Below are 72089 nucleotides of genomic sequence, written 5' to 3' on the forward strand. Positions count from 1 at the left end.
ATGTTCGCTGTTCCTAATTTTCTTTTCTCTCATAGACCGATTTCAGATCATGTTTCTCGCTCCAATGAACTGATACGAGACCAATAATTGTTTCTGTCGCTGAATTCTGCGTCATGCTGAGCAGAGAACGAAAATGTAGCCGTCTTTTTATCACTTGATACCACTGTACTGTGGAGACCACTTGCACTTCTGTTATGACTGTTAGTGGGTTTTGATGTATCAACTGGCTAACATTATCTCGGTTATATAAATGTTTCTTTTAGCAATTTCCTTTATAGTTCAGTACTTGAATATATTGGATATGACGACTTACTTGGATCTGCTTACTTGTGTTCGGTTCCATTCGAACTTTGACCTCGGAGGTTTTGTAAATAACCCAGCCACCAGGATGAACATGCGGGTCACAATTTTACCATACACTTCATGATGTAACAGAAAATCGGTTAGTCATGTATGAAAATTATGGTCTGTAATTTAACAGATTGGTGTTCTGCTCAAAAATGAGCGGTCATATTTGCCAACGCTCATTTCTCGGTTTGATGTGATACTAAAATCGTCATGGTAAGCATAGTTTTAGAATTGATTTTACGTGACTTAGTTGTTTTTGTTTTCACTTGTTCATTTTCCTTGGAATTATTTTGTCAGGTACTTACAATGATATCGACGTTTTAATCTTACCACATAAAGAGTTCGTTTGACTTGTCTAATTAAGAGGTAAAATAAGCGGCATATCATTCAGTTATCACCCACTGTAATATAATAAAATTATGCTTGGCAACGACGAATGAAATCTTGGAAAACTTCTTTTGACGATGTCAAGATATTGAATACACATCAAAAAGGATGTTAACTGAGAATTGGCTGCCGGAATTCTCTGTTTCGTTGATGTCGCAGCCTTTCCGTCGCCGTCGGGTTGCACATTAGTGTAATGAGCCTGACCCCTAGTAGATGGCATGGAGAGCCGACTATCGAGAGCTAATGGTTTCCAACTATACACAACTTCCGACGATGAGTGCATGAGGACCACCTCGTGGGAGAGTGTCGCACTCTATCTGTATGAATATGTACATTAGCTGACGATAACAATAACAGCTAAGTTTAAATATTGGTCACCACGCACTACAGTCTCCATCTTGCCAGCAAAACTTATAGTACATCGTTGAATTCAACCCATCCCCATCGCGTCTTCTTCAAATACTCTTAGACCAGACACCTGAAGAAAGACTGTCTTGTTTCGATACATTTTGTCAATGTCAATGTCAATGTTGATTAAATTAATAAGTTGATTAATTGATTAATTATTTGATATTATTCCACTGAGTTCAGTATCGATTTAGATTCAGATTCAGACAAATATACATACAAGGTGTGTTTTACATTGTACATATATGTGGAATTAGGCTGGACTGACGTCATTCATGTATACCAAGATATGAATTAAAGTTAAAAAATGTATGAGGCTACCTGTATTTTAGTCAGTTGAACTAAATCGACGTATACTTAATGTCTGTCTGTCTGTCTGTCTGTCTGTCTGTCTGTCTGCCTGCCTGTCTGTATGTATGTATGTATGTATGTATGTATGTATGTATGTATGTATGTGTGTGTGTAGGTTTGAATGCATGCATACATATTATATATATATATATATATATATATATATATATATATATATATATATATATATATTTATATTTGTGTGTGTGTGTGTGTGTGTGTGTGTGTGTGTGTGTGTGAATTGTGAGCTAGGTACACGTAGGTCTGCATTGTTTTCTTTTTATCACTGTGACTATCTGTATCAAGCATTATTTTCATTAACCATTTATCTATGTTTCAGCGTAGCAGGTATATTGAACTAAACTATGGGGAACTTCCTTATGTATGCCCACTCAACTTACTAAAGGGAATGTCAATCACGCCTTGTGTAGAACATTTGATAATGTTTTAAGTGCTAAGTTATCTCCACGAAGTGCACTTATGGAGTAAGTTTGGGCTACTCTGTATTCAAGCCTCCAACGCGGAGATTCATTTCACGACGCCAGATTATTATTATTATCTGTTTAAAAGACAGACATATTTCTTGACGTGCCTCTAATACGTTCTTATCATAATTTTATCTGTTTCTCTGTTGCATTAAGAGATAGAGGCTTTTAGCTCAGTGTGAAGTTAGACAACACATCGGGCTACAGGCAGTGTCAATTCAATCTCCTGACGGTTTTTGGTGATATGCTATTGGATGTTTGTCGTGTTGGCCCAGTAGATAATGTCATGGTTGGTGCCGGAATGCCGCCACTATAACATTACCTTCAGGTGATGGTCGATTTGTGTCTGTCAAAATCACCGATTGTAATCACGGTGTTTCTCTAGACGTGCATATTTATCAGTAGTAATCCGCCAACCTCCCTCAATGTTTTTAGCAATTCTAATTTTTCGATTAAGGTGGTAGTCATGGTTCTTTCTATTTCGCTCCGTACTCGTCTATTAGATATGTTATTTCCGTGGCCTGTCAATTTAACCGTGCTGCTTCAAGATGCGTACATGCAAGTAATATTTCAAGGTGACTGTGTGTATCTTTTTTGTGATTTTGTAAGCTTTCCGTTTCTCATGAGCAATGTCCCCACCCCCCACACCTTCCTGAAACAGATCACATACGTCACGTGGGTCCGATCTGATCTCAGGGAATGAGTTGTCCTCGTACGATAACATAAGTCACCTCACACCTAGGCGCAACAAATGAGCAGTTAGTTTACGTTTCTAATTAGATTTGCGACAGGGGTTGCCAAAACTACAGGGCTTCCCCAATAGGGCTTCTTACAGTAAGTCTTCTTCGTTAGTAATGTGTGCTTATTGCCGATGCTTACTACAGTCATATCTGCCAAGAGTGGCACCCTATATCCCAGACCACTATTTTTTCTATTATGGTCTAATTTTTCTATTATAAGTCTAAGCCTATACGAAGTTCAAAGTAGCCCCGTGTAATCTCTTTACCTGCACTTTTGCATTTGGAGCTTTCCATACAAAACAGAATTATACATACCACACCAATCGATATAAAAGCTTACCACTCCAAACAACGCATTGTCTGGCTTTTGTCAATAGTTTTTTTTTAAGTTCGATCGGAGAACTCGTCAACTGGTGAGACTATTAGGTGCGATTCACGCAAATCCGGAGTTCTAACCCACTGTCGCCAAACCAATTTATCCAATCACAAATGATAATTGTAAAGTACAGTCGACGTCGTCTGTCAGGTGTTAATTGTGAAGGCAATTGACAAGTCCAAGTTCACAGTCAGTGTGGGTCGATCACGCTGAAAGCAAATGTATCAAGTATCAGAATCTCTATAGAGCCATATCACGAAAAGTAGTCGTGGAGAGTAGGGGAAATTTGATACTTAAAACTTTTAGAGATTTGTTTTGTAAGTTATTTTTCTCCAGTCAGGATCCCGTTGAGCCGGAGTCCGGTCCCGCTGTGTGTTTGAATAGGGGACGAGAGTCAAGGAGTACTCGTCTATCCGTTCTACTTGAAGGGGTATTGGAGTGGGTATCAATGTCTCCTACAGAAAGAACTTTCCTTTGAGAGGGCCAAAGGCATTCTGAACAAAGGTATTCAAACGTTTTTTTTTTCCACCATTGACATGTCTGTACGCTCGGTGGCGAAGAGGCACCGTTCATGTAGGGTCATTAGCATGACCACTATTCCCATGCATTAGTGCTGGCTGTATTTTTTTGCTATAACTATTTACTGTTTATTTATCTTGTCAACATGCCATTCAAAAATGCACCCAAACACAAACACTGTGAAGAAGCAGTCAGCGGCTGCACATCACAAAAATGTCAATAATATTACAAAAAGAACTAGACGATTAAGTCATTAGTGGAATTCCAACGTAGGTACAGACAACAATGTTCTGGCACTGTTACAAATAACAGGAGATCTCACTCGATAAGTTCCTAAACCCTCTTTCTGTTTGATATTCGCGCTAGATGTTTCATTTGAAATAATGATGATAATACTTGACATACAGGTGACTTGTTAATAGATGATTGAGGTCTGACCTTTGCTCCTAAAAAATGACAGTATGTGATTTGTGATCGCTTGAATGAGTGTAACATTTATTTTCTAATTCCCTGCAGTTCAGTGTAATACAGCAGATCGCTTCAACTCTGACCCGAAACTTTATATCTCGTCTGTATATTTAGGATTTTTTATAGGTGTACGAAAAGTATTGAATAGTTCAGAGTGCCTTAGAAATTCCAATGTGTCTGGCTCTCCACAAATGGTTTCATTTCAAAATTTCGGGGAGGGCCGGGGGGGGGGGGGAGAGACGAGTATAAGGTGGACCAATCGATATGGGCCAGACGACTTCACACACATTAACCCCGACTCTTGCACTCCAGTTTGTTGCAATTCTTCCAAAAAATAAAAATCCCCACTTGTAAACCTTGCTCAGGTAGCAGACAAAGATTAGTTTGATCATTAAAATCAACAACATACATAAAATCAACATAGAGGTGCTGACAGCTATTTAGAATGTAAACGCCCGCGTCCGCGCGGCGCCTCGTAACATTTAACTACTAATTAGGTGCTAGCTAAACGTAACGCCCTGTCTCCGCCTCCCTTATTTTAGACTCAGAGAGGCGGACTTGGCATCCATTTAGCAACGAGGACTAATGAGAGAGGTCTACAGCGTACTACTCGGCTATCTGGCCTTCAAGAGTATGTGGGAAAACAAAAAACTGTCAGTCGACGAGAGTCGCGTCTGAAGTTAACGTTGGCGTTGGCGACGTACATTCGACTTTTTAAGTGTGTGTGTCAGCGGAACACAATACGCAGTGTAACATAGGTTGGAGAACCACGGATCGGATATCGCCAGTATACAGCGTGGGGCTGCAGAGTGGCAAGATGGCCACCCATCGAACCTCTCCTCCGTGGAGTACCTCTATTTTACTATTCTACACGGTTTTGAGCAGTCTGCAGTTCACTTATGGTAAGTTTGAGTACCCTAAAACCATTAGTATTGCCTTCGTGTCGTCTACTGACCTGTACAGTGTGTATGGTTCGTACTAGCATATGTCTATGTGTACACACTGTGTTAACGTGCTCGTCTAGTCCGTTGTTATTGATAAGTATAGTATGTCCACTGTGTGTGCCAAACACCATTTGTGGAGTGGTCCTAGGACCGGATTGTGTTGCTGTTTAGCTAGCCTTGGACTCTGAAATGTGTGTTTTTTATACACTGTTTTTGAACTGACTCGGTCGCATGGCTTCTTTGATGTTGTTGAATAGCTAATTCTGCATACGAGAACTGATTAGCGTCACTGCAACTATTTCGGTGGTGCATAATGTATTGTTCCAAGTTTTGGTGTCCCGTTTCCACTTACCACCGACATCGGGTGACCGTACAATGATCGGGCGTGCGGTCACTGCCATGTCTGTCACTGCCAGTCGTTCAACCAATTTTGCCCCCAAAATAGAGGACTGTAACTGTCCCGAGAAAGGTCAACTTTAACATGTACCGGTCAGATTTAGGGTGACGCTATTGGACGAACTGAGTTGTAGCATTGCTAGAGGGGAAACTTGGAATCTTTTCAATGACAACGTATAGGGCTTTGTCATCTGTATTGAAACCGCTGAGCCCACTCATTAGGCTGAAATACTAGACGACTAGTACCACAGAAGTGTAGCCATTACAGAACTGGCCTGAGCGAACACACTAGACGTGCACGTTGACGTTGATGAAGTTACGTGTACCTCATAACTTGGACAAGTATTGACTTAGTTTAAACTGATCTATAACTTAAAAGAATAGCCGCTGTGATAATAGTTTGCCTTTGAGATGTACACAATACACGACTGCAAGCAAGAGAGTGACCTGCACAATAACACTTATAGCATTTACAGAGCGAGAGTAAAAAAGGGATACCACTGGACAAATCCCCCGCGGGGCGTTTCAAAACCCACTTCATCACACATCGATTTCGATCCTTTTCTTCTTCCCCTACTCAAGACTCTAAAAAGTTTGTTGTCAAAGCCCTTCTAATGCCATTCTTTCCTTGTTAGAGATGACTATACTTGAGATTCCGAAACGCAGTGACATATGCTGCAGATAAACGTGATTACCAAAGACCTAAACACAGTTAGGAAAATATATTGTATCCGTGCCATTCTTTCTCCGTTGGGGCTGACCCTGACCGTCGAAGGTAACTAATGTAATATAAGTTGCTCGCGGCAGAGTCATTCGGTTTTCATTGAATTTATCGCTCGCGGCACCAGCTTGCTGTATTGCTGAGTAAAAATCATCTGTCTAGTAGCCATCGACGTCTCTTCCCTGCTGCGTTCGTACGTTGTTATTAAAACACCATAACGCACACTTAACATCCGGTATGTCCTCTCCAAAATAGATTTACAGTTGTTACCCCCATCGACTTTTGTGTGTTTTAGAAATTAGTTGCACTTATTCATAGCTGCTATCAATTAAAAAATGACCCGTCAGGACCCAACAGTATGGAAATTGAGAACGTTGTTGTTGTTGGGACGTTTCATGAAAAATAAAGAATAACAATGGAAATAGATAAATAACAATAAAAATGCATTATCATTATTTTGAGGAACTGACTTAAAATATTCACTTCTATCCCAGAATTGGAAAGATGAAATTTGTGTCAGCGGAAAAGTTAGACTTCTTGAATCATGAACTCATAGAAGAGGGTTTTGGCAAAGCCATCGCCGTTTAATTGCATGCATCGAGCCAGCCTGTAGGCAGCAATGGGCTGGTATACACGTCAGTGATCAGGAGGTCTTCAATAAAGAAAGACATCCAACCCCGAGGCATTATTTGTAATTAATGGTGAAAGGGCGACACTTTGATAAGCTCCAAATATTCTGACCACAACAGGCTGAGTTTCTTAATCCTTGTAAAAGTAAAGAATATTCCGAAAATGTTGGCCTTGGTGATGGTGGTTAAGATCACCACTGAAATATATCATCGCAACAATGGTCAATTTTTACCGAGTTTGTTTTGGTGCTAGGTGAGAACTATAGTTAGCTGTCATCATTTGCCGTGTTTATCTTCTACGGCCGTCTTTTGCATTGTAATTCATATAGCGCTATTCTTATGCCTGATGGGGCGATTCAATGAAAACCCAACTAGCAACAAAGATAGCTAAGCCTAATCATTGAGTCGTTCATAGGCATGAATGCCCATCGATGCAGTGAAATGCCCCATTGATCATTCGTCAAAAACAAAAATCAACAAACCATTTTCAGTTTGGGTGGCACGACTGTAAATGACAACTGTTTTGAAGACTGCCAAGGAATAGGATACGGCTACCGCTTAGCGAAGTGAGACCATTCCTGATAAAGTTGTGGCGGATTCCACACCGAGAAAAAAAGAGGGGGTAAACTCCCTCCGGTAAAACAGCAACGAAACCATTTGTTAATCCGAAAAATTAAATGTGCTAGTGTCTTTTACAGCGTTTGTTTAAGAGCGACGTCCGAGAACGTGTTACGAGTTCATGTTGTTTTGTAGACTATGGAACAGTAATTGAATAGCTTTGTTTCATCCCTGCTAAGGCTGCTGACATGGTCGCGTCTAGAATTTCACCAGTAAGCGGATACAGAGCCATAATGATATTTCAGCCTTTTTTTCGAGTCCCAACCAAGAGTTTACGCCATAGTCAGATTGACTGTATCGTGTTTTGATACAATTGGCTTCGTGTATGTTTTGCTGTTGTGGAATCAAAGTACTTTATTTACTTCCCTAGATAAAAATTTGGTCATGGGGTCTTGAGAATTGGAGATGGCCGTGGAGGGTGGGAGTAATCCATATACATTACAGTATCAGTATAGTGTGTTTTAATACAATATTGTCCCGTTCGACTGGCTCACGAAAATTACTCCAAGCTGTCCCGTTGTACACGCTTCTTCATTATGAAAAGATAGCCAGCTGCGTGTCAAGGGGAAACGTTAAAAGACAGTATGGGACGTAGAGTGTGGTTGAGTACTTAACTGTCTGGCTGCAGTGTTGATTTGAGTTCAAAAAGAAAGCCTTTTTAGAAGGCGCCATCTTCGAGGTCTAATATCCGCATGCGTGTAGCAGCTGGAATATGTAACGCTGGCGAGTTTTAGAAAACAGTTGTTTGCATGAGAACCCAAGCTTGAGAAATTTCAAGTGCCAAAACTCACAACAGCCTTGAGCTTTTCACAATTTTAAATCTTGAACATTTGCTAGGCATTTGGGAGGGCGTATATCAACAGCTGGGGGCTTTGTTCAGTGGATGTCAGAATGTGAAAAGCTTCAAAGATAGGCATCATAGGCTCCAGTAAGTTTCAATATCATGCGGGGGAAGTGAACCGTGTTCATCTTCGAGTTGTCTGTGGACAAAATTCAAAAGATTTTTGTCAACACAAGGGGTCGATAGCCAGATGGTATGCAGGGAGGTTGGGATCATCATTGCAGTTCTTATGCACACACCGTAAATTTGGCCTGTATATAATAATGTTTACTTCATATGCCAAATCATAAAAAAAAAAACTAAAATATATCTAAACCGACGCTCACCAACGACATCGCTAGGTTGTACCAGAGTGGCCATTTTGAACTGCAGTAGCTACATTCCCCTATCAGGTAGAGTGTGTTTGTAACTGACTCGTAGGGCTTCACTCTAAACGACAAGCAAGTCTAAATTATATTGAACTACACTCCCCAAGGTTTGTTCTAAAGATTAAAGTATCATTTAGTAACCTTCAGAATGTATTGTACTGAAAATATTGTGATAAACTTCATTCAGGTCACTAAAGTTTGCCTCACGCTTCACTAACCACCGCTATCGTCACAACCATAACTTCTGATGTACTGTTTGATTCGGATAATTAGGTTAGCTCTTAATATTCGACAAGCATGTTGGTTTTATCGAAACTAAGATTGCTGACATCAGTGGTTAGGGTTTTCAGTTATTGCACACTCTACATTTCAGTGGAGTCATTGGGTAAAATAAACATGGCGGACCTTGAAGTCGCTACCTTGGCAACAGGCAAGAGCTATAAATTCGGAGCGTCATTTTTGTCTCATTAACGTCATTACTAGTGACTGATGAGATTTTAATCTCTATCAATCACCAATCTTATCGAGGTAGACACTCCAGATTAGTGGTAATGCAAAAAACAAACACACCTAGATGTGTGAGGACAGAAATCACGAACAACCTATCTGCGGGGACAATGTGCAACTTTGTCGCACGTCGTCCCATAAACGTACACTGTCAGAATGTGGCCGTGACGTGCTGTTGTTCTTGTTGTTGTTTATATTTAATAGTTTATAGTGTATACTAAGTTCATCGATGTTTAACATCGAGAGACAGTAGAACATAAAACTGTAGCCACAAAGTAAAAACTTCATATGACGTTCGTAATTATGGGTACTTTCAAATTCAATTTAGTTAAATAGCTTGAAAAGAATGCGAGCCAGTACACTGGTACCTTTCATGTAAGAGCACTAAACCCTACTTTGCCTGGCGTCAGCGTACCATGGTGGGCCACATGAATAAATCTTCTTTTTTAAAAGTCCAAATAGCGTGGCATAGACTAAAGTGACTTATCTCAGCTTCGTTAGATCTATTTTATTTTCAATTGGATCGATGACATAGATTTGAGAGAATGTATGATGTTTATATATTGTATGGAAAAGATACTGCATGCTTCGGGCTTACTAAGCAACATTAATGTGCTGACATAATTATGTTTGAATGGCAGACCGAATCCTTTACAACTCACAACTCCTTTACGTTGAACAAAAAGACGCCAAGAGGACGCGAACAGAAAGAAAAAAATCACCATTCTACCATTGTGCACTAATTTCAGCAGATTGGGGACGAAAACTACAGATGATAGAACAAGCATAAGCGATTATTCACTTGCTAAATAGCTCAAATGACGTGTGGCCATTCACTGAATGCAAACTTTTAAGATTGGTCCGATAAACAATGCGTTCCTGTATGTAGTATGCAATTTTGACTGTGGTGCCCAGTGCACAAATACAGATCTAAACCAGAGCCACATTAAAAAAATTAAAACAGTACAAGTTTTATATCCTTATAAAGTCAGCTGTTCGCGATGAGTCTTGAATTCGTGAGAAAGTAAGCCACAAGATTGGTACTTGATACAATACAGGTTCTGTCTTTTCTCAGCCAGTGTTTATCACAGCAGTTAATACAGCAGGAATGTAATCGGTGTGGGCCGTTTATAGCCACCATTATTGTAACCCGGCTTTCAATCTGTCATTCGTCAAGCGTACAACGATAACTTATTCTGTCATGTGCGACTCTGGCTGTTACCCTTTCAAGGCATATTCGCCAGACTAAAAGCACCATGTATAGATTTGTCCTCCCGCCTTCTAAAGCCTCCACGCAAGTATAAACCCATGCACGCTCTTTTGAACAAATGTGATTACTGCTGGGCCCTTTACTGTCAACTGTTTCCGTTTTGTGAGGGGAAAAACATTTCCTAAGAGTAACGACTAACGTGGGCCACAGACTTGGGAGTGTCACCCCAGTCACAGTGGGAGTCCCCAGTGATGTATCGTTGGACAAATAAACAAACAAATACATATATAATTAGCCTTAAAACAAACAACAGCGTGAAAGTATTCATAGTGTACCTAACCCGTGACTCGCAGCTGTCAATAAAAATTATGACCTTGCTCGGTCTCCGACTGCCAGTGGCGATGAGGCCACAACTCGGTCACTCAGACAAGAATGTAGACACAAGTTTTCGTTGACTGAACACAGAATCACCCATTTATATCCTAACTCAACAAAGAAATGATTTTTACTGATTATAAAGAAGACTTCACTACGATAAATAACTTTATCAATTATGTGATCTAACACATTTTTGTGAACATTCCGATCAATAGTAAGGAATGGCTTCAAACTTACTTATGACTATCAAGCACATTTCTGCCAAAAGTATCGGAACAACTACAAGTAAATTATAAAATTACAATACTTACAAATTTTATAACGCCCCTTTCCTTTAAACAGAGATTATACTAGTAAAATACCCAGTAACACACACCTCAACTTTTTCATAGTTTTAGTCACTTTTTACATTCCTAAATACTTATATTCTTCAATAAATTGTTCCATCAACACTTGATAGCCGAAAATAGTCACTTTTCGTTTACTAAGGCTGCACTTTGATTAATAAGCCTGATTGATTTTCCTCTGTGGCATAACCGCAAATGTTGCCTTCACTTAAAAAATTCTACATTTGAATCCAGACAGTAATAACTTTTAATTATTCTACTTTGTGAAAAATTAGCTTGAATAATGTTTAAATAGCACTTATTGGTAGGATTGCCATAATAGGCTTATTGTACCATTTCAATAAGATTACCGGTTAATTACCACAATGCTGTTATGTAGAGAAATAAGTCGGATCAGAATAAAAACAATGAACGTGAGGCACTTCTTACTTTCACTTACATATTGTGTATATGTCATAAACTTTCCATGATATTTATGCATCTAATTAATAGTTTCTAGTTCTGTTTAAGTTATACTCTTTCCATCATCGCGATTTAGTTCACAGTTTTTTTATTCCTGTTTTGGAAAATATTAACCTAGGGACTTGTGGTCTCTCTCTATCTGATGATACTGTTCGATGGCTTCAAATAGTGTGGCCAAGTGTCTGGACGCGGAGTATATGGGAAAGTTAAAATGATTAAAACACGACTGACGTTTTATGAAGTTATTCCCATTTCCGGATGTATAAAGTGGAATTTTCTTTGTCATGTAAGACATGCCCCAGATATTTTCCAGTACAGAAAGTAATCCCTAAAAAACATCGAAGAGTCTAAGCGTTCAACAGATGGTAGTTGTTGCCAGGGCGACTGGTTTTCATCACAACCCCTGGACCCTCTCAATGTTGTTTATCTCAGACCATTCGGTAACACTCACAAAGTTGTTTCTCTGGATTCCCTAGATATTTGGGCAGTTCATTTTTTGTTTATCGTATCAGAATTTTTACATAACTGGGACTCAAACCTGTCGGTTGAAAAGTTATGAGCTGACCCCCTCCCCTCCCTGATAACCTTTCCGGACCAGAGCAACACAACTAAGCCATTGGTTATGTTACATTGTCGGTTTATATAACAGACACACATGAAACTAAATACCGGATTGAAATGTTGGGCAGTTAAATACTCCAAACCAAGTCTAAATGTTACATAAACCATAACTAAATTTGCTTCAGTGCCATTAGACACATTTAATGTTATATTTCATTTCCGATCTTGTGTTTATTACAGGTTATATCTAACTAACAGAAGTAGTTCTTATCGTAAACTGAAATGTCACTTTCAAGCTTTTTAAGTATATGCAATATTGAAAGGCAGACGTTTACAGTTACTTTTACCTGGCAATGTTTCTGCTGTGTACATTTTCTACAACAATGTAATTCAGTCAGCTTTCTTACAATTTGATCATGCTTATCGTGTTTTTATTATTAATCTAATTACATCGCCATTTTGTCGTTTCAGGTCTGATACGTTGCTACTGTGACGCACCGGACTGCGTTGATTCTGGATACATGTGCAAATCTGACATAGGATGTTACTCTGAGATTTTAGAGGAAAAAGACTCAAAACCGCGCCATGGATGCATGGACTCCCATGAGATGCTTGAAATGTGTGTGCTTGATGTGACGACAACTACACAGTCGCCAAATAGGACAGATTTAGAGGAAATTGGTGCCAGGTGGCCGCTTTATAAATGTTGTCAACACGACATGTGTAACTATAATAGCTTAGAGGACATCCAAGTCAAAAGTAATAGCAACCAGCAAAGCACTGAAGGTTAGCAATTTTTTTCTAATTCCTTATATGATTTTTCGTGTGTCTAAGTAATATATTGTATAAAATCTGCAGGCTTGGTCCTTGTTTCTTCCAGAACCTCTTTACAGCGCTAAGCTCCTGGTTTTTTCTTACTGTTCTAATCTCAGTATGAACATACATCGTTCCCGCTGGCTTCGTGACATGTTAACTAAGTAGTCGTGGCGCGAAATGAAATTTGTCGGAGTGCGTTATGACAGAAAGCCAGCATGTATAGTGCTTCCGACAATGATTAGGCTATCTGCTATTAAAGGTTGTGTTGCTATAGCGACCGGTCTTGCAATTTAGTCAATTTCTGATAGCCACAGAAATTAATTCTGTCGCTTCTATTCGATGTTGTATTAATTCCTGATATTTAGGAGGAAATATCTGAAACACGAAAATTGAAACTTTGGGTCGTCGATCTTTGAAGTCAGTCTTAAGGCTAGTAATCCGGCGAAAGAAACCATGTTGTCACATGACAACATGACTTGCTTTCAGACCCTCTAAGATTAATAAAGATGAATGATAAATATCAATATTGTATCAATATGACAATACTGTATTGGCATGATTAGTGTAGCTTTATCCCGATTGTCGGCTGAACTTGACATTCAATTTTGACGACAATTTTGAAAATGTCGTTGTTATGGCAACGCCACGAAGTCGCGCCGGGGACCTTCTGATATCAGTAGGTATAATTCTGAACCCTCAACTTAGTAGAAATAGTATGACGAAGGCACACCCAAGTAGGTTATGTTAGTACACAATACGCCTAAGATGCACCTTCTAACATTTCATGACCATCGACATCGTTTTCCAACTAGGTCAAGATGATTTTACGTCCTACGACAATTTTTTTGCCAAGCTGAAGTAGAACATAACAAGAAAACAGTCTGATCGAAGTAATCAGGAAGGGGAGTTTTTATACGGCCCATAGTCCGTGCCTCAGCCCAATTATCTGCCGCAAAGAGGCTTTCTTTTTTTTCTCTGTTGCCTCCCTCTAAGTCTTAGAGATAATCCCTTGAAATGGACAAGGATCTTATCGACTGAAACCAGACGTTTTAAAATATGTCCCACTCAACATTTACGTCATTTGCCGCCCAGGCTTGTCGCCATGAGGGGAAACAATCAGATGGGATTTGAATGCACAGTACTACAAGCAACTGGGATGTCCCGACGTGCATTGTGGTAATCTGATCTTGAAACTCGCCAGACCTTGGAATACACATATACCTTGAGCATATACTTAGACCACTGAACAAAAATATATTCCAAACAAATATATGTATATGAATACACACAGTTTGTAGTTTGCCGACTTGGAGGTACTTAAATAAGAACACAGAGAAAAATACAAGAAGTAGTTGGTGAATCTTGTTTTCAATAGTAGCATAATGAATATTTTGGTTGAAACGACTTAAGGTAAGCCTAAGAAGTTGATAAGGGCAGGAAATGTAGTAGATCTATGGTTATAACAAGACATAGTGTAATCCTCCCAGCAGGAAACATAGCCTTTCTTCAGATTTATACAACTTTTTTTATTTTAATCGCTAGATAAATGATGCAAGATTTAACTTGTTGAGCGAGACAGAAAGTCGGCAAAATCACGTGGCTCGAGGCAGGTCTACGGGAAGTTTACCGGAGTGGAGCTTAAATGACCCATGACCTTTTCGAAGTAAATTACGATTCAAGGGGTTTTAGCGAGGTAGTAAAATACTAGCTTAGATTACTCAACCTAGAAGACGCCGGTACACACACCGACAATAGACTTACATTACAGAGTTCAACAAAATTGAAAGTATTGAAGATTTTTCAGTACAAGGAATTCGATTCGATACGAGAACTCGTCTTAGTCCTAGAATGTGTTAGTGACATTTGCCACAAATAGAGATCTGTTTAATCATGAATGTATCCATCTAAAATACTTCAACTATTAAAAGCGTTCTTTTTTTAATGTACGTTGAGAGTGATGGTTATACGCGGGCCTTCATGTGCCATTTCGTTACAACTATTGTTACTGAACGATGAGTGAATGTACAGGACAAAACAACAACGTTTATTTATTGGGAGAAAATCATTGCTGTTGTTGTTCTACCATAAAATTTATATTCTTGGTTTTAATACTTACGGTTTTTAGTCGAATGTGTTTACGAGAAGTCGCCCGCAAGGTTAATAGTAAAGGCACATACATATCGGTTGAAGGCTTTGGTGTGACCGTCACGCACGTACCCTTGGTCACGTGATATATCACAGTGTCGTATTTCGAACCGGTCGACATATGTTGCATTAAAAAATAAGAACCACTCCACCAGAACGACAAGGATAGCATTTATATTGTTAATTCAGTTTACGTTCAAAGCAGAAAAACATTGAAAATTTGCTAAATAGTTCATATGCTGAAAACTACAACCTGTCCTGTTGAAAGCCAAGAAAAAAACAAGGGCTTAAGTTGTCACCACACATATTTAAAAAAAAATGAAAACATAATTTTCTCAAATCGGTGAATATTTGACACAAAATGGCTGCCACGTTGTATATTATTGAAACAACATGGTCAAAGGGGAAGAAACTGAAAGCAAATCAAAATAATGTGACAACGCACGAAATTATTTTAGACTTTAATATTAATGACAAAAAACAAACATTATTTCTCTAATTCTGTCAGAGTCGTCACGTTCTGATGGTGGAGGACTTGCATTTTAATCTAGCAGTTAGCAGAATTGGTGCGATACCAGCGCTCGAAGGACACTCCTTACTCAAAATAGTTTCAAAGAATGAAAACAATTTTGCACCTCAGTTATTTACGGTTTTTTTTTGGACTCGCCATATATGAGACGACTCGTGCAGCTGGTCCGATTTTTCATAGATGAGGTTCGAGAAAGTTTGATAGCAACTACTTTATTCAAGTTCCTTGACTGCAGGCTGGGATGGCCAAACAGCTGTCGTCAAAATTGGTACAAAAGAAGAAATTATAGAACAAATCTAATTGATACATTGTAGCAAATGCAAGTCACGTGACAATGCCAACTGATCTGAGTACGGATTTTTTATGCACGTCACAGTACGCTATTGCACCCTGTGGACAACATATCGGTAACAGGTTTTGAAATTATGAGCTATTACTTAAAACGGTACCAGTTGTGCCCTGTTAAAATAACACATCAAAATAAGTCATCACTGGTATTATTATATATGCAAAACAGTCTGAGAACGGTTGCCATTTTTGCGACCAAACTGTCTTTTCGTGTGATAAGTTGAAATGCAGAAACGAAAATTCACATGGTAATAGTCTTTTGTTTCTTTTTGGTTTTTGTTGGTCGGCTAGAAGAGTGAAAGTTATAGAATTACAAACTAGAAAAACCGAACAGATGAACGCTTACAGCCACGTTACCGGATACCCAAACTGAAGACAACCAATGCATACGTAAATAGTATGTTGTATGGAACCGCATTTAATATACATACCTCATGTATTTTAATAAAGTGTCGCATTATACCGTCTTTGTCACTGTCTTATAGCGAAGATATCAGTTCTACAGACATTTCCTTCGATTCCTTTAGTTGATCAAAATAACCACTTCCTGGCATGGTTTGTCTTAATCTTAGTAAATGTATGGTCTTGACTTGGTTTTGCACAGCCGCAACATTTGGAGACATCTTTTAGTTTTACATTTCGTCAGGTTATTCGAAACGTGTTTGATACATTCATACGATTTAAAAGGATATCGATAGGCAAGGAACCCAAGAAAACTTCAATTACGTATTGCTTGTCTGGCTTCTTTGATAGCACTTACGGTGGATACGTTGGTAGGCAGACATTTATTGCTAAAATATTCATCAACAGTTCGCACACTTCGTAAACTTTCGTTATCAGGGGTTGATATCTGAAAAGAGATGTGAGTCCATCTTTCAGTTTTCAAATTTTACAATGTGTGTTATTTGAATGTCAACACCGGGTGGTCGTAGAAAGACAAGAATATCAGTATCCCCGCTATAAACAGCTCTATTTGCCGAATAAAGGTTTTTTGCCGTAGGGTTGATTAACGTGGAACCAAGGATCAAAAAGGGATGTCGGTATTCATTCTTCGAAGAAGCATATTTTTCCTCTCTATTTCTGTATTCAATCATCAAAACAACACAACATTCAGTTGTCGATTCCGATTCGTATAATTTTGAACGATTTTAGGTTCGCTGTGTAAAGTGCTTTACGGGTGGGGTGTAAAGTAATTGGGGAGGGGGTAAGCATATGAAAATGTAATGGAAGAACCATTTGCTTTAAGGTTAAAAGTTTGCTATGACCTGCACAGCAATGCAGTCTTAAACACTGGTCCAATAGCGTTTCGTTTTTATTTTCCGGTTAAATGCAATTACATTTTAAAAGCATAGTCAGGGAGTACTCAAAAGATATGGCCTATTGCGGAGACTACATAGATACTCCAGATAGGAGAGTGAAAACAAATTCGTATGAATTGTCTGGTTCAAACAAATAACTAATGGCTAATTGTGCAGCCCTTTTTACTTTCATCATGAAAATTGGTGGTGATGATAGAAAATTACTGCAGTTCTTTGTCTGAGCTTTTTTTAAAACTATCCGTTTTGTGCTTGTGCCCGACCGGGGACGCCACGATACAATAGTTACAAAAAATAACAAGTTGAGTCAAGAAATTTAATTTAATATTGCAGACTAATATACATGCCTTGTTCTTCCTGTCTTTTCATTGAACATTAATTGTGGATTTTTTTCCCACAAAGCATAATACGAAAGTATATGCACGCCTCTACCGCTTTGAATGCTTAAATGAGTTTTGTGTATAGTACATGGATAGCAATGCTCGACTTGTGAAAGAGCATTGTGTACATTTTTTGTATTTATCCACCGTATAAAAGATATGAAACATCTCGACGTAAAGTACTTTGGTCAGCTATTTTATCCCTATAATGGCGAGCCGAACCTTTCGCTTTTGACAAAGTATCTTTTCTTGAATTTTGAGTAAAGGAGCGGAATGGCCCCCATTGATGGCGATAACACAAAGATCATTTCCTCCAAGCATTTACGGTACATAATTGATAGGTCTTACAATTCAACTTTCAATGAAATGTCAACGAACCCGTATGTATGTATGTATGTATGTATGTATGTATGTATGTATGTATGTATGTATGTATGTATGTATGTATGTATGTATGTATGTATGTATGTATGTATGTATGTATGTATGTATGTATGTATGTGTGTGTGTGTGTGTGTATGTATGTATGTATGTATGTGTGAGTGTGTGTGTATGTATGTATGTATGTATGTATGTATGTATGTATGTATGTATGTATGTATGTATGTATGTATGTATATATGCATGTATGCATGTATGTATGTATGTATGTATGTATGTATGTATGTATGTATGTATGTATGTATGTATGTATGTATGTATGTATGTATGTATGTATGTATGTATGTCTACTCTGAAAGGCAGACTTATGAGAATAATTTAATGATACGTTGGGGAGGGGAACGGGTGGATGGATGTTTTTGTTATAGGTCATTCAATGTAGTCATGCGTGGAACGTGTCTTCCTCTTGTAAAAATAGAGATCTTTTTTCATACACAAAGTACTAGTAATCCATTCTCTGTCTTCACGCGTTACAATTCTGGCATTTATACGGTGTCGAGTTAGCTAGAATGTTAATGACCAGCCGAGCTTAGAAGGGATGTTCTATCTGATACATCCTCTGCAGCATCAATCCTAAGACCCCGTGGAGTTCCTGGCGCCGCGATGAAATGACTTGGCATTATACTCCGATTGGAAATTTATTTTTTGCTCAGAATATTGCTATACAAGGCCGTGTAATCAATCTCACCATCGACGCCACTAAGTCGTACATATTAAATCGCATGCGTTCACTGCAGTATTTCCTTCTCTTCCGTCTTAATTGAAAATACGATCGAGGCCTGAAAATCCGTTAAAAATGTATTACTTGAAAGCATAGGGTATTGGAAATTCAATCTCTGAAACTCTGACTTCATCCATTGTGAAAGTTGCGCCAAAAAATGTTATATGACATTGAGATAATTTCAAAGTTTCTGTACATTTGCCATGTCACATCCAGTTGATGTTTGTTGGAGAAAAATGTCGCATGATTCACAGTCTATGAACCTTGACGATTGACAGGTTGAGTTTCAGTCGCAAATTTATTGTCGTTCGATACATAAAGGGCTTGGCGCCAGAAGTTCTGCGCAGACGATATTAACTTCATACCCGTGGTAATCGTTACAGTATCGCTACTGACGCCCGCATACAACACTGCAGGGACGTTAGAACACAGCGGGCAACACGTCGTTTAATTGGCAAATATTACCATTTAGGAATCTGTAACTAAAATTGTTAGTGAATATTATAACTTGTTGTAATTCCGTGAACGGATTTCTGCCTTGCGGCTTTACGCGAAGGCGGTGCAATGAGAGGTAGGGAAAGATGACCTGTGTGTCTGCGGACTCGGCAACTTTCCCCACAGGAGGGTGGGAGTACCCTTGTGATTTGCTTGAAACCCATTTTATGACGTCACATTGAGCATGCTTATCAAAAAATGCAATGCCTTCCCCTATTTGTTCAAGAGGTTCTGTCAATTTTAATTTCAGACACCACTTACTCGTTTATGTACATCCTCACATAAATATTTTCTAAATAATAAAAAAGACTGCCTGCATGAATGTTTTTGTTCCAAAACTTCTTCAACTTTTTATTGGAAGACTTATAAAACAGCAATACAGGCCGCCAACCCAAAATGTCGTTGTCACCAGCTTTGAAGTGTAAACGTATAAAATGACGCTTAATTATTTTAAATCGGTCTAAAGTTACCATTGAAGAAACAGTATGCACACACGTTTTGTTCACTACGACACGTATATAAACTATGGTTTATTCGTCGGGCAGCAAGCTCATCTTAACTCCGAGTCGCGGTCTGACCACCCATGCTTCGGGGTCGCATTTAGAAGAGTGTTTTCATTTCCATACAAAATCACATGACATTTTAGCAAAAGAAGATAATTTAGCGCCAATGACAAATTTGACTCGCTTCAGTAGTTCTTTCTTTTTCTCATGTGATGCCAGACGTTTGGAATTTGTTTGACGCCATCACCTGACTGTCACGGTCAGACCCAGTACAAACCGGCGGATGAGCACAGACGTAAGATGGGTCCTTTTTCCATTGGGGAATACAAAATAGTTTTTTTTTTAAATCCTTTTACGCCCATTTATCATTGTTGTTGTGTTCGTTGATTCAACAAAACGGAATGGGAAGGTTTTTCATTGTTTGCTAGTTGGAAACAATAGAGTCTTTCAATGAAGAGATAACTATAAGTCTCAAGACATTAATGATTTCGAAGTTTTTTTTACCGGTGATTGATGAGCGAGACAAACCTTACGATCGATCGGTTGTCGCTGTCGCCCATGTTTGCATAATAACCCAAGAAAATAAAAGGAAAACCGGAGACAAGCCCTTTGGGAGGTTAACCACACTTTTGTTTGACTGCATTCTAGAAATATTCAAGCTCGAAAGTAACACTTCTACTTGATTAATCGAGTCGATTTTTCTCTAAACTTGTTCTGAGCCCCTTCCTTCCGTTCGCCTAATTCTCGCTTCCCTTTCTAAAGTCACTGTGTCTGTAGGGCCATTTATAGTTTCTCCTCCATAAAACAGTGGTGCAGATTTATGGACAACAACATAAAGCTTTCAATTTTTATCGACAAAATCCATTCGAAATGGGCAGTTTTAAGATTTAAATTGTCGTGCTACATTGTTGCGGTATAGAAAGCGAAGAGCGCGGGAAGCGCAATTATGGTAATTATTGTTCAATTAAAATGCTCATGCAAACTCGTTAACTCGTTTGGGGAATTCATTACGAGCTCTTTTGTCTAATTGTGTTTGTTTTTCTAATAGTGAATAGCACGGAGAAACTCTACTCCTGTGCGCTATTTTTCTTACCAAAACATTTTAGAGCGCTTCTTTCTAGTACTAGTAGTAAGTCAACAGTCGTACGATAAAGTAAGGCTGTCGTCGAAAATCATGGTTAATATGAAATAAATACTGCAATATTCAACGCAGTTTTAATGTTCAGTAAAACAAATACTGGAAAATAGAATTACTTTTTAACTGGCAAAAATCGCACCCGAAAAGTAAGCTTTTTCTCTCCTAATTCCCAGCAAAGTATTCACAATTGTGCTCTTGATTCTGTTCTACTCCTTCAACCTCGGGACACAAAAATGATTTGAAGGGCACTTAACTCTTGAGAGATACAGCACCTATTTAATATCGACATCAAAATGTGGTTCCCAAAATATTTATTGGGGTTCGACCGGGCTGGTATCAACCCGGTAATCCCTTTATCTAGAGTGTTTGTTTTTCTCTTTTCTTTGCACCGCTATAGTTTGTTGTTCGCTGCAGGCTCACTGACAAAATAACGTTCCACCATTGAGATGTGGTCAATTAAATATTTGTGTTTACACAGACAATGATGGGTCGGCAGACAGAGAGAAATATACACAATCATGTAACTTAAGTCAATTAGTCAGACTATGGACGTATTAGCCATGACAACGACACTCTATCCCCACCCCTCAACCTCTCAGACTTTCTCCGTCTCTCTCTTTCTCTTCCCCCTTTTCTGTCTGTCTCTGTGTGTGTGTGTGTCTGTGTGTGTGTGTGTGTGTGTGTCTGTCTGTCTGTCTGTCTGTCTGTCTGTCTGTCTGTCTGACTGACTCTCTCACACACACGCACACACACACACACACACACACACACACACAACACACTCTAAGTCCTGTCTCTGTCTCTATCTGAATCCGCCAGAAGCAGAAATCTTAGTATATGTATACTGAACTCTGTTTTTATCAACCAACACAATTTTGCCACACCAGTTATAAACGTTCTGTCAAAAACTCTTAGAAAACTATTTGCCCTGCCTTTCTGGAATCGCCTTTTGTAGTTTAGACAGATGCAATAGCATGTATGTATTTGACTACTCTTGCAGAGTGTTCGTTACAAGTTTGAAGCTTGTAATTTCTTTATCTTGAGCGTGCCCACCGATTTAGGTAAAGGAGTAGACAAACGTATTAATCTTAGTGTGACAATCAGCTAATTCAACATCGAGCAAACAAACAGAGATACAATCAAGAAAACCAAAAGTAAGACAAATAGCAAGTTACGGTAGCTCTGTCCTGTCGACTACACTTTAGTCTTATCATCTAAGCACGTGCCATGGTTCAGTTTTGACATAACTTGTGATTACCCTCAAGTTAGCTGAAGTGAAACTATTACACAGATTGTCTCTCATTTAAATGGATAATTTGGTTTCAATGCCGTGTCTCCAATGAGTACTTTGGTAGATGCATGTACGTTGGAGGTTTCCACCTTTCTCGGCTACACGTACACCAGTCGTCGAGAATATTCCTTAGAGTGAGACCTGTGATTGAGATAGGATACCCTTCTAGATACTCGAATTGGTAATATTGACTACACCCGATTCTTTCACTGAGAAATCTAATTAAATTAATGTCAAGCGTTGTCCGGATAAAATTGTCATATTTTAAGTAAATTTTTTGCAAATATTAGCTTTATTTTATAAATTGGAATCAAGCAAATAATCCTACGATTTAAATGTTTGTCAAACTTTAGAATATAAATGATCGCATTTACATCCATAGTCATTTAAACAAAGTCTACATAAACGTAAATGTGAGAGAGCATGTGTATCTCGAAACTTCACTTGATCACGTGAATCAGAGTGCACGGTTGAATAATTTTTACATTTGATGCACTTAAATGATCAGACTTGAAAAAAACAAAACCAGAATCCATTTACAAATACAAAATGTTGTCGAACGAGGATGAATGATTACAAATATCTCAGACTATCTTGTGTAAGTGATCTTTCTTTTTCTTCCCCGGTTAAAAATGTGCCTGAAGTGAACTCTAGGCATAATTTGAATCGAAATTCGTAACACGACTCGAGGCAAAACATGGAGTACTTGACTTGAGATGCTTTAGTAAGCACTCTGCATATTCACATGTTTGGCTATATCATGACTATTGAATTGAAATTAAAGGGATGTCACAAGTTTTTATGTCTGTCTTTTGGAAGTCAAACTCGTCAAAAGAACGGTAGCGACATCTGCGTGTATACTTATCCACTTCTAAACGATCCTGCAGACTGCTCGTCTTTCTATGTATTCAAAATGAGTTTCTCTCTTTTCAATAATGCATTGGTACATGTATACTTTATGCCTTATTTAGAAAAGAGCCGTTATTTCGCCGCATTATCTCGGAGCTCCAGCGTGGCTGTGTAGCCTCGATGTAGTGACGGCAAATTGAATTAGACAGAGCGAAGCGACTAGCTCTGTCTCGCGTGAGACTAAAGTATTGGAAAATAAGGATGCTTGGCGTCGAAACCGACAATTTTACTACACAGCCCAAATTGACTTTCTTCTCTTTAAATAAAATATCAGTACATTCTGACGTTATACATGCTGTGGGGATATTAATCAAACATAAGTAAACACAAAAATATATGGGTTATGCTTCTTTGCTCCAGATGTTTGGACAAATTACTAAAATTTCATGTTACTAAGACAACGTCACAGCTTTGATCGCATTGACAGTCATTTATCCATAGATCTATCCATCTGTCCATGGATATGTGTGTGCGCGCACACACACACACACACACACACACACACACACACACACACATACATACATACATACATACATACATACATACATACATACATACACATACACACATACACACATACATACACACATAAATACATACATACATACCTACATACATACATACATACATACATACATACATACATACATACATACATTTATTGTAATACAAGCTTACACATATCTTATTCCCATAATGGAAAAAAATAGTGACTCACATCAATAGAGTGTCATTTGATCTATACATACATGCCTATTTATTCAACATTGAAATCTGCATCTAATTAAAATCGAGACATTGGCGCCAAATCCAACTCCACTCAAAGATCTCCAAATCTACAAAATAGTGTGTATATTTCATCTCGATATAATACAATATTGTATATCAGAAACCTAAAGTATTGACTCTTACATCGATCCTTCTAAGCACAGGGACACATAATCTTTCATAGATTGTCGTTCGTTTTCCGTTCCTTGTGTACAGTCGCAAAATATAATAACATTGTGACTTGAATTTCCCTAACCCGTATTTAAAACAACCAGTATAGAAATAGTGTAGAGTGTATTGATATATTAGTGGTAGCAGGAAAACAAAAATCTATGAGAAATACAACTTGTCCCTGTGTCTAAGCTTACATTTTGCCTTCATCACGATGTACTTTTGTATGATCAACCTTCGCCGCTCTGTGGTTCTAATTTTTCCAGTATACTAAATTGTTTTCCTCTGGTAATTGCTTTCTTGAGATAAATGCAAGCCGCAACAGTATACAGAGAGATATTGTATGGAATATTGCAATATTAATGCTAACATTGACAAGCCCGACAAAGTCAATTTGATTAACATCCAAATAGTGTTCAGACATATGAGTTTAAGTCGATCACCATCAACAGAACCATCTCTTATTCAACTAATAGTTTATTTCGCCCTGGGCGTCACAACGGAGTCATTGGGTTACCATGGCAACAGGTGACTGTCGTCCCAGTGGCCATTGCGCAGCTTTCCTCACTTTGCCTCGGTCTGTTAAGGAATTAGATTTCTCGAGTTTTGTGCTGTTTTTATTGATTGAATTAATTTCGGTAATTTCGCCAGATAATTAAATTTATCACTTTGGAGTATCCATGGCATCAATAGCTCGGCACTTGTTTGCTCAAATTACCAACTCATTTTAAGGTCTTTTTATGGTCCTTTTAAAATTTCAAAGTTTTGAGGGATTTTTGTTGATTGGTATGCACGGTAGACTGGTATCCAATGGGATATCATGTGACCTACTCCGGTTTCAGAAACTAACTAGCTTGGCAAATAGTGGTAAACTATATGGTGGGTTTTTTTAAAGTGTGGATCTGCAAAACTTTTGGTTTCATGGGTGAAATTCGTGAAGTTCTAATTGTAATTGATAGGTAACTTGAATATTATAATTATACGTTTATTTGAAGTATTGATCAATTACACTTTGCCTGCCTACCTGTACAATAATAACCAGCTCCCATTCGCAAGGATGGACGATTTTTATCATGTTTTACGTTGAACGTCGATGAAACTTAGGGTTATCTATATATCTTGAAATCTTGTATCTAAATCGGCGAGGCCCTTCGAGAATTACTGCAGAGCGTTTGCGTTGTCAAGCGGATGGAAGATCTACTTTACAGCCAGACTTTCTGTCGACATGCAAAGCAACTGAAGTGCACTTCATGCGTTGATTGACATCATGGACGAATAAATCATAAATTTTCACATAGTTGAATGGCACGGTAGCAACCATGGCATATATATATATATATATATATATATATATATATATATATATATATATATATATATATATATATATATATATGTATGTATGTATGTATGTATGTATGTATGTATGTATGTATGTATGTATGTATGTATGTATGTATGTATGTATGTATGTATGTATGTATGTATGTATGTATGTATGTATGTATGTATGTATGTATACACACACACACACACACACATATATATATATATATATATATATATATATATATATATATATATATATATATATATATACACATAGGGAGACAGAGAGACGGAGAGAGACAGAGACAGAGAGACAGAGACAGAGACAGAGACAGAGACAGAGAGAGAACGAGCCCTACATTTTGTTATGATACCGTGCCAGAGCCGAAGGTCAGATATGGGCCAGCTCGTCGCCAACACATCACAATGGAATCGGTGCACTGTACACAATGTGTGTCCATTTCATGACAAATCCAATCAAATCGGAGCCGCGGGAACGAAATATACGAGGTCGTGTTATTTGTTTGCCCCGCTTTATGCCAAATCCCCAGGTATCCGATTTGGAGACAACATTCTGTGTCAAATGAATCATGCAAATTCGTATTGATATGTGTGTAGCGTATGGCCCATTGCAAGAACAGCGTTGGGACTAGTTACTGCTTTCTGCCTAACCCCAAGCAATTCGTCATTTATTTTTTGTTATTCTTCTCCACTTTCGCGAATGACCAAAATAACTTTATGCTAATATATTCTATATAAAATTATTATTGTTTTAATTCAACAATACATAATTTAGAATGTTCATCTAATATTGATACTTTATCCAGCTTGCAATAAGCGGGTGCGACCATTTTTTTGAAAATAAAAATTAAAACATTCTTTGTTTTTTATCTCCGTGTATAAATAATAAAAACCACAAATAAGCTTACTATATAGAATGACTTTGGCAACCCATATAAGCGTGACCAGACTACGTTAAGTTCTATCTATCTGTCTGTCACTAATTTTGTCCCTCTTGCGGGTTCACCTGCAGCCAGTAAAAAATCGAATAACGTCCCATCTGTCACGAAACGATGCCGGGGGCGAGCAGTATTCAGCCGGAGTGGTAATGGGCGGCGAAGTGCGGATAATACAGTGAAAGTGTGACACGCGCTGTGGAGTTCTTTTTCCTTCACCGGTCGCATCCTAGATACAGGGTTTAACGTTTCGCACCGTAAATTTATGGTGACTGACATGATCGAAGAATCAAAGTCTTGATTTAGAAATTGATGGTTTGGAAGAGCGGTCTTTGAGAAGCTATGTTAGTTTCACGGTGTAATATATTGTTACTCTAAAACCGTCCGTGCATTGTCATCGACAGGTTCTTACCCAGTCCGTTGTGTGTATGCACTTTCCTCTCATTGTATACATAAGTGTGATATCTGTATATTATGTACGATATCACCTTTTGCTGGTGTATAGGTAGATACTCAGATTAAAAGCTCGTACAAACACGACTCATTAAAATGAGGGGGGGGGGGTTTCGCTAGTCCCTTTCATCAAGTGCATGCTGCTTTCGTCCGGACGACTGGCTTCAAACACTATCTAACAACCAGCTTTGTTCTTTTTTTTTATCTTCACATACTTAGCAGATTCACAGATGGACACAGCCCCTGATGTGGTTCTCCAGTCGAAAGCCGTTTGGTTCCGTGCAGCTGTCATCGCTGTTCCTATTGCGGGAGGATGCATATTAATTCTTCTCATCTTATTGGCGGTACGCATGCTCAAAAACGAGGAGAGAAGATTCAAAAGATTACAAGCGAAGCGGAGAGAGACACTCAGTGCGCTCCACAGGGGTTGTTATGACAACAGGAACTTTAAAAACCATGTACATATTAATAATATAGAAAATAATTTACAGACTAAAAAAAGTAAAGAAACAAAGTCGACAAAAATTAATAACGATGCTGTAAAAAATGTGAACGAATGTCCGAAGAGCGTCGTGGTGGTACAATGGGACAAACACAACATTAATGAACATATTGACGTAGTATAGCGTCACGCAATTTTAAAATCATAATGTGTAGCCGCTTTCTGTTTCCTGTTTTTGGTTGCATGTACATAGATTGAGCTCTATAGATTGATTTTATCCGCTATCTGTAAATTATACATATTTAAATAAGTTAAAGGATATCAAGCGAATATTTATGAAAATAGGAGCGATGTGAGAAATTTAACATCCTATAGTGGCATTCGAAAATATATTCCTCGATGCGTATTGTACATACATTTTAGCATCTCTAGATTGTGTTAAAGAATTGAATCTCCATGGAGATCTTTAACGAAATGGCACCCACGCGAATCAGGATATGCATTTTATGAACCCCCACCAAATCCATCCATGCAATCGTAACTATAGCAACCGTGACAGTATGTGTTAACTGAGAAAGGACGGAGCTAAGACTCTACTCTGAGTGAAGATGAACAGAAATGAATCTTGCCTAAAGTGGATCACTGTCTCCCACTCAGCAATAGGAAAGCTTAACTTTGGTTGACTCCGGGATATTCAACAGAACACCACGACATCCACCGCCGTAAATCATTGTGTGTGAGTGTGTGTGTGTGTTGTTGTTGTTGTTGTTGTTGTTGTTGTTGTTTGCTTGTTTGTTTGTTTTTACATCGACAATGTTAATATTTGTCCGGGACATCGCTCGTATTGGAATATCAGAGAAGCAGTGCACTGTGAAACTTTCGCAAGAACGCACTCTAAATATATATATATATTATCTTGAAAGTTACCCAGTGGACTTCTTCAAAAATATTATACTTGGACAAGAAAAGAGAGACCTCTATAAATTCGTTCTTTAAGAATGAAACATTGTGAATATTACATCTTTATCGAATGTACAGTGCGTTTTATATGTTTCATTTGTTTCGAATACATAACTATACAAAAGATACATTATCGTTTGTGCTTCATTTGCTTCACCCCCCCCACACACTTGCATACATACATACATACATACATACATACATACATACATACATACATACATACATACATACATACATACATACATACATACATACATACACACATACATACACACACACACTTACATACATACACACATACATACATACATACATACATACATACATACATACATACATACATACACACATACATACATACATACATACATACATACATACACACACACACTTACTTACATACATACATACATACATACATACATACATACACACACACACTTACATACATACATACATACATACACACACACATACATACACACACACACTTACATACATACACACACATACATACATACATACATACATACATACATACACACATACATACATACATACATACATACATACATACATACATACATACATACATACATACACACACACACTTACTTACATACATACATACATACATACATACATACACACACACACTTACATACATACATACATACATACACACACACATACATACATACATACATACATACATACATACATACATACATACATACACACACACACTTACTTACATACATACATACATACATACATACACACACACATACATACATACATACATACATACATACATACATACATACATACATACATACATACATACATACATACATACATACATACATACATACATACATACATACATACATACATACATACAAGTACCATTTCTTGGGACGAAATAATTGCATGGATTTTATTGTTAACTTTGAGCCGATAGTACTTGTGACGAGGTTTTTGCTATTATTTCAGACAAGTCTGGTTTTTTTTGGTCCGCGTAACTATACGTCTGACTGTCCACTTGTTAACAGTAATCACATAAGAGAGCAACTACTGAAACTTTTTTATTTTTGTTTCCAAAACGTCTGTCTCATAAGCGATGGTGCTTGTACCATTTTCTAATAATAGAACTTTCGTTTTGTCATCTGTTAAAACGTGAATTGGGTGAACGCTATTCGTTTTTACTGAAGAGTCAGAGCCCTTTGAATTGCTACTTTTGTTGAGAACGTTTAACTTTACAAATGCAACCCATGGAAACCGACTGGCGACGCGTTTCTGACGCTGCGTGGTAAAGGCAGTATTAGCAGACAATAGTAAAACTAGGTGGTGATTATGCCTAATCTCTCTCCGGGTTTTGACAGCCGCCATCAATCAGTTGCTCGGCGAGACGCGGTAATTATAGGGTCCATTTTCCCGAATACACACCAACAAAAAGACTCCTGTCGTCTTACGCGCATCTCCGCTTTGCATTTTAAATAGAAAGACTATACGCCATATTGAAATTGTCAGAAGACAAAGCGGTCAGAGGTCATCTTGGACAGAATATTTAGCGGGTGATGTCACACGAAAAGCCTAATTGAGTGTAATTGAAGAACTTTTTAAAAGTGTTTTGCATACCAACAAATTCATGAGTCTGTTGTTATTGAAGTGTGATACAGTGTCTCAGAATTGAGCCACACTCCGTGACACGATGCGAATTACGGACTTACCGTTTCAACTCTTTCAAAGTTGCAATGATCTAACATGGTCATGGAATATGATGCAAACTTCTCCCGAGTACTCAAGAAAAGAATGTGATTTGAACAAATTGAAGTGTTCACAAAATTTAACGTCGTATATATTATCTAATACTCTCCCATTTCTATCAACAACAAAAGTGGAACAAGCTTAGCTGGGTTTATAAACTTTTTAGACGGGTGAAAATACAAGCATAAACCTCCTCTATTTTAGTATAATGGTAAATTAATGTGGGTGCATGCCTCCGATAACATTATCATTAATATCACCTTCTTGCATTGTTAGAACAGTTCATGATGGTATAATACGTATATGGTACTAAAGTATGTATTACGCCTTGTACCAGGTTTTATATCTGCTAGTTAAGTACGTTTCAATAAGTACGGTGCTACAGGTTTATCTTGCTTCTAAACTATGACTTGTATAAAGTAATGTCAGCATGTGCGTCTGTAAAGAATATAGGTAATAATATGCTGGTGTAATTCTGATACACTTAACACCTGGGTCCATTCATTTACAAGCTGAAGGAGCGAGATTCGGGTGGGATTTCGCAGTTAAGAAAACTTTCCCAACATGCAAGAAGCCTTAACAACCGGCTACTTTCAAAGGAAAGGTTCCATATTTTAACTTTCAAACCAAAGCGCCCCAAAACAAGCAACGGGTTCGATACCGTTACAATCTCTGCAAAATCAGTTTGTTTGTTTGTTTGTTTTTTAAAGTAAAAAAGATTAATAGCGAGCGTGTATTAAGTAAAGGAAATCACGACATTAGAAAAAATCTCGCTTCGAGTCTCTTGTGCCTGTGTTCTATCAAACTCTGAGCATTAGTGTATTTTTATTGCAAAACACACTTACAAGCCCTAACCAAAATTGTTGGTTTTCACGATTTACAAACTTTGAAAAAACATTTGCAACAAAATCCTCTAGTTTTTGCAAGAATTATTGCGTGTTTGCTTGTCTTGTTATATGATCCATTTTCACGTGACTCATGTTGATATCAGTTTCAGTTATAGCTGAGTGACATACGAGTAAACGAAAGCAGATTGTCAGGCATTAGCAACAGAGCAGATAAAATGTAAAGATGTCAACGAATACTTGAGGGCGCCCTCGTAAGAGTATTAGCATTTCGGCAAATTTCGGAATCGGTGTTCGCCGACCAGGGATAACAGAATTCATCACTTCAATTTTTTCCACTGGACTTGAACTCGTTATAAACAAAAGGTTACGTTGTAATAGGGGTTCGATATTAAGTGAGTATCTGGTCCTTTGAAAAAACAAAACCGACTGCACATGATGTACTCTCCACGTAGTTTTAGTGAAGTGGGAAATAAAAAAGATGGTCAGTTGTGTTCAAGAGTTCGTGGCCATGATTCTTTATTTTCAAACTTCGAATTACAGTCTTCATTAAATATACAAATTTATGGCGGGGTCGATTAACAACTTGTTGACACAAAAATGTACATGTTTCAAGGTTTTTCATCACAGTGACTGTTAACTTTCAGCTCAATTGTTACAACTTGGAGGTAATGAATAGACATTTCAGGGGGAAATTCACAAAGTATTCAATGAAGTTTACGACACTCATTTACGACTTTTTAATTTTATCTCGCCTGTTTGAAGAATTTGATTGATGTATGTTATTGCAATTAGAATTTCTTCGAAGGTGATAATATTTCCGTCCTGTGTTATTTCAAAGACGACAGTAAAAACGTCAAATTAGAAGGAGGGAATGCCGCTGCTGTTCTGAATACAGATTCATTAAAAATATATATCGGTCACTTTCTGCCAACGGTTATATAGAGCATTCGACCGTGCTGTCATTAAATTTGGTCATAAATCTGGTCAAGAAACCAGTACGTCGCCAGTGTCGTCAATGATGAAAGACTTTACGAGGTTTTCTTCGGGGTCAGTGATGCAAACTTTGAATGACTAACTCATCTCCCGTCTGTGGCTTCTTGCCCGGTTAGGCTCTAAATAGGTTAAATTGCGCCCTCTGACCGAGATCAAATTCTCTGCAAATCAAAGTACTCAAAATATCTCCTATATATGACGTTATGTGACGTCATGTGCAAGCTTGTTCCTTGTCCTTGTTCTGTTATGGATATCGACAATCTTTTATTTTCCCAGAGAATTAATTATTCGGCGGCCATCTTGGATTCTCAAATTTTGATATTTTGACCTTGATTTCAAAAAAACTTGTCCCTAGTTTTCCCCTCGATTTTAACTTGCAATTGGTTTGAGGTTTCCAGTACAAAATTACAGCAATAGTTCAAGACGTTATTGCCTATAAGCATGCTATCGCGACAGAGGTGTGTGGGTGGCTAGCTAAAGTGGAGGGGGGGGGGGGCTGCTTTGTAGAGGAATACCGAAACAGCCAGGCTATCTAAAACGAATCTATATCCAATGAAATGAGGTGTGTATAGGTTTTTACAATATTATTCCACATATTTACACTCATGGCCTCGAGATGGCGCTGGTTAAAAATGGATAGCATGACGATCAATTCACAATGCTATTTCTAAGCCGTGACTGTCGCAAAAGGACAACCAAGCATATATTTAAAACGTAACTAGTAGAAGTTAACCTCACTCATGCTCGCACACGCTAGCACACGCACTTACATGCAAATACTATATTCTACAATGTTGTGATACCAAAGAAATGTAAATAGTAAGTCTTTTGAAGCGAATAAACGACTACCTACAGGAAATCATTATGAAGATGTAGTTTTGTTTTTGAAACCGGGAGTGTGATGTTTTCTATTTATTCCACGTACCCCCAAAAATCCCCCACATCACATTAATCTTATATAATATAGGCATTATTTGTGACTGATTGAATACTACCAAGTCATCTCCACAAAAGAAGGCGTGACATTACTCTATGTGATACAAGGGTATCTTTGAACGACTATGAAGTTACAGACATCGACCCTTTGAGTGAATACAAACGTAGGATGTGTTGACCGCAGAGAACTCAATTTTCACATCATGCAACTATTTGTACTAAGTACTATTGAGATATGCTATTTGCATGACAATGTCTTTCTTTAACAATTTGTTGATCTAAAAGTAGATCGATTACCATAGACCCTCCACCGTTGGTGGATGGTCTATGCGATAACACATTATCATGTGATAAACCATGTTGTGATACGAAAGAATAACATAAACAACTCTAGCTCCCATTTTGAATAGAAATGCATTGTCATAGATTATAAAAATACGTTGCCGGGAGAGTCCTTATGATCCTTCCCTTTTAAGGGTGATAATAGCGCCCACAACGTTTGATATTTTAGTCAAGTATTGTCATATCTCTTTTATGCCTTGAACATTGATTTTCGCTATTAGTGATATCTTCATCTTACTCCATTACTAAGAAATCTGCCAAGTTATCACTCTGTAAGGTACGCCGTGATGCGTGACGGGGCGCCCTCACACATCGGTCAACCACTCCTACCTCTGATGAGAGGTGAGAGGAGGCCGGTGAGGGCGGAACGACACGACGTATCTTACAGTCTACCAAGTTATCGGAAATGTGTGATTATTCTAATTACGTCCAGTCAGCAAAAGAAAGCAAACAACATGTTAGGTATCATTAAAAGATATATTACTCACAAATCTACAGATATCATTAATCGATTATATAAGCAACTGGTACGTCCTAGACTAGAGTATGCTATACAAACCCGGTTACCATGGCTACAGAAAGAAATAGCAATACTAGAAAAGGTACAACGTCAAGCGACCAAACTTGTTCCAGAGTTACAAAACAGGCCTTACGAACACAGTTATAAAGCAATTTAGTCTAACCACATTCCAACATCATATAACACGTGGTGATATGATTCAAGTCTACAAGCATCTACACGGACACTATGATGAAGCATGTGACCTGTCATTTCAGCTTGCATCAACATCAATTACATGTGGACACAATTTAAAACTTCTCAAACCAACTGTAAAACTTAATACCAGGAAATACTTCTTTACATCAAGAACCGTTAACATATGGAACAGTCTATCAGCGTCGTCAGTGCACTAAATGTTAATTAATTTAAGAATGAGTATGACGCTCTGCCGACACACGTATATCACCAATCAACATATATCACCACTCACAATTACATGTATAATACGGATGACTTTGCATTGGTGTTTCAGTCATGTAACATTACGTAAACAAACTCAGACAACTTCAAATGCAAAAGAAACATGTACAGAGTTAATTTTGCCTCGCACAGTGTAGGGATGTCGAAGTAGACAAGTTACCAATCAGTTGGAAAGTCAACAATTGCAATAATCAAAATCATCAAGTCGATATGTACTAATATACTTTCAAGAGAAGCCTGTTGCAAGTGCACTTTAAAAGAATAGAAATGGTAATGCTTTCAACTTTTCAATGTGATCGGGCAATGGGTCCTGCTGTCTTTGTCTTGTCTCTGTTATCATGGTTATTGTCAGTACATAATAGGCTATTGTTTTGTTGTTCAAATACAAGCTGAACACGTAAACGGAACTTGAAATGCTACAGGACTTGCAGTCAGGTTTATTTCTACTCTGTACTCAAATCTCTGTATGACAGACGGATTGTGTCTATGCTATAATATTGTTGTAACAGTTGGTTTTTCGAACTATGGATACTTTTTTGTCGTCGATTTCTAAACGCAGGTCATTCATTTATGCTATAGCTACGATTCTTTTCATGTTACTTGTACTGATTGCAGCATATTATCCATGGATTAAATATACAGATCGGCGGATGACGCTTGCCGAAAAAAGAAAGACATCGTCAGGATTTATACCCGGTAAGTTCATGTGCGCGTACGAGCCCTGATTTGATCTGTTTGATAAATAGTGAAGTGTATTGTAAATTTGAATAATAGCACCTTGTATATGGAAAATTGTGCATAACAATGTGACTTTATTTCTGTACATAGATAGCGTTGAGATCGGACGAGGCAGAGTCCCACCCGTCCGTCCGTGGCTAGCGCTATCTCCAGTGTGTATAAAAAATGCAGAAACTACAACATATAAACTTATTCAACTCTTTTTGTTCTGATTACATTAAACAATACAACGTACATATTTAATTAGCGCCACTAATGCGATATTCGGCCAATCTACATCACAACAATACATAGCGTGTCAAGTCATAACTGTAGACGCCAGTCACTACATTCCAAATAGACACATTGTTGAAAGTATTGTTATCCGCTATTAGTGGAAATTAGAGAGATTCATGGCATGTTGTTGACAGTTATGGTTTTTAGATGATAATTGGTTGTCTCGACACATGTAGTGGGGGAGGGGGGGGGGTACGTCAACGTTCGATTTCACATTTTGTTCATATACATGTGTACACATTATTTTTCATGTCTTTTCTTTCTTGTAAAATGTTGAAAAGGTCGAAATTTACCAACCAAAGTTGGATTTGAAGAGCAACCAGAGAAAGTGAGTAATACTACTACTATGCGACACTTCACGTGCATATGGGTACTAATACTACTATTGAACTTGGTGACGGAAATGCTTCCACCATGTACAAGTGTAATAATAATCAAAACTACTCGATTTTAATTAATTACCATTTCTCAAGATTGAAATGTTACAGCCATCTGGTATGCTGCATAAGTTTGCCACTGTCAACGTATTCCCGGAAATGATAGTCAATTCGGAAATGACGGTGTGACACCCAGGCGAAGTATTTTTCTTATAACTTGTTGTTGACATACCAAAGTTTCGTAACGTGCTCTATACTTCGGATACTTTCAATTTGTCAATGTTTTCCATGACGACTCACGGTTGTAGATGGTCACAAAAGGGAGTGTCGACGAATGCGTAGACTTTCGTTGTTAAGCATATTTGCATATCTCGCGAGATCTGCCGCGAGATGGAGAATACCTTATATCATACTGGCTGTAATCGGCGGGTATGGAGGACATGAAATGGGATGTGGTTTCTTCATTCTGATGCCATGACATGACCAACGAATTTATACTGTGTACAAGATACTCTGGAATGATCAACATATTACATATATTCCAGACATGTACAAAGAAAACAAAATTGTACCAAAAGTAAATTAATGTTCTTGATAACTATATTCAGTGTTATACTAAGACCATGTACACATTTCAAAAATTAGTAATATCTCCAAAAAAAATGGAGAGTACCGGAGGGGAGGCTCTTTTTAGACAATATTGTGTGTGGGGGGGGGGTCAATTTGGTTTTAGTAATCGGAGGTATGGCTTGGAGACAATTTGAGAAAATCCATACACAATTTCAAAAACACCGACCACTGCACCCCAGTCAGTTGAAAATGACCAAAAAAGGACAGAACATTTAGAATTTCATTGATGCCATAGCAACAAACAAGCTTGAATGAAGTATAACGATATAGTTCCCCAATATTTCATTTCTTAATTACAGATGACTGATTTGGTATTTGACATCAAGGTCCCGAAATGCGGAAGTAGGACTTTAATACATTTGCTAAATGCTCTTATGAAGAAAAATAATTTTACTGCTAAGACTACAGCAACCATACCATGGGGCAAATTGAGATTAAGTGAACAGGTTAGTTTCTGCGATGCCTGTACAGTTACAGTACTATACACATCATGGATCATAACATACTCAGGGAACTTATGTCACGGATGACACAAAAAAACATAACGTAAGGCAACTTGTATCTGTCTTACGATAATTCACCCTTTAGCAAAGTTTTACTGGCTTTGAAACACAATGAACTCTCAGCTACTCTGTACTGATATTTAGAATAAAGTGTACGAATAGCTTTCGTCCCCATGCCAACATTAATTGTCGTTCAGTGATCATTCAGCTGAACTAAAAAATTGAAATATTGTGTTAATTGTAATGGGTCTGCGATGACACGTGGGAGGCAATGAATTTCTACAACGTGGTTTATTAACTTAAGAAATAATGTCTGAGTCTGAGTTATTTTTCGTTCGAGTATTCTGGTATCTGATGATGACATGACGTAAAAGTAGAATATGTTTTGGGAGAGAGTTTTGGTGTGTGTGTGTGTGTGAATATTAAAGTTACGTAAATAACACTATATAATGGAAGTGACGCAATGTGCCTAGTTGTTGTGTCCACCACAATCTCTTACGTCACGGGTGCAGCTTCATAAATTTCGTGCTGTAAACCACACGTCATTTCGTTAACATATCTTGCTGTCGTTCTTTCTTTATTTACAGGCCGCTTTGGTGCAAAAAATCCAACGTTTTCGAAGACCTGCTATATTCTACCATCAAACTCATTTCATCAATTTTAGAAGGTATATTTGAATTTTGGGTCGTATTTTTCATATACTTAATGCTAGACTTCGGGAGGTTGCTATAACCAATATTTTCACCTTTGTTTTACATACATTTCGAGATATCTTTATCTATAACGTTATTTTTACTCTGTACATTCATAAAGCAAGTACTGCCCGACAAATGTCCAGTCCAGTCCAGACCAGTCCATTTACATACAACGCCATCTGCCCAGCCAACACATTGGTACCCATCGAACGTACCCATAAGTAAAATCTCAGTGGTCCGAAGTAAAATACATTACGTTTAGACATAGATAGTTTCTACCATCTAATTACCTTGGGTATTGTTTTAAATAATTGGACTAACAAAAGTAACACATTTTCTACTTTCTTTCAGGTTCGGAGTAAACAATCCGACTTACATAAGTATCATACGGCAACCACTCAGTAGATTAGTTTCTGGTTATTATTACAATATATTTGGTGATGATCACAGAGACAAAAATTACAAAGGACAGTATCTGAATCTGGTAACTTTTTAAGTTTACAATATTATTCCTAGTTTAACCTTTGAACCTTTGAGTTTGGTATTTCCATGTTGAGATTTCTTTTGTATCTTTTCTTTTAGACTTTTGTCATGCAACAAACATGGGTAAGAACTATGGAAAAAGAATGTACGAACAAAAGAGGTCGTTAACGTTATATTTTTGTTTCTGTATCTAGCTAGCCTAACACATTATGGTCCCAGACATCTGACAATCCCTGTTCTTAAATTATACATTGTTTGAAGCATTTGTCACTCGTTTTTCGAAGTATACCTTACAGATCTTTCCTGAAATGATTCTGTATAATACGATCAAAGTTGTTATTTTTCTGACCTCTACACTTGTGACACTAAAAACCGTTCTCATTGCTATTTGTTGCAGACATTTGATGAGTGCGTCCTCCAAGATTATCCGAAATGCAGTGAGTCTAGTGACAAATTCGACTTTCGCATAATTCCTTTCTTTTGCGGGCATGAAAAAGAATGCATGTAAGGCTTAATAAAGTGATTTCGTATCTTTTTTCTTTGTTTCCCCATGGTCAAGGTCATTAGACGTCTATCCTACACTAAAACCACTAAGACACAGACCATTCTACATAACTATGACCATAAAGTAATATTGCGGTAAATCAATCATTTTATTTTTCATACGATGTTGAAGTGTATACAAAAGAATAAGCAAAAAGAATATATGAAAGAATCTCATTTTGAAGATCAAACATTTCTAGGTGCATCCAGGAAAATACAGTGGCAGTTAGTTGGAAGACACACAACTAAACATGTGTGACATCAATTTACACTGAATTGTAATTATTTAGCTCGATTGTTCAGGTAAACTCGAAAAGTCCCAACGTAATATGAATTTTAAAAAAAGGTTGCTCAAATGTATATCTTTTTATTTGATTTTACTTTTAATCTTCAGGCAACATACTAGATGGTCACTGGAGAAAGCTAAAGAAAACGTTGAGAAGTACTTCATTATTGTTGGATTAACTGAGGAATATGTCAACACAATAAGACTATTTGAAAAAATGATGCCGAGATTTTTTGATGGCGCTTTAAGTATATTAGAAACACCAGGTAAGAATAATGACACATACAGCAAAGAACCATGCAGTTTAAATAGAAAGGTCGTAGTTCAAATCACACCAATGGCCAAATCAGTTTTTAAACTGAGCATGCGCTAATACAAAGGACTGTTGGATTATTTGTGTTTATTTGTGACGATTTGTACCGACCGTAGATAAGGAGGTCTGACATAATATATGTCGAATCTGTTTTGTAAAAATCTGATAACAATTTTATGGTTCAACATTTTCTTGTTTTCTTGCAGGTTCATTACCAAACTTTACAACCAATAATAAGATTGAACCTTCAGCCAAAGTTGTAAATATAATGAACCAAAGACTGTCCTTGGAAAATGAATTCTATGACTTTATTCGACAAAGGTATTATGATTTAAAGACAAAGTATGGCATTACAGGAAGTTCATTATAATCTAGATACGTGCGAGGATTTACAAATTATAGTATCACTGACGTTTGAACTATGTATAATAATTTCGGTGGCGGCAATCTTGTCCCAATGTATTAGTAACGGTATACAGTTTCTAATATCTATTTTTCTCATATATCGATATGTATACAACAAACAAACAAACGAACTTACAAGTCAGTAAAATATTATGGAATATTAAAATTTTCTCTTGGATTAATTATGTGAGAGATTGAGATTGAGAGAGAGAGAGAGAGAGAGAGAGAGAGAGAGAGAGAGAGAGAGAGAGAGAAAGAGAGAGAGAGAGAGGGGGAGAGCGCGCGCGCGTGTGTACGTGTGTGTGTGTGTGTGTGTGTGTGTGTGTACGTGTGTGTGTGTGTGTGTGTGTGTGTGTGTGTGTGCGTGTACGTGTGTGTGTCTGTGAACACGATATCTCAAAACCCTTGCTCAAATTCTTATGAAAATTGCCACACCTATATGTTACGGTCGTTACAAGAATTGGTTAGATTTTTCAAACCGGACATTCCATTGAGATTACGTTAAGCGATGGGTTGGGCCATGTATGCATATATATATATGCATGAAAAATATTAGCTATTGTCCTCTGTTTGTGCTTGTCGCTAATACGGTTCTCTGATTGGTAGTTATTTATATCCTGATGACATTTGCTAGACCTCCATCCTCGATAGCGATGTTCGGCCGTGTGTCGTACTCTATCGGAAGAACATCCGAGGTCCGCTAGCAGATAGACTATGTGAATACGTGCCCAGTTCATGCTAGTTGGAGCATCTGAAGAAATTTTGTACGGCTATTATAAGAATAACACTATCTGAAACACTCACCATATTGATCCTATCAATGCGCTACACTTATTGAGATGTTTATGTTATTTTTTATTTACTCACACATATTCTGTTTATTTATTTATTTATTTATTTATTCATTTATTTATTTATTTGTTTGTTTGTTTGTTTGTTTGTTAGTTAGTTTGATTGTATGTGAGTTTGTTTGTGTTTGTTTGTGTTTGTTTGTTTGTTTGTTTGTTTGTAACACAGCTCCCCCTCCCGTGGGTGTACGAACAAAATGTTAACGAAATTCTAAAAATATAATTCCACGCTTGCATTGATATCCATAAAGTTTTATACCAACGTTTTATGTTTACATCATGTGATCGGTGATGGCGCTTTTCAATGTGCACACATGCCCTCACACTGACCATGCTGACTGGGTTCACTGGGTTATTTATCCACGACCTGTGACCTGCACGTTCACAGTACGTTCAGTGGCGCTTCAAAACATCTCATGAATTCTTGGTCATAATATACTAATATAGCTATGCATCCAAAATCCAACCCATCCAGTTTTCAAGAAGTCAAGCCTGCGTAGATTGTAATAATATAGACATATTTGTCAGTGAGAGATATGACAATGTCCAGACTTATTTTCATAAGGCAATCGTAATTTCGGTGCTCGTAGTATAGAATGTCGTCAACGGTTAGTATTGGTATCCGACATGACTGTCAGAGTCTGCTTCATCGGTTCGTCGAAACTGAAAGTGTTCGTTATGAACAGTTTGCATGCATTTGGAGAGAGATGAATTTCAGCCTTTTGCAATGGTAAGTGCTTTGGACATGCATGGATGTATTATGGGAGACATATCCATCCATGGTATTACTCGCATGTAAATTATGTATGTACTGATAGTTACTACAGTCACTTGTGAGCTAATATTCTCTTCCAGAATGGTAATATTTTAGTCTAGGATGATGATAATACAAAATAATGACGTTATTAGGTACTAGTATATGCAATATTTACAAAAATACCATTGCCGGTTACTGTTTCGGTTCTTATTATTATCATCCTCGACTAAAATATTACCATTCTGAAATAGATTATTAGCTCACAAGTGACTGTGACTGATACAGTGATATTGATGTACGAACACGAATATCTTAATAGTGCCCATTGGATTCAGAACAGCTTTGATATATATATTGTACCAGATAATGTGTAATATTGAAGCTAGTCCTGTTTGAATCTGATGGAGTCAGTCAACTTAGAGTAAGTCCCAAATGGCCACCCCAACACACACACACACACACACACACACACACACACACACACACACACACACACACACACACACACACACACACACACATGATAAATGTACATACATATATATGTTTCTGGTTACTGATAGGTCAGTGACAGTGTCAATCAACTTGGATGGATGCTAAATGTACATATGTATACATATAATGTATATATACCCAAAGTGCTAGACCCTTGGGCAGTTTTGCTAACTAAATAAGTGTTCTCAGAATGCATAGTGCTAAAGCTGCTAATGCTATCAAGAACTTGTGCACCACTGGCACTATCATCCTCAGTGTTCGGCAATTTTCTGAGGACTAATCGAAGGTCTTAATTACAAGACTTGCAAGCTTTTGCCCTGACTTACACTGCATGCACCATTTGCAAACAGGACTGTGTTGAACTGAAGAATGTATCTGTAACACAGTAGCTAGGACTCACACTTGAGTATACATGTACACAATATAAGTATATCTATATATCTCAATATGATGCCAATGTTCTTTCTGTTTCTCATTGTAGTGGTCTGAGGGACAAAGTTGATCAGAAAGTGGTAAGTCAAAAAGTATATTTGTTGTAAAACTTGGTCACAAAGAAATGTTATATAGTAAATGTAGTGTTGTAACTAAGACGTTGTAAACATTAGATACTTTCATCTGATGCCAATTTTAAATCAGAAGCAATGATGAAAGTGTAGTCAGTGCAAGTCATGAATAATGTATATACAGGAAGACAGGTCACCATTCTTATTTATACTAATCTTAAATATATTATTACAACTTTAACTGTGTTGTCTTTGCAAAACATGTCTGCAAGGATGAACATGTGAATCAGTGTCCCAAGCAGATGCAAGGTTCATCCCCTGAAAAATTCACTACCTGCTCCCTCCCCCCCCCCTCCCAATCTTGTATGTAATGTGATATTCATATAACCTCTCTAAACTTGTACACCCTTTACTCAGTTCTTAGAAGAGACTTTTCAAGTCGTTGTTGCATTCTTTCTGCCACCCTATGGTTTCCAAGTACGTGTTGGCGCCCTCTATCTTCTGTATGGATTCTATAATACTCAGACACACATACCAAAAATCAAGGTGAGGTCCTTAAATAGTGTTCCTTATAGTTCAACAAAGAAAGTGTACTGTGAATTTTTATTGTAGATATCTTACGGGCAACAAACTGGGATTTGTAGAAGTAGCCATAGAAATGTAAATGTGATCGCAAGACTTCAATACTTCTACATTGCCCATTGATTACTTGTGCATTTGTATTTACAGTGCAGGGTAATACCAAATATATGACTACGTATATGCATTTAGAGTGCAGAGTAATACCCCCAAAAATGGCTACATATTGGTATTTACAGTGCAGGGTAATACCAAAAATATGACTACATATTGGCATTTACAGTGCCAAAAATATGACTACATATTGGCATTTACAGTGCCAAAAATATGACTACATATCTGCAAATGAGAGGACAGTCATTTCATTTACACAGAATCATGTGAATGCACAGGTACTATTGTCTTTTTCAAATTATTTCAGATTCGTATAACATTACAACAATGGCAAAATGTGTTGGCATTTCATGAAGAAGTTAGACAACAACAGCATTTGGATACAGAGTATGTGTTTAGGAAGCTTAGAGCTGATAAAGCATTCTTATTTGTTGCTATGCCAACAAAGGTAAGAAGAAATCTACTCAACTTTAGAACTCTCCAACTTCTGACCCAGAGAGTCTGGGAGAATGCTAAGTAAATGGCTAGAACAAGATGACTGCTCAGAGAGGCTGACCCACAACATAATCTCTGTAGTGAAATCAAATGGTAGCAACTCTTGCTAAGAGTCAGTCAGAGAGTTTGCAGTGGACTATGGGTAACTGAAACTAATTCTTAATCCTGGGTCAGTGTCTTCACCATTCCAATAAGAATCGAGCCAATATTTTCATGAATACAGTCCCCCAAAATGCAACGAATTTCAAAAATACAGTGACAGATTTCTTTCCTGAATATTCATAATACTGTAGTCCAACATAATTAGATAAAAGAATCTGTAATGCTCTCTAAAATGACAGTTTCATAGAAACTCTATGAGCTCTGTAAGTGTGTTACATGGTCAAAATCATGTAACATAATGAGTGTCATCTTAATCTAACCCCAATTTATATGTAGGTTAAGCCTTTAAGGTGTTCTGAGTGCCGGATCATCAACATACAAGAAAAGTTTAATATTCTGAACACCTGCATATACCAAATCTTACTTCTTACCAGCCATCAAATCATTTTTCACATGCAAATGTTACAATAGAAAGCAGTGATAACATTTTTTTTGTGCAACTGTGCCAGTCCACATCATTGCTTTTGGGTCTTTATTGTCATGATTATTCTTCATCTGCAATGTCTCCCCAAAAATTCATCATGTCAAGTCAAGATGTTATAACTAACCATGATCAACTTCCTGTTTAACTATCAACCATTCACTATTTCCAAGATCAGTATTCACTATTACTTGCACTATAGTTGATTGATGCTAGTTTTTTTCAACAAAGTCAATATCAAAACTAAATTCATTTCCCTCTGCACTGTCAGACACTACAATTGACTTGAAGGTTTTACAGAGATCTACTGTATGACAATTCTCGCTACCTGCAATACAATTCTACACATCACTGTGGAGTCATATGGAACGAAGTCGCGCGACAACGCGTTCTAATGTCGACAACTACACTTCCGGTCGGCTATGCTAATACACAGGAATGTTTCTTTCCCATTTTCAGTTGTACACATCTCTTGTAATTTTGCTCTGGAAAGATACTGTACATATTTAAATTTCCTACCTCCATAATTATATGAGCTTAAAACTTGCGTTTATCTTATTTGTTACAAATTAAACTGTTTGGAAGAAACATTCACATGTATTGACATAGGCGACCAGAAGTGTAGGTGTCGACAAATGCAAGCGCGGTCGCGAGACTGCGTTCCATTTGACTCCTTAGCGATGCATAGAATTGTATTGCAGATAGCGAGAATTGTGCAAGTCAAAACCCAAATCTTACATGAAGAAGTCATTACAAACACTTCTGGTGTTATTCCCCAATATTTTTCTTCATTCATGAAGAATCATGATTCAGCCAAGGAAAATATGAGTGACCTAAGGGGCCTTTGTCATTACAAGTCACTAGATGAGTAGTGACAACCCTTAGGTCATGAGTATTTGCCAGCTGAATGAAGTAAAATATTGGAGAATAACATAAGTATACCAGTGCCAGTAATATCAAAGAAAAATCGGGGAAAGTAATGATAATTTTGAACGTTTTGACTCATACTTCGAATACAGCAGAACCAGCAATGTAGACACGTGTTGTCCTTGCATAAATGCATGTTGTAGTGATGTAGAATGACCTGAGTATATTTTCCATATTTTTTGTTGAACCTGGCTCGTGCAGAGTACAATAAAATGTTTCTGTTTTTTTCCAGATAATTCCTAACAGAGGTGATAAAACAGCTGATGATGATGAGAAAGATTCTTGGCTGGATCAACCTAGTATTCTATCAGAGATATATGAAGGTGAACCATTAGAGGTATGATTGTTGTAAATCTAGAAGCTACTCTACAATGCAGACAAGAAATCTAGGGACAAATAATATCAATTTAAAAGAATGAACTGAAATCAGCTGAATATGAGAAAGCAATATAGTTAACGTAATACTCAGTGAAATGGGAATCATATTTTTGCCAAAGTGAACTGCTTTTTAGTTATCTAATTAAAGATGGATGGCAAGTCTAGGTATAAAATGATTTTTGCTGTGATTGTATTTCATTACAACCAAGACATCAGTAAATAATGATGGAAAATGAAGTGAAAATGATATTATTTTTTACTGTATATACTTGTTTTCAGAGTCTCAATTGTAATTAACCCTTAGAATACCATGTATTGTGTACTGTAGGTCATCTAAGTTCTACTTGCCACTACTTTCAAAAACTCTACACTGCATAAAAATTAATTCTTTCCGAATTGAAGAAAATATGGATTTGTAAATCCATATTTGTCTGAAGTGAATATTATGTGTCTAGAAATAATTTCAGTAATAATTGCAAACAAGTAGTGAAAAGACGTGTGCCCTCGGTATCAGGACTGCCAGGATAGTGTAGACACTATCATTGTGTTCAAACAGCTCAGTTATCACATTGATTCCTATGATTATTGCAGAGGCTTGATAATCTACACACAGAATATCAACAAATGAAATGCCTGATATCAGGTAGTGATGTTCCAAACAGATCTTTAGCCATGGTGAAAGAACCACTAGCCCAGGAAGTATCAAGGTAAGACTGACATAACCAACTGATGCCCTTATTGTGTTGTTGTTTGACACAAAGTATGATCTACTACTACTACCACCACCACCACCACCACCACCACCACCACTACTACTACTACTACCAGCACCAGCACTACTACTACTACTACTACTACTACTACTACTACTACTACTACTACTACTACTACTACTAGTACTATTACATAGACACATGGTAGACTTGGTAGAATTGTTCATTGTTCATGTTGTAGGACAGTTTCCACTAGTCTCTCTCACCCTGTCTATGAACTGTATGAAGCTACATACATGTATACTATCAATTCATTGAAACATGTACTGACTTATCAGCCAAGGTATAACTGCGAAAGTGTAAAGCTAAAACATATTTCATCAGATGACTACGGCACATTTCTTGGAAATCCACTGTAAAGTGGTATGAGGATAACTACATGTCTGAATAGGTATAACAGTTTAAGATATAGGGTTTATTAGGAGATTAACACAATGCATTTAACCATAGACCCTGCACGAAAGGGTCTATGATTTAACTAGTGTCATTGATATACTTACATGTATTTATATGTACTGATAGTGTGTAAGATGACACGTTAAGAGGAGACTCATTAGGGCTGAATGGCAAGTTGTATCTTTCAGTTTCTAATGTGAGTGAAACTCCTGAAAACTAAAAATTCATGTGACAATCTAATAATGAAGAAAAATACGGGAAATGGAAGAGGACATTTGTTAAACTCATACTTAAAAGTAGAAAACTTGTTAAGAACATACAAAAGTATATCATGAAGGTTTATAGAACATTAATCTTTGGAACAGCAAAGGAAAGAGAGCGCACCACTCTGTAGCTATGATTTTGCTGATACACTCGGCTTCCTTGACCAGCCGTATGGCCAGGTGAATTTTCTGAAAACAACTGGTGTTTCTATATCCTCCTGATTTCAGCATTATTAATGAATATGAAGAGTGGAGAAAGAAAAGAAGAGAAGCAAGTTATGCAAGTAGGCTTAAAAATATTTCTAAAGATACAGAGGAAAGTGATTCAGATGCAGAATGGAAACCTGAATCTGCAAGCACTTCTAGAAGGCAGAGAATTGATGAAATCAAGAAGCGGTCTTATTCTGGTGTGGTCAAGGTATGTACAGTAGTTAACAATGTTTAATTCATGCAGCCATGTTGCGTCCAGGTTTTTTCCCCGGATGTGGCAATATACATGTCATAAATACAGTATTTCACTAAATTTAAAGTACTTGTGGAAGAAATAAGAACTGTTCAGTCTTGTCATGTATATGTTCTATTCTGTGGATGATGAAAGTAGCTAGGGGGTTGTTTGTTATATTCTGTAGATGAAGGTAGCTGGGGTTGTCTGTTCTGCTCTATAGACGATGAAAGTAGTGGAGGGGGGGAGGGTGTTCTATTCTGTAGAAGATGAAAGTAGCTGGCGTTGTCTGTTCTGTAGGAGATGAAAGTAGCTGGCGTTGTCTGTTCTGTTCTGTAGAAGATGAAAGTAGCGGGGGGGGTGGGGGGTGGGTGGGGGGGGGGGTGTTGTCTGTTCTATTCTGTAGAGGATGAAAGTAGCTGAGGGGGGATGTATGTTCTATTCTGTAGAAGATGAAAGTAGCTAGGGGGTTGTCTGTTCTATTCTGTAGAAAATGAAAATAGCTAGGGGTTGTCTGTTCTATTCTGTAGAAAATGAAAGTAGCTAGGGGGTTGTCTGTTCTACTCTGTAGAAGATGAAAGTAGCTAGGGGTTGTCTGTCTTCTCAGTAGTGTACTTGTTTTAAAAAATCCCCTGACCAATCAAAATATATCAGGAAAGTACATTGTCAAGCATTCAACTTTTTCTGTTTCTGTTTGACCATATTTGATGATCTCTGGAATGTTTTTCATGGCATTCTCTTAAAATCTTGGAATGTTATAAAACTGTTAACTCTTGTAAGACAACATCATGGTTCTCGGTGTTTGTGTGAATTTAACAACAGGTCTCAAGATCAAGAAGACACCGACAAGTTTCTCGCTCTCTTAAGAAGAAAACAGGCAAAAGAAATGCCAAGTCAAAAGGCAGGAAGTCTTTTGATTCAGCTGAATCAACAGAGTGTGAGGATGTCTTAAAGAGAGGTCTTGAGAGCCTTGGTAGGTAGTACATGTTGTAGAAAGATGAAAAAAGACTAGTCATTATACCACAAGCCCGTTTTAAACCACTTTTCAGTCCAATGTACATGTACCAACAAAGGATGATACATTTAAATTTCATGAGTTCTCAAAATGGAAAGTTACTAAAAAAATTAAGAAATTGACCTATTTGAATGACATTGACATTTGCCATGTGTTGTTAGGAAAGGATGATTTTAAAGGACAGAGCTGTACTAAGTGCTACACATCCAGTCAAAAATTTGCTTTACAATAGCGCTCCGATTAGTTAGACCTTACAGCCAGATAAATTGATTATAATGTATTATTACACCACAAAGTTCTTAAACAAGCTGCCATTGGTCAGAATTGAATCACATGACCTTCTTTAAATAGACTATTGCCTGCGTGTGCAGAAGCTATTGCCTGGCACTATTGCCCACTGGAGTTATTTTGACTATTGTGCATCAGTTCATGTTTTCCAGTGTTGTGCACTTAAAATGAAAAAATCACTAAAGTGAAGCACACAAGCTTATTTCTTGCAGAAATTTGCATAAATAGAATTACAAACGAGCTGTGGGGACACTCAAGCTCCTACAAATAATGACATGTTCGCATTCTGTAGTTATCTGCAAGTACAAAGTTTGGAAATGCACCATGAAAGGGAAAACTTTTCTATCGATGATGAATGGTAATGAACAATGAGTGGACTAATGAGTGTACTTGTGCTTGGACAATATCACAATTTAGTGCCTGCACAAGGGTTGGCACTCTTTATCAATATTTTGATGCCTAAGATGAAGGCTCGAGCATCATCAGAATTTTGGTGAAAGTGCCAATCCTCAGGCAGGCGCTAAATTGTGATATTGACCTTGCTGGCATGTTTTATTATTGATTAATTCCCCAGTGTGTAATCTTACACTTGTAGAGTTTTAGTTATTCTGTTAGAAATAAACTGATCTTTAAATAATAGATGTAAACATTAGGGGGTACCGTAGAGGAAATTTTGCACTATAATTGGTGAGCCAGAAGAAAAAGGTTTTGTCAGGACATTGACTGATCACCTCAGTAGATTCAAAGTTGTCCCAGTGACTTTACACCTTGTCATGTAATGTCATTGAGGGTATTAGAAGGCCAGGGATTCAATCCCAGGGTCTCACATTAGAGTTATCTTCTCAGTGGAGACTTAAAGGCCAGGGTTTCAATCCCAGGGTCTCATAGTGTTATCTTCTCAGTGGAGACTTAAAGACCAGGGATTCAATCCCAGGGTCTCACATTAGTGTTATCTTCTCAATGGAGACTTAAAGGACAGTGTTTCAATCCCAGGGTCTCATAGTGTTATCTTCTCAGTGGAGACTTAAAGCCTAGCGTTTCAATCCCAGGGTTCCACATTAGTGTTATCTTCTCAATGGAGACTTAAAGGCCAGTGTTTCAATCCCAGGGTTTCACATTAGTGTCATCTTCTCAGTAGAGATGTAAAGGCCAGGGATTCAATCCCAGGTTCTCATATTAGTATTATCTTATCAGTGGAGACTTAAAGATTACAAAGTCCCAGCATCAGAGTTTAACATATAGTTATTTTGTTCTGGACCAACTTTTTCTATAACATCTTAGTCGTACAACTGTTTTTCACATTTAAATTTTAATCAGAGTCAGAATTTGCCTCTAAGGCATAAATTGAGTGTACTGGAGGGTTGTAGCTGTAAAGTTCCTGCACCCTGTGATAAATTTGTGTACTTTCAAAGGACATCGTCAGGTTTCATGACTACATGTACCATTAGATTCAGAACTCATAACGCATTTGAAATGTTTGTGATAAGTACGTAGACTTGAGTCTTTGCTTTTTATTGTAAAACTAGAAAAATGGTTATTGCTCAAAATAAAGTCACAAATTGTGTCTTGTACTGCAAAGAATATGAAATAGGAATATGTTTGATGTTTTAATCTCTTTCTTTTTTGTTTTATCACTTTGTACTCATGCAGCAGAGGAAGCACATGATAGCCATTCCGAGTTGACAGCAGACAGCCACTTTGAAAGAATTGAAGCAGGCGTGGCTGGAGAAGTCAAAGACAGTATGCCCCTTCTAATTGATGCAGAAGAAGAAGATAAGAAAACACAAAACAAGAGAACGTCAAGAAAAAGTCCCTCAAAAATACTGAATATAAAAGAAAAGTCTCTACCGAAGCGCTCGAAAAAGAAAAAGCAAATTGTTGGTTCTCCTTCTCAGGAAGATGAAAATGATGATCAAGAGTCAACTTCTGTTAATAAGGAAAGTCAGACAAAACAAACTAGGGGTAAAAGGAAAAGTGGAAAACAGACTAAAGATGTAAGTAATAGAAAGCGAAGAAAAACTCAAAATGTTACAGATCACACAGAGACTGTGAAAGACACAGAGATTTCAGAGAAATAGAATGTACTTGCAATAAATTGTGAATCCTAGTTATACATAGACATGGAAATACTTTACCTTGCTAATGCTTAACTCTTCTAGGAAAGTGCTTCTGATCTGTACTGTAGTGGCAGACTTTTGCTGCATTATGTATTCCATTTATTTATAATCAGGTACAAATACGCACCGGACTAGACTTTAGTAAACTGGGAACTTTGTATAGGTATTTGACCTCTATCAAAAGTAAAAAATGATGGTGATGATGATGATGATGATGATGATGATGATGATGGTGGTGGTGGTGGTGGTGGTGGTGGTGGTGGTGGTGGTGGTGGTGGTGGTGGTGGTGGTGATGATGATGATGATGATGATGATGATGATGATGTTGATGATGATGATGATGATGAAATCTAGTCTGTTTCAGTACATTTTAAAATTACATATCCTGGAACTGAACACTATTTCTGTCATTGGGTACACAGTGAAAACATGAAATTCACCCTCTGGCCTTGTTTCAATGGCAATGCAACAAAGTTTGGCTTGACCTCTGGTCTACACAAATTACCTGCCATGATATAAGACAACTGAATTTTACTTTGTTTTAAAACAAAAGAAATTCATTCAAAGATGTGTGAAATGGAAATGAACACCTGGATATTTGGTTGAGGTTCTAGTAGTAGAATTTAGATTTACTTCTCCAGTTGTTTGTTAGAACTGTAATTTGAGTTGAGGTTCAAGCTCTATGAATGGAAAAATGTATGAGCTAAGACTTCATATGTAAATGTGGTATCATACCAGCCTACAAATAATGTAAGTTGTAAGAATTCTGCAAGTGACTACTCAGTGATGTAGTCGAAAGGCAGAAAAAAATAACCATGTGTCAGCAATAAATGCCTGGCTGAGAAAATTCTGAAATATGGAACAAATTCTGAAATGTTGATAATTCTATCAAAATATTTAAATGTTTTATGTTTTTTGACATGTTGAAACCTCACAAACAATTGTAACCCTTCTTTTCCCCCTCCTGCCACAACCGCAGATCAGTCGCTGCGAACTTTGCAAACCGAATTCCACCAATCAAAATATTTTTTCCTTCTGTTGCTATAACTTTCTAGATCCCTGTACTAATGCTTAAGAATGATTCGGTGAGAAGGTTGATTTGTTACTTAAATCTGTTATGTTTGATCTTTTTTTATAGTTTAAAAAATTAATGTGAATATGATATTTGCAATTACATTTGTACATTTGTCATGTAATGGAGAAGAAGGGGAAGACAGGTTGAGAACATTTGAATGAACTAATAATTCTCGCTATCTGCAATACAATTCTATGCATCGCTAAGGAGTCAAATGGAATGCAGTCTCGCGACCGCGCTTGCATTTGTCGACACCTACACTTCTGGTCGCCTATGTCAATACACGTGAATGTTTCTTCCAAACAGTTTAATTTGTATTAAATAAGATAAACGCAAGTTTTAAGCTCATATAATTATGGAGGTGGGAAATTTAAATATGTACAGTGTCTTTCCAGAGCAAAATTACAAGAGATGTCTACAACTGAAAATGGGAAAGAAACATTCCTGTGTATTAGCATAGCTGACCGGAAGTGTAGTTGTTGACATTAGAACGCGTTGTCACGCGACTTCATTCCATTTGACTCCACAGTAATGTGTAGAATTGTATTGCAGGTAGCGAGAATTGAGCAAGTGTCTGAGAATTCTCAGTTTGTTTTTTAATGACTCAAACTCTTAAGCCGATGCAAATGATAACATACATTTTCATGTGTTTGTGCATGATATTTGCTTGACAAATACTGCATTTCATCTAAAAATATTTTTTGAAATTGGCAGCATCAGACATAATCATCCTCTGTGAGTGTCAAAATTGGAAATTACTTTGTTTTGTTTACAAAATGACCAAAAATAAAATTGGGGAGATTGATAGCAACATTGCATAGTGAGAGTGAGTGAGTGTCTGAAAAGGATGCAAAGTTGGAAATTTTGCTAATCTACAATTGAAATGATGTATATTAGTTTTTTATAAAACTATTATATAAATGGCTGTTATAGAAGCAATTTTTATACTTTAGATGAAAGCCGCCAAGGGAACGAGCAATTAAAGAAGTAGTCTTCTGTTAGTTGTCACTACCCAAAACCCACATACTGATTTCATGTATTTGGTGCTACAATAGTTTGCTCAGTACCATGTTTAATGTTCAGTGCTTTCCCTTTTTGCTTTTTCTCTATTTTAAATATTTCATTAAAAAAATTCAGTGATTTCAAGACTTGTATGTACACGGTGTTCTTTTGTTTGTTTTTGACCACTCGGCAAGCTGTACTGTACTGTAGTTGATAAAGCAAATCTTGCAAATATGCATCTCCAAAAATGGCAAAAATATACCATTCAGGTCAATAGCTTATACCAGTGCCTCTAAAATTTGCCTGAAGAAGAAAACTCGGTTCTGAGCTGTCGATATAGTGTTGAAGAGAGCGGCCACCAGGATTATGTCAAAATTAGAAAGCTAGTGGGTCTTACTTTCATTCTTTACATTTACCTGGGGAGTTGTTTACATTGCCTCGTTTTGAGATCATAATAAATGATGTAATCAAAGATGGCGTACCAGAGTCAAAGTTATGTCTCGAACGCGGAATTTTATTCAGATCTTGATCATGGGAGAAATCTCCTTGAGAAAATTGACCTGCAGCGATCAAATATGATGTTTTGTGATGTTGTTGTCCGCGCGGGGAAGCAAGATTTTCAAGTTCATCGAAATGTTTTGGCGGCGTCCAGCCCGTACTTCGAAGCTATGTTCTGCAGCGGTCTCTGCGAAAGTAAACAGACTGTTGTTACTGTGACATGCACATCTCCATCGGCAATCGGTCAGATTTTAGACTATATGTACACTGGTATCATCAATATTAACCATGATAATGTTGAAGATGTTATTGCTGGTGCTGATCACCTACTGATGCCGGTTCTGAAGGCCCACTGCGCCGATTATTTGCAGAATAACATCGATAATACGAACTGTCTAGGGTTCAGAGAACTTGCAGATATTTATTGCCTGGATGATCTGATAGATGCGGCTAACTCGATAATCAGACGCAACTTTGAAGATGTTATCAACGCGGAAGAAGTGTTAAATCACTCGATAGAAGGAGTCATTGCTCTTGTTTCAGACCCAGAGATTATTCTATCAAACGAATCGTGCATCTTTGAGTTGGTAGTGAGATGGGTCAAATATGATTACGCGACAAGGAAAAATTACCTTCCGCGTTTGATATCTATCGTAAGGCTCCTTCAACTTGATCATAACTATCTCAAAGAGAGAGTAGAAAGAGAACGTATAATTGCGGAGAGCCCACAGTGCAAGGAGATAATTGGGAAATGTATGCAGGTCAACATGGGGTCAAGAGTTCGTTACACTAGTGGAATACCATATCATGACCCGCATTACCAGCCTAGACCAGGTACACTGTTTAATGTGATTGTAGTGACGTCAGAACACCCTTCAGCTACTTTTGGATATGTCATTAATGAGAATAGATGGGTAGAATTAGCTCCTATGCCGATTAACATCCGAAACCATTCATCTGCAGAGCTTCATGGTCGTCTGTATGTTCTCGGTGGTGAGAACCGTGATGTTACAAGTAAGGTGCATTGTTATGATCCACTTACCAACACCTGGCATTACATACGTGAGATGCTGTCGCCAGTTTGGGCACATTGTGCATTGGCATGCAATGGATTATTGTATGTGTTTGGAATGAGAGTTGCACATGATGGAGCTATGCTGCAATCCTATGATCCTGAGTTGGATGCATGGCAGTATGTCGCCCCCATGAGATTGCATGTCCGACCATTATTTGCATATGCAAAAGATGACACATACATTTACCTCATGGGTGGTGATGATGGTCAAATGAAGCGGTATGATACCATCAACAAGAGCTGGTTGAGCCTGCCACCCCTACCATCAAAAACTCGCAGGCTTTGGACTCTCTCATGGGTACCGCTGAATGGGAACGAGGCTTACATCACTGACTTTGAGAATGTCTATGTCAAGTTCAACGCTGATCGTAAAAGCTGGCAGCAAGAGATGGAAATCTTCCCAAAAGTTCCATCTAAGGCTTACTGCTTCACATCATGTGTCGTCAAGAAAGACATCTACATCTTTGGTGGATGCACAGAAACTTTCTATGAAAGTGGTCTGAGTGATTGCTTTGTTTACAACACCATGGCGTACCAGTGGAAGAGACTTGCTGTATTACCTAAACCACTGATGAATCTGAAACATGAACATGTCAGAAGTGTGATGCTGAAAATCCCATACAAATTTCTCCAATGAGAGTTATAATTTGTGATGACTCACTACAGTACATGCAATGATTTTAGAGATGCATAGCTGACTATTTTTGCTGTGTTTAACACAAGGACATTCATATGCAGAACTTTTTTACTACATGTATACTTAGCTTTATACCACATTGTCAGTCAGGACTCCTGAGATGGAAGAAAATATAAACTATAACAGCTATCTGGGAGAGCATCTTTACATACATGAAAAACCATTTGACACCACAGAATGCAATGATTTACAAGTAGAACTACTGCATTACTAACATGTATCTATGACTTACCACTATAGCAGTCTTGCTTGTAGACTGTCAACACAGTAGAGGATACACTTTTATTTAACGGTGAACATAGGTGAGACTGATTTTATCCAAGCTGCGTTTCACTATGCTTAGAGGACTCAGAAAAGTCCTCTTCAATTCTAAATCACAGTGTTATGAAATTGGCATATCTAGCACAGAAGAATTCTGTTGTAATTTGTGTGTGAATTTGTGAAACCATCTCTTTAAGCCTTTTCCAAACAATGACGAGGCTGTGTTTTCAGGAGAGCTCTGTTGAGGTCCTGACTTGTAGATAAATTCGTACACAGCATAGTGGGTGACAATAGCTTTTGTTGGTTTCCTGAGCATAAAGAAATACAGCTAAGAAACAGCCTTGCCTTTGCTCCCATTTAATAAGACTGTAAATGATGCAGGATGGGACAGTTAACAACCATTTTCTTGCAAGTTTGTAGATGATGTTGTCACTACAGACATTGATGTGTACAGTATGTACATGTGTAACTACATGTACCATTATGAAACAGAGAAATAAGACGATATAGCATTTAGATAATATGAAACTATGTATGTTAAAATATAAGGTGCTTACTGAGTCTTTTATATAGTTTAATTTATATTTTGCAAATCATGCAGTTTGATTTTCTGAATGAAGTCAAATGCAAAGAGTAGCTTTTTAAAATACTTATAGTGATATTAGAAACTATTTTCACATCTTATTTATTCAAGCTTACATTTAAATGCTTTTAACCGTATTTCTTTCATAGCACCTTACAAAAGTAAGTATGTGTAGATATTGGTGATATATTCACTTTATAATCATACTTTAACATTCTGAATGACTTAGAAATAACAGTTAAATCAGAAGGAAACTTTAAATAATTTGTTTATTAAAGTTCTAAATTGTAGCACTAAACAATAATTTTCGCTCAGGTATGTGCCCGCTGGGATGCCATTGTACAATCACTGGCATAGTTTTTTCCCCCAATCTTGCCATAGAGGGCGTTTATTTGTTTTATTTTGCAATATAGGGTCAGGTCGTAAGAAACACATCCGCCCTGAAAGATATGCTGCATCATTCCAAGATATGCTGAATCATTTGTTACATCACCATGTAACAAATATGTTTTATATACTATATGTTGTGTTTAGGTAAGTTATTATTAGTATATATATATATAAATACTTTAGTCAAATTTATTGTTTGCTTTCAAGATTTTAGTGCTATTATCAATATATCACAGAGTGTTTTAAATGTTATTTTGTTTTTTCCATGTATTTCTTAATATATATAACTTATATTTATTTTGTTTCTAATGATTTGTGTTTAGCCACTTTACATCACGATTTGTGATTTTGTGTTGCAGTCGCACTAACAGCTGTTATATCATGTACTTAGTTATTACTGCATGTTATGTTATATCATGCACTTAGTGTATTGCAGTGAAATGATAGGTGGCAACTAAACGTATGTATGTAAATTTTTACCAAATACAGCCTGTTTCATTTGTGTTCATTGTCTCTGTCGATACAACCACACAGAAACCAATAACAAACTGCACATGCACTTTAAGTTAGCAAAATTGAATGAATACAGTTTCTTGCGACATTTTGTCTAAATGAAATTAACTAATGTGCCACCATGGAGACATCAAATAGAGACATCAAAACATTGGCACCCACGTGTTTGCATCTAGTAGGAGTATGTTTAGATGGTTTATTTCATAGTAGACATAATGTAGCAAGAAATTGTTATCATGCTATCTTTGTGTAGCATGTGCAGTTTTGTACTGGTTTCTATATGGTTGTATCAAACAGAGCCAGTGAATGGTAACATGAAAAGGGCTGTAAATCCTGGCAAAGTAAACAATTAATAACATGTGCTTTTAATGAATCTTTAATTGTGTGAGTGAAGACATGTATTTGTTCAACAATGCTAGGGTCACCAACTTTTTAAAGTGAAACTATAAATTCATAGAATCTCCTCTTTTTTCAAAACTTGTCTTGAGGTATGTGTTTGTAATGTTATGCTTACAATTACATAACATGAATGTGTTATCTGTGGGCCCAAGTGGTTAAAATGGAGAAATAAGGGAATGTTCAGTGTTTGCAGCCGGGGTACAGTGGGCTGGTGAGTTTTTGTTAGCACAACTGAACTGAGGTTCAGTAGTGCTATAGGGATCGCCCAGCATCTGTCTGTCTCTCTGTTTGTCTGTCTGTCTGTCTGTCTGTCTGTCTCTCTCTGTCTCTCTGTCTCTGTCTCTCTCTCTCTCTCTCTCTCTCTCTCTCTCTCTCTCTCTCTCTCTCTCTCTCTCTCTCTCTCTCTCTCTCTCTCTCTCTCTCTCTCTCTCTCTCTCTCTCTCTCTCTCTCTCTGTGTGTGTGTAAATAACTTAAAGTCAAAAACTGCTGAATCGATTGCCATGATATTTGGTGGGTCCATTACCTTGGGTGTCTAGTTGGGAAATTGTTCAAATCAAAATGATCTTACCACCGGTGTGTGATTTGGGTCAAAAATGTGATTTTGGGTCAAAAAACTTAAACTTAAAAACTACTTGGCAGATTGGGCTGAAATTTAGATGAAACATTCTTCAGGGTGTTTTTACTAAGAATTGTTCATGATATGATGGTCCCATCAGTGATATGCAAATTAGGGCTAAAAATGTGTATTTTTTTGTCGAAAATCAATAATTCCAAAACCACTGAGCAGATTTGGCTGAAATTTAATGGGAATGCATCTAGGGATGTATGGATGAAGAAATATCAAACATACAATGATTCCATGAGTGATATGCAAATTAGGTGCAAAAATGTTCATTTTTGGTCAAAAACTTATATCTCAAAAAGTACTTGATCAATGAGTCTGAAACTTGGTGAGATGTTTCTGAAAGTGTTATTCTGCAGATTTTCTTCAAAACATTTTGACACAATTGGCCCTAGCAACTATGGCCACGCCCTAAGCAACAACCAAATGGCAGTAAAATGTGGTCAAATATCATCTAGTAGGCAAGAGAATAAACATTCAAAAAATGTATGCAAATACCTAGCAGCCATGACCACACCCATTCAAAAAATGTATGTAAATTTGCCTAGCAACAAGACCACGCCCATAGCAACAGCCAAAGGATCACATATATTGCGAAGATAGCAACAGGGATTAATAGACAAATGAATAAACATTTACAAATGTATGCAAATATGCCTAGCAACGAGACCACGCCCACAGCAACAACCAAATGATCACGTATATTGCAAAGATGATATCAGGAATTCATACACAAGTGAACAAAAACATTCAAAAATGTATGCAAATATATCTAACAACATGACCACGCCCATAGCAACAGCCAAATGATTGCGTATATCGCAAAGATAGCAACATGGTTGGATTGGCAACTGGATCGTCATTCAGCAAATGAACACCTATTGTTAGCATGGACATATGGATAAACATTTTTAAAAACTGTACAGTTCTGCTACAACGCCATTGGCGGTATTTTTTTTTTGTTCTTAGACTATTGCAATAGTTTGACCCCCCCCCCATGAGCCATTCTCGAAGCAACCCCCCCCCCCCCACAAATTAAAAAGTTGCGATTACCCCCTCCCCCATCATCCTTTGGAGACACAATACATTCCATTTTTGCTCGTCCTGCCAATGCTGTATTCTCCATGGCAATGTACGGTACACACTGATAAACTACATTTAATAATAGTAACATTAAAAGTCGACTCCAGAGTTCATAAGAGAACTCTTTATAAAATAGATGTGGCCTTTTTTGTAAGGGGAAATCTCACATATCACATTTAGCTCTAACCTAGTAGCGATTTTCCTTTCAATCTTGATTTTGGCCATTGATGTAATAGTTACTAATACAGCCGACCAGAAATTACTTCTTCTTTTTTTCTTCTTTTTTCGGGGGGGGGGGGAGACATACATCAACTGTAATCGCTGCTGATGGGTTGGATGTTGGAGAGGGTGTCCCTCCTGCGGGGAAAACATTTTAAAAATCAAGACATGTAGGAAGCCATTTAGAGGCATAAAATATCAAATCATATACACATGCATGTGTAACACTCCTTTTCTCTCCTGTCATGCACTTTTGAATACTAGTAAGCCTTTCAGTTTGAGAGAGAGAGAGAGAGAGAGAGAGAGAGAGAGAGAGAGAGAGAGAGAGAGAGAGAGAGAGAGAGAGAGAGAGAGAGAGAGAGAGAGAGAGAGAGAGAGAGAGAGAGAGAGAGAGAGAGAGAGAGAGAGAGAGAGAGAGAGAGAGAGCAATACACACATAAAATGAAAGAAGACGAGACTGTTGTTTCATATGGATTTACACTACAGTCCGTTTCACCAAAAGGATCATCAGGTGGTCTTGTTGCTCGAAGCTTCGCCTTACTACATCAACAAAATGTTAGCCCTATGTGATCGATGAGGGCGCACAGTACTGGGCTAGGGATACTCGGACACGGTAGTATATGAGTACAATTATGCAGTAGATATAGTCTAGTGGACTAGCTGACTATGTGTACAGTGCAGTCAGGTGCTAGGTGGGGTACGGTCATTAACGGCTAGGTGTAAACAAAACGTGTAAATTAAGGTTACACAGTATCAAGCAAGACACACAGGAGCCGTTACACAGTGGTCCACGCTGTTGCGATCATCAGACGAATATATATATATATATATATATATATATATATATATATATATATATATATATATATATATATATATATATATATTATGTTGTATTACAATACATAGATATTAATGCGTGAAAGAGGCGTTAAGGACTTCACAAACACACGAAATAGTTGCGAATAATGTTTCAAACGACGAAACTGAACACCTTAATTCAAGATACAATACCAAGGAGTACTTCATAACATTCCTGAATAAGATTGCACAGGGAAAATCACTGAACAGAAACAACAATAAGAATATAACGTATGCTTTTATTCTGCCAAATTTTACGTACATTGCACTAATTGCAATTTGGTAAATCAAATATCCGCATAGTGTAATATATATGCGATTCGGTAACATTTAAAAGATTCAATAATAGTAATAAAATACACGATTAAGAATCATAACTTCTGAATTATACGCTAAATGTATAGAGTTTTGTAAAAGAATATTTATATGGCCGATTTCTACGGTATACTTATCTAGCGCCAGCAACGTTGTGTACATACGATATGTGCAACTGACCACAGAGAATTAAAAAAAATATACTGACTATAAACATTAGTGTGTTTTACTTTCGACCAAGCTATCTGTCATGGGGAACAGCTTACTATTGGGAGGGGGAGGAGTTATAAAGCTAAATTTTAAATTTTAAATAACAGAATTTATCGACTGCTGCAGTCAGGATTGCAACTCGCCACTCATAACGGATATTGTAAAATATCTAGCGTCGAAGTTTTACAACTTTTAATGATAGCACTCGGTGAAAAAATAATCAATTTAAGCAAATTTCATTGGAGTGACACCCTGGTTGACCGATGCGATGTGTGAGGGCGCCCCGTCACGGCGTACTCGGGTACTTTACAGACTAACTACACAGCAATATAGTTTGCACTATGTTAATACTATGTGATATAATGTCTAAGCTTGACCTCTGACATTATAGTACAGCTGTCCCATGACATAGAGATAATCGATGAATTATATATATATATGGCAAAGTTGAACAAAAAAATCTGGAATTTATACTCTGGTCGATGCGTGTCTACGTTACTGGTTCTGCTGTGATCGAAATATAAGTCAAAACGCTCACAAATTGTCATTACTTTCTCCGTTTATTCTTTGATATCACTGGTTCTGGTATGATTATGTTATTCTCCAACTCTTCATTTAGCCGGCCATATATATATATATATATATATATATATATATATATATATATATATATATATATATATATATATATATATATATATATATATATATATATATATATATATATATATATATATATATATATATATATGTATAATATATATATATATATATATATATATATATATATATATATATATATATATATATATATATATATATATATATATCAGCTACATAACAACAGTCATGTTATTGATATTGAACATGCATGATCTATGTGTATGTTGAGTGGCATTCCTGTATACCACAAAATGTGTCATTACTAAATTCTAGTTATTTCTTTTAGTTTTAAGGTCTTATAATACTAGTTTTTAGCTTTTTTGTCCTTTAGCTGTAAGTAGAGCGATAAAAGGGTTTCCAATGTCAGCATGCTATCTCTTGGGTCACTTCTTTTATGAACAACATATCGGTCATTTTGGTTGTCATTCTGAAAACAAATAAAAAACAAAGGCAATGTTATATAAAGTGACTTCGTTGATTGACAGAAACTTTGAAATGGGTTATAATGGCTATAATGTTGTGTACGTATGCACGAATACTTACAGAAACAAGGTAAAGTGATATAAACCCGTCAAGTGATTTCACCGAGAAAGTGTTTTACTTAGTTGTGGTCGCACTTCTCCAGTTTGCCACGTTTTCAGACAAACCATTTACACATTCTGTCGGGCTCAGTTAAAGTCTATTCAATACAATTTCACCCTCATAGCATGTCACGTAATAACATGGCGTGGTACAAGGTCATACGACTGCCCTTCTTTCCGCTTCACCTTTCTTAGTGTCACATTTAATGGTAAAGTGCTTTCTGAATGGTTTGATCTGCAGGGAGGCTTACTGTTACTATTCCAACTTTAAGTGATATAGTCACGCAAATTGTGTACTGATGCATCATTTTTGTTTCAAGTGAAGTCTTACTTATTATTGTAAGTACTGAAAATCATATCTGAAAGATCTATAACTTCACATTTATTACACAAACTAAATTCGACCGATTGTATGACATAATTTTGGGTGTATCCGGAAATTGTCATTGACACTGACATGAGAATCGTAGAGAAACGAAATTAACATCATGAAAGGTCGATTCTATACTCGTTTAAAAACAGAAACAGAAATCGATAGTAGAAAATGAACTTTATTTTTGTATTGGTCGGATATATATATATATATATATATATATATATATATATATATATATATATATATATATATATATATATATATATATATATATATATATATATATATATATATATATATATATATATATATATATATATATATATATATATATATTTCTTGGAGAACGCTCTTGGCTGTTGACACCATGGAATACATTATACAGTAATTTCCCTTTTTATGGCGGTCACATATGTTCAAACTCGTTCGCAAATTATATCCATATCAAATTCCAATATCTTAAAGTTAAAAGCATAGAACGGCAAGACCATCTCCGCGTTCATTTTATCTGGTGCCTGGGGTTACACCAACTGGTTGCGTACACGTCCTCCATCCATTTATTCAATCGTGCTGGAAAAACGAGTCAAAGACGCAATGACATATCCTCTTTAATATCCTCCTAATGGACTTTGTTAATTTGGTAGGAATGATACCATGTGAAGTAGAAACTAAATCCTCCAATAGAAACAAGAATACCTGTCGGCGTTAACGTCTTATTAGCTTTTGCGATTATTTTGCACGTTATCCTGCTCCTTGGTCAAGGCTTATCTGACACAAGGGGTTGAAAATACCAAAGATGTTGTTTTCGACAACATAGTCAATTATGATGTGGAAATGAATGGAACTCTATATTAGGAAACTAGGCTGGAATTCTCAAGATAAATAATAAAGCAGTCTTTTGTAACCAAAAGATGTATCATATTTCTGACTTTCTCTATCTTCGTCTCTCTTGTCTCCTTTCCTCTACCTGTCTGTTACCTGTATGTGTCTGCCTGTATGTGTCTCGATGTCTACTTTCGTCTTCCTGTCTTCCTGTCTGTCTGTCTGTCAGTCAGTCAGTCAGTCTGTCTGTCTGTCTGTCTGTCTGTCTGTCTGTCTGTCTGTCTGTCTGTCTGTCTGTCTGTATTACCGCCTGTCTGTGTATGTCTATCCCTTGCTGTATATCAGTGGCCTTAACCCAATATATTGTGATGTAATTCTGACTCATGCATGAATTTACGACATTTGGCAATTCATAACCGTGTACGATTAGCCAGATATTACAATATTTTTGAAGTGTGTTGGTTTAATGATTGCAGTAATCGATGTGTAGTACGTTTCAGATTATGAAGTTAATTGGTTTTATTGAAATCTACATATTTATTCAATCTAAAGGTTAATCCCGTAAGTCGTAAGTCGTAATTTACATATTAAACAGGAATCATCTGATTAACGTAGGTATTTCACATTACATTTGAATTTCTCGAATGAGATAAGATGTAAAGTTGAATTCAAGACCCATTCGACCGTTTTGATGCTATCGGCGATTCCGATTAAACACGTAACCGTCTTATGCTTACCTCACATATATAGAACGAATGACATTTTTTTTTGTTAAATTTAAATATGCCATTTAGAAGTTCTAATCTGAAATCCAATGCTGTGCAGAACATAGAAATGACAAAGCTGTTAAACAACGTGTACTATTTTCAATATTTAATAATCTCTCTATCCCCTTCTGTACGTCCGGTATAGATCAATATGGGAAATTCAACCCCTCCCTTTCTCACTTTTGAAAAGTTCCTTTTGCAATTATCTTTAGCCGAGTGACTCGTAGTCCCAAGACTGTTATTGGTCGTCAAGCATATGGAACTCAGCCAATATGTCATCCTTGTTGTTATCATAATTGTGAGTAATGTATAGAGGCTTAAGACGATTGCCATGGTGATTTATTCACCATCCGAAAATGATTGAATACAGTAAATTGGTTATAACTAGCGGAAATTATTTATCAACTCTAATGACTCAATTGACGCCGCCATTAAATGACAAACAAGATAAAGTGAATAACAACAATTCTTTGGAAATAAGTCAGGCAATATTTCCCTGAAGATATGATGACTTTGACAAGTTTTTACCCTTCGTGTTCCCCGTTCGAAAGATTTAAAGATATATTGAAAGGTATCGAAATGTGCGAGCTGCTTAGTACAGTAATTTTGGATTTTGAAAAAAATAATGTTTATGTATTCGTTTGTGTATTAAACATATGTTTGTTCGTTGGTTTGGTAAACGTCCACGCGTTTTTGTTTCCAGATTGGATGAACGACTGACCCGAAAAAGCTATTACGTTTCTTCCAAACCTCATGATTACGTCATCTGCACTGTTAATAACCGTAGAACTTTTTCCATTCCTGTAGATTTGAGGCAAAGTGTCACCCAAATACTCAGAAACTCTCTTAATAGAAGCACTCTTCTGATACGATAATGTAGGGAATGATCTTATCTCGATATTTTTGTCCCTGTCAAAGCTTTCTTTGAAACTTAACTTACAGGGGAAAAGATTCTCTTGCGGAAAAGGAAGTGGCTTCGTGATGTATACGTTTTACTATGAAAAGCGACCAATTTAATTTCTTTTCACATTTATTGTCGATGGACAAATATGACACCAGGCTGTTGGAAACAACACAACGACGAAAGAAGCTGTTAAGGCTATGATGGTTGTTTAATATTCAACAACTTGATAAGACAGTCTTTACTTTGCTGAACTCACCTGACTATATCTCAGAGGGGTTTCAGAATCTTCAGCTTTCTTGTCTTGACTTCTTAGATTGTTGAAGTCGTCGAGATTTATTACATGCGTCGGATTCCTTAATACATGCGCCACACTAGATGTAATGGCTACACAAAGTGTCAGCGCTGAGATGTATAGAAGCAACGAGTTTGTTCTCATTTTCTGTAAATATACAATTGAAAAAAAAGGATTACAGCTTTTGTATTATAATTTGAATAAATATTTAAGGTGAATGCGCTTTGTGAAATTAAATAAGATTCATTCTCACAACAATTTTTCGTTATGACGACAGTAGTGTTTAATCTTTTAAACCCTAAATGACAACACATTGTCTGAATGAAAAGTTCAATTTAGAAAAAAAAATTATGGACCTGTTAATCCACGTCATACCTATAATCCTCATTTAAAATGCATTGAGTGTCTACGTCACTAATAGGAAATAACATATTTTTAATTAACAGATTGCAAGCCTTGTTGGAGTTAATAGTGAAACATGTTTTCCATGTATTTGCCTCTGAGTTAATGATCGTAGACAGTCTTTCCGGTAAACCTGCTTCCTTGACGTTTCATTGACCGATTCATCGGAAATCAAAATGAATATTTAACTTGAAAACACGACTTTATTATTTTCCGACCGTTTTTTTTTTTCGATTGTTTTTTGAGCAACAACAGTAATACATACGCATAACACACTCACCGAATTACTCATCAAACCCATTAGATGTCATATGTACAATATTGTCTATTGTGTTAAACACTCATTTCCTTCAGTAAATATATATAGCTTTTTGTAACAATCGACAACAAGGAAAACAGGACATATTTACACATCACAAAGAAACCAAGAAAATAAATTCAAAGAATGAAGAACGTGAGTGTGAGATGTGGTATATTTACTTATAAAGAGTGGTTCTTTTACAGTTGACCATCACATGGATGTACAGCCATATCGCAGAAGATTTCCTACGAACATTTTATCTTTTTGGTGACGTTTTGATAACTTCTGAGTTTTAAAGTTTTCGAATAAAGCAAAAGCTGAATTTGTTGTCTGACTTTGACATTTGATAAAGGGGATTAAACAAAAAGTTTTTTGATAGAATAACTATGCAATTGTTGCTATCTGTTGGAATCTTAGAAACTATACCCTTGTGATGTACATTTATTAGTACTTTGAGTGTTTCATTATTCTCCTGTGTAGTATACTGCTTGAGTAATGAGATTAATATAGACACAGTGAAAAGCAGTTAACTTAAAACAAAACGTCATCTGGGTCGGCAAAAATCTCACTAACACTGCTTCATTTCAAGCACTGGCGTTACAAAACTACTTCCATTTTTTTGCATGGGCCCCTACTATCATCTTAACAAATCGTAGCCACATCGTATATATTGTAAGACCATATAAGTTTATAGGTATATAATAGGATTAATTTACAATAATTGTACTTGAATTATTGCCATAGCAGACGGTCAGATTTGTGTGGAGCTAGACAATTAGATTTATCAATGTTAGTATGATTTGTATGGAGCCTGATGAGAGAAAATGTAACTATGATTAGTGAGACGATTTGATTTATCAATGTTAGTATGATTTGTATGGATCCTGATGAGAGAAAATGTAACTATGTTTAGTAAGATTTGTGCGGAGTCAGACGATAAAATATGGCAATGTTAGCAACATTTTTGTTGATCCAGACGATAAAATGTAGCAATGTTGGAAAGTTTTCATTCGAACCAGGCGACAATTTGTTTGTTTCCACTTAATTGGTTTCATTGTATAAACATTTATCGTCTTTTAAAGTCTTGTTACAACATACAGTGAAATAGATAATTCTATTTCCGAGACACCCGACTTTAATAGATTGATTTAATGTTTTAGAACGAACTTGCGACGTTTTGATGGAAGTATGGAAAGGGGTGAAAATATCACTGATTATATGATGAAGGAACGGAATGAAAGCAGACATGGGAACAAGGATGAGAGAGGGTAAAGCTTACTTACCGTTAAAATGATGAGACTGTATTCACCAAGTTCCTCTGACAAAAATGTGTTCAAAGCGTATTGATTCTACCGTTATAGCTATAAGACACAGAAGGATCAGATTGATATGCACTGATAATTGCACTGGCTGTCTTTGCTTTTAAAAGGCTTTGGACCTTCTCGATGGATTTCTTCGTTTACCTCTTGGTCGACCTCGGTGGTAGATAATTATCAGTTTGGTTTTAGAGGTATTGACGAATCGGAAATTAAAATCTTTGTGGAGAGAGATCACAAGTAGTGATAGTAGTGACTGATGCGACGGATGATTGGGTTAACCCTTTTCAATAGTGTAGTTTTGAGGAGAACTATGACGTCACCACTTCGACATTACTACGTCGTGGCGCTTTTCAATGGCTTGGCACGACTAATATGCATAGTGGGCGTAGCATATCATACAATTATTGTTCTCACATTCCCCTATTTTCACTATTGCCCACTACAGGGAAATCATGATTGACACATCAGTGTTGGAGTTATTTGTTTTTTAAGTCAGTTTTCCGCCTACGTTCGTTGATGTCAATAACCTTTTTTAACAGTCTGCATCTGTCACTTGTTTTGGATAACGTTTTGCAAAATTAAGAAATATGTATTTAGCTACGAGTTTTCCTTTTTGCTAAGTATACCATATTCCCCCCAAAAGTCTGAAAATAATATGAATGAGGCCAAATAAAAAGAAAATTGTGTGTTCCTGGTAACCCGACCCACTAAGGTTAGGGTGCCGACCCTAAACATTTTTTTTTTGCATTCTAATATTAATAAGAAAGAAAACCAAATAAATTTTCTGTCTACCTACCCTACTTTCTGAAGTCATGTTATCGGAAACAAACAGGTTCTCTATTTTTGTTTGAACAGTATACCAATACCAAGAACGACAAAATCACAAAACATGGACCAACAACCCCCCCCCCCCCCCCATGTACCAGGTTGATGTTTTGCAATAAATATGTTGCTAAAGGATTTTAAACAAATTATCTAGCTTTAATCCTTTCACGTTTGTCCTTGCTGTAGTATAATGTGCTCAAGAAATCCCCTACTTGAATGAAGATTAAAAGATTTTTTAAATATATATATTGGACTGATCTCTCATATGATATATGATATTGGTTCTTGTTGTGTGAATGATTGTTCATTTTTAACTTTGTGACCATGAAATGCATGATTAATTTTGTCAAATAAAGAGTCATTAAATTTCTCTCTTTTTTCTTCAAATGGAGGTCGGGTAAAAATTGATTAGTGAAATATGCCTTGAAACAGCATCTGTATAACAGTCAGTGCCTGAGACAACAATGTAGATACACACCGTGCTGTACTACGTGCATTATGCAATATAGTGCTTGTATGGATTACATTTTCACAGTTTGGAATATATAACATGCGACCAATCACCATATTGACTAATTGTTGGGATTGGTTATTTATCCTTCAAAGACATATATCTATTGTCATTGTAGTTGAAATGTAAGACTGGAAGAGAGAGATACATCGACAGACAGACAGACAGACAGACAGACAGACAGACATACAGACAGACAGACAGACAGACAGACAGACAGACAGACAGGCAGGCAGGCAGGCAGGCAGGCAGGCAGGCAGGCAGGCAGACAGACAGACAGACAGACAGACAGACAGACAGACAGACAGGCAGAGACAGACAATAAGAGAGAGATATGCCGATAGAGAGAAGAACAGACAAATAGAGAGAGGGGGGAGGGAGGCTTAAGAGATATTGCTCTATATAACTTACTCAGTGAGACTCCATTAACTACCAAATTGTTAAATCTATATTTAAAACATATTGTGCCTCCATCATGAGTATTATTAAAAAACAATAGATCATTTCACCTCTTGACATTGTTAATTTTATTGTTATAGTATAATTGTATATTATAGTGACATGAGGTTTACCTGAAAGGTTTACATTTACAACCACATTTAAACTGAATGCCCCCCCCCCTCCCCCGTAAGGGAATCACTAATACAATGCGTATTTATATTGAATAAACATTATAACAGGAAATTGTAAGTTGTCAAATTACAATCGATGTTAATGATTGTGTCTATGTTGTGTCTGTATCGAACTTTGTTTGGCCGCCAAGGTGGGTTCCGATGCTTGAAACAACACAATGTGCTAAATTATCTTGAAATTGAGGTATGCAGTCTTAAGATATAGCCTAATTACGAAAATCATTAATTGTACAAATTGTTCATTAACACTGTAAGGTTCATCAACAAACTTTATAGGACATATGCGTCTCCTAATGGTTAACATATGTACTAATATCATATTGAAATTGAAGAATGCATTCTTAAGATATCCTAATTACCGAAATTCATTAATTATGCAAATTATTCATTAACACTGTAAGCTAAATCAACAAACCTTATAGGACGTATGCTCCTTGGTATGGTTAACATATGCACCAAATTATATTAATTTGAAGTATGCGTTCCAAAGATATAACCTAATTACTCAAAACCATTGATTATGCTAATTTCATTGAATGTTTACCAAAATCGAATCAGGTCTTACCATTAGCATATGGAAGATGTGTAGCAAATTTCAATATAATTGAGCCAGTCGTTTTTAAGAAAATGATGACACAGACAGACAGACAGACAGACAGACAGACAGACAGACAGACAGACAGACAGACAGACAAACAGACACACACACATACAGACAGACAGACAGACAGACAGACAGACAGACAGACAGACATCCCCTTTTAATACCTCCCATACCCTTACGGGAGGTAAAACGATAAATATGATAAGACCTCCCAGCCCAACGAGTGGACTTATAAGTCACCTCAGCAGTTATTTACAAAACAATGGGTAGACAAACAGCAAAGTTCAGTAATTCAAATAACAAGTCTTTGTGCGTCTAAGAAATGCCACTTCAATTACCTTTTGGTAATTTCTGCGATCTCACTTTTTCAATGTTTCCTATCAAATGAAGTTAAAAATAGGGAAGGCCATGTAAGGACGCAGTAAAGAAGTGATATTGATCAGGATTTTAAAAATATTATCAGGTCCATTGAGAAGTGCTAGAAAGGTGAATTAAATCTAGGTGACTGCAATGAATGTCAACATCATGGCCTTAACATGTTAAACTTTGAATCATCTGGGAAATCATCAACATCATGGTCATATACATGTCCATAGTGTGTAAGGAAAGCATACATTTCTACGTGGGTGATTATTTATCCCTTTTCCTGTTTTGACAAGCTTCATTTCCTGTTTTTTTAACTAATCCATACCAGTTTGACTCACAAGACTTACGTCATGAAAGGATTCTAAACCTATTCATTTACACGTCTTCTCACTTCAGACGTTTAGCAAATTATCTGGCCCAAAGGCATAATTGGACATTGTTACCAGAACAATGGCAGGTCAAGTATTACATTTTGAGACTTTGATGTTCTCGTTTTTATGGTGACATTTGTTTCTGAATTACTTTGTCTAACACATATAAAATGCAATGGGACGCATTAGAAAATCGCATGATGGAAAAAAATATTTTCCGACAGTGTTGGGGAATCTTGCTTTCTTTCAGTAACATTGTGCCTTTGAGAATAGAATAGACAAGGTAGTAACGTTAAACAACAAAGTTATAAGTACATATTAGGACATATGAGACATTTGGCTTAATACTATTGGGAACAGAGACTAAAAAAACAAGTACTATGATTGAAGATATCAGTATGATAGACTTATGTTTCAGATAATTATGTTCTGACCAGCTATAGTCGCTCTTCAATTGTATTCAAATACTTATACAATTCTCGCTACCTGCAATAGAATTCTACACATTACTGTGGAGTCAAATGGAACGAGGTCGCGCGACAAAGCGTTCTAATGTCGACAACTACACTTCCGGTCGGCTATACTAATACACAGGAATGTTTCTTTCCCATTTTCAGTAGTAGACATCTCTTGTAATTTTGCTCTGGAAAGATACTGTACATATTTAATTTTCCCACCTCCATAATTATATGAGCTTAAAACTTGCGTTTATCTTATTTGTTACAAATTAAACTGTTTGGAAGAAACATTCACGTGTATTGACATAGGCGACCAGAAGTGTAGGTGTCGACAAATGCAAGCGCGGTCGCGAGACTGCGTTCCATTTGACTCCTTAGCGATGCATAGAATTGTATTGCAGATAGCGAGAATTCCATGTTTTAGCTATTCCCTAACTAATTCCATCCAGTCACAAATTTATACATAATAGGCAAAATTACGTCAGAATTATTTCATGAATAAAGTAGAACCTTAAAATCAGAGATTACATCACTTTTAGCCGGTTTTTGAGCTTTTCATTTTTTGAAATACGATTTAAAGTGATCAACTGTTGGTTCACAATAGATCAATAGTGATTATATTTCTACGTGAATTGTGATGACGAATACAAAACACGTCATATTCATTAAAACTTAATTAAAACTAAATTATGCGGAAACGAGTTTATTTTGTGAACACACGATCTTTCATTGATTTTGTTCAATTCACTTTTAAGTATTGTAAATTTAGTGTTGCTTGTCAACACATCGATGTGACTGACGTGACGTGACGTTATACAAAAAACCCAGCGAAACGTAGCCAAACAACCTGTAGGTTTTCTGAAAGAACATTGGCAAACGTCATCTACTTCACATATAATTGTCTTTCTTTTACACCTCATTAAACTATCATCGAAGTATTGTGACCAACGAGTATCTTGTCTTTAGGTTGAAGCAATTCCCCCAATAAAGCAAGCAAGAAAGCAAGAAAGAAAAAGAAAGAAAGAAAGAAAGAAAGATAGATAGATAGATAGATAGATAGATAGATAGATAGATAGATAGATAGATAGATAGATAGATAGATAGAAAGATAGAAAGAAAGAAAGAAAGAAAGAAAGAAAGAAAGAAAGAAAGAAAGAAAGAAAGAAAGAAAGAAAGAAAGAAAGAAAGAAAGAAAAGAAACTTTCGACCTACCTACCCTAATTTATGAAGTCATAAACAGATATAAGTATGTTCAAGATAAATTGACTAGGTCATTAATATGCATATTAGGTCTAAAAATATATTTTTTTTGGTAAAAATGCTTCAAAAATCTTCTCCAAAACTTCTGGGCCAATTGAGTTGAAATTTGTTGTGTAGGTGTTATTTGATGAGCAGATATGATTTGTTCAAGACAAAGTGACTGGGTCATTGTTATGCAAATTAGATCTAGAACTATAATTTGTGGTAAAAATCCAAAGACACATTACATACGTAGGTTGAATACATACACACATACACGCATACATACATACATACATACATACATACATACATACATACATACATACATACATACATACATACATACATACATACATACATACATACATACATACATACATACAGACAGACAGACAGACAGACAGACAGACAGACAGACAGACAGACAGACAGATAGACAGACAGACAGACAGACATTATGTTTATTTCCGAAATACATTAAATTATTATGTACAGGTACAGCATTATTTGGTTCACTCTGAATCTAGCAGGAAATATATCAAATTGCATTTGAACATGTTATCCACATCACAAGG

The 72089-nt window shown here is 36.9% G+C and overlaps 4 protein-coding genes across 5 annotated transcripts; all 4 read left to right on the forward strand.

Moving 5' to 3' along the window:
• The first annotated feature begins 4667 nt into the window (after window positions 1–4667).
• Window positions 4668–27931, forward strand: LOC144434531 (BMP and activin membrane-bound inhibitor homolog). 2 transcript variants are annotated; one of them, XM_078122996.1, is made up of 3 exons: window positions 4668–4984; window positions 12536–12850; window positions 26996–27931. In XM_078122996.1, the coding sequence occupies exons 1-3, from the start codon at window positions 4900–4902 to the stop codon at window positions 27400–27402; spliced, it is 807 nt and encodes a 268-aa protein (XP_077979122.1). In that variant the 5' UTR covers window positions 4668–4899; the 3' UTR covers window positions 27403–27931. The 2 variants fall into 2 exon arrangements, with proteins under 2 accessions (XP_077979122.1, XP_077979120.1); XM_078122994.1 differs by having other exon boundaries at window positions 26999–27931.
• A 6771-nt stretch (window positions 27932–34702) lies between these two features.
• Window positions 34703–39266, forward strand: LOC144434375 (uronyl 2-sulfotransferase-like). The gene is made up of 8 exons (XM_078122826.1): window positions 34703–34748; window positions 35348–35394; window positions 36373–36519; window positions 37164–37243; window positions 37623–37755; window positions 38152–38258; window positions 38692–38849; window positions 39103–39266. Exons 1-8 carry the CDS (start codon window positions 34703–34705, stop codon window positions 39264–39266), a joined length of 882 nt encoding a protein of 293 aa, XP_077978952.1.
• Window positions 39267–40745: 1479 nt separating this feature from the next.
• LOC144434376 (snRNA-activating protein complex subunit 1-like) lies at window positions 40746–50480 on the forward strand. Its single transcript, XM_078122827.1, has 9 exons — window positions 40746–40879; window positions 41883–41913; window positions 42322–42450; window positions 42905–43045; window positions 44835–44939; window positions 45572–45687; window positions 46641–46830; window positions 47677–47827; window positions 49808–50480. Exons 1-9 carry the CDS (start codon window positions 40746–40748, stop codon window positions 50233–50235), a joined length of 1425 nt encoding a protein of 474 aa, XP_077978953.1. The 3' UTR covers window positions 50236–50480.
• A 2344-nt stretch (window positions 50481–52824) lies between these two features.
• On the forward strand, window positions 52825–54561 carry LOC144434377 (kelch-like protein 3). The gene has a single exon (XM_078122828.1). The coding sequence runs from the start codon at window positions 52825–52827 to the stop codon at window positions 54559–54561; it is 1737 nt and encodes a 578-aa protein (XP_077978954.1).
• The last annotated feature ends 17528 nt before the right edge of the window (window positions 54562–72089 follow it).

Source organism: Glandiceps talaboti, chromosome 4 (assembly GCF_964340395.1).
Source record: "Glandiceps talaboti chromosome 4, keGlaTala1.1, whole genome shotgun sequence".
In the NCBI taxonomy this organism is placed as follows: domain Eukaryota; kingdom Metazoa; phylum Hemichordata; class Enteropneusta; family Spengelidae; genus Glandiceps; species Glandiceps talaboti.

Excerpts from the sequence above, each read along its gene's own strand:
- LOC144434375 (XM_078122826.1), top strand. The coding sequence starts at position 34,703 with ATGACGCTTGCCGAAAAAAGAAAGACATCGTCAGGATTTATACCCG. Across the intron at positions 34,749-35,347 it reads ATCGTCAGGATTTATACCCG|GTCGAAATTTACCAACCAAA; the intron begins GTAAGTTCATGT and ends AATGTTGAAAAG. Across the intron at positions 37,244-37,622 it reads CATTTCATCAATTTTAGAAG|GTTCGGAGTAAACAATCCGA; the intron begins GTATATTTGAAT and ends ACTTTCTTTCAG.
- LOC144434531 (XM_078122996.1), top strand. The coding sequence starts at position 4,900 with ATGGCCACCCATCGAACCTCTCCTCCGTGGAGTACCTCTATTTTACTA. Across the intron at positions 4,985-12,535 it reads CAGTCTGCAGTTCACTTATG|GTCTGATACGTTGCTACTGT; the intron begins GTAAGTTTGAGT and ends TTGTCGTTTCAG. Across the intron at positions 12,851-26,995 it reads CAACCAGCAAAGCACTGAAG|CAGATTCACAGATGGACACA; the intron begins GTTAGCAATTTT and ends TCACATACTTAG.
- LOC144434377 (XM_078122828.1), top strand. The coding sequence starts at position 52,825 with ATGGCGTACCAGAGTCAAAGTTATGTCTCGAACGCGGAATTTTATTCA.
- LOC144434376 (XM_078122827.1), top strand. The coding sequence starts at position 40,746 with ATGTCGTCAACGGTTAGTATTGGTATCCGACATGACTGTCAGAGTCTG. Across the intron at positions 43,046-44,834 it reads TTGTTGCTATGCCAACAAAG|ATAATTCCTAACAGAGGTGA; the intron begins GTAAGAAGAAAT and ends GTTTTTTTCCAG. Across the intron at positions 45,688-46,640 it reads CTAGCCCAGGAAGTATCAAG|CATTATTAATGAATATGAAG; the intron begins GTAAGACTGACA and ends TCCTGATTTCAG.